The sequence below is a fragment of the Peromyscus maniculatus genome, chromosome 5 (genome assembly GCF_049852395.1).
Source record: "Peromyscus maniculatus bairdii isolate BWxNUB_F1_BW_parent chromosome 5, HU_Pman_BW_mat_3.1, whole genome shotgun sequence".
Lineage (NCBI taxonomy): Eukaryota > Metazoa > Chordata > Mammalia > Rodentia > Cricetidae > Peromyscus > Peromyscus maniculatus.
The window spans coordinates 58,197,961-58,267,342 of record NC_134856.1 but is presented as its reverse complement, the minus strand read 5'-3'; the positions used below and the strand labels follow the sequence as shown (position 1 = coordinate 58,267,342).

At 43.1% G+C, this 69,382-nt stretch overlaps 1 protein-coding gene and 1 long non-coding RNA gene across 2 annotated transcripts; one reads left to right on the top strand and one right to left on the bottom strand.

Annotated features, from left to right (window-relative positions):
* Positions 1 to 5,637: 5,637 nt before the first annotated feature.
* Positions 5,638 to 13,018, bottom strand: LOC143273348 (uncharacterized). The gene is made up of 6 exons (XR_013051372.1): positions 12,866 to 13,018; positions 12,301 to 12,377; positions 11,829 to 11,993; positions 8,231 to 8,331; positions 8,010 to 8,073; positions 5,638 to 5,769 (listed from the first exon to the last, which is right to left on the bottom strand). It is a non-coding gene; the product is annotated as an uncharacterized LOC143273348 (long non-coding RNA).
* Positions 13,019 to 33,939: 20,921 nt separating this feature from the next.
* LOC102920090 (uncharacterized) lies at positions 33,940 to 64,390 on the top strand. The gene is made up of 5 exons (XM_076572311.1): positions 33,940 to 34,081; positions 44,707 to 45,947; positions 58,579 to 58,705; positions 58,904 to 58,964; positions 60,111 to 64,390. Exons 3-5 carry the CDS (start codon positions 58,672 to 58,674, stop codon positions 61,732 to 61,734), a joined length of 1,719 nt encoding a protein of 572 aa, XP_076428426.1. The 5' UTR covers positions 33,940 to 34,081; positions 44,707 to 45,947; positions 58,579 to 58,671; the 3' UTR covers positions 61,735 to 64,390.
* The last annotated feature ends 4,992 nt before the right edge of the window (positions 64,391 to 69,382 follow it).

The window sequence follows — 69,382 nt, the reverse complement described above, 5'->3', positions numbered from 1 at the left end:
CCTGAGTGCTGATACTAAAGGTGTGCATCACCATGGTCCAGCCCAGAATTTTAGTTCTTAAGTTCTGATCTCAACAGGACCCTCTTGCCCAACCCTGAACATCCCTCCTGGCTGCAAAGACCCCTTTGGGACATCTTTATAAAACTGAACTGCACATGTACAGCCATGCCTCATGGCTAATTAGGGTTCTCGGACCTGCTAGTACCTAGGCTGGTGGTTGTTATCAGTGAAGAGACAGTATCAGTGTTTCCTCACATCCTAGGACTTAACCATTACCAGACCTTAGTCTCCTTTTCTATTGAGATGCTGAGGGAAAAAATGAGAAGAAACAGTCAACACTTTTTGCAAGAGAAGATGGAAAAATCATAAAAATGACCCCACGCTGCCATCAGGCTATCCAGTAGGGTCGTGTGCAGTCACAACTGCCAGTGTCCTGGGGAAGGATTCCAACACAGGGCCTGATTTGTGAGCACCGCTTCCTTACCTCCAACATCCTATTTTCACTCACCATCCCTTTGTTGATAATTAGAATTAATAAATTAAGAACTCTCACTAGAACCATAAAATTCAAAGTGTAAAAATCAGTGGTTAATGTTGATTGGCTGGAAGCATTTCTGAAAAGAAAATATCTGTATCATTTTTTTGCTACAGGAGCATACATATGCCTGTACCCACACTAACAAATTCACACACACACACACACACACACACACACACACACACACACACACACAGAGAGAGAGAGAGAGAGAGAGAGAGAGAGAGAGAGAATGAGTGAGCAAAAAGAGTGAATCTTACCAACATGTTCAGAAGTGAAAAAAGCCAGGCAGAGAAAAGTATGAGCTATCTGACTGGGGTATGTGAAGTTCAGAAATGAGAGAAACCAAGCAATGCTGGATGTTAGCATGGTTGAGGAACATTGTCACATCCAGGCTGGAGGTGGTCAGGAGGTTCTAATCTGAATGATGACTTCACCACTAGTCTTCATAGTCGCTCATGTGTTTGTTTTATTTACTTCTGTAAGCCACATTATATTTCAAAATTGTAATGGTTAGAAATATTCAAACATGTAACTTATACTAAATAGGACTTTGTGGATAGCTGTTTGCTTTAGACCGGTGCAAAATGACTCACACATTGTACATTCCATGGATTAAACAACACTCTTATCATAAAAGTTTAATGTGATTTGAGTAATCAAAATCCTACTGGTTCAAAACTTTCAGGAACACCTATCGGAAAGTTCTACTGTACATTATTTACATGTCTAATATTTATTTTAATATGGGCATTGTCTTCCACAAGTGTTATTTTAGGTGTTTGATATTTTTAACCAACTGAACTGGTTCTGCAAGATTATTATAAAAAAAAAAGTAAATGGCAATTCATACACATAACTTCCGGCAGAAAAATGAAAGCACTGGGGGGGGGGGGTCTGGAGGGAAGGACATCAGGTACATGGCCAGAGGAAACATGCTGAGCTCCTGTAGCTGCAAAGCATGCTTAGCAAGCAAGGTATCCAGCTTCCCAAGCAACACCTTTCCTTCCTCGGCTTTGGTTTGTTTTGCTCTTTAAAATCCCTGCTCTGGGTCCTTCCAGCTGTTGCAGCTCAGCTATGCATCCTACACAAGAGAAAAAGGCTAGTTCCATCTCCTGTGTCCATCCACAGTGTCCCTGGATTGGGGGGGTGGGGGAGGACACCCAACTGTCTGACCCCCTGCACAAAAGAGCCCCTTCTCCCAGACCTTCATAGCAATTGATAGGCTTCCAACTCCTAAACACTCCATAGAAACTCCCAGGCAAACGTTTCCAACTGCCAAGTCCTCAAGGATGATAAGAACTCTTTAGAAACTCCTCCTAGTTATTGCAAAACCTTGACCTCCCTTCACTTTGCAGCCACCATGGAGATAAGAGCAGACCAGTCAGCGATTCCCAGCAACCAGGATTGTGGGCCAGAAGTTCTGAGACTCAGACTGTTCCACCACTCTCGGACTGCAGCCTGGCTGTCCCCAGCAAAACACACCTATAGATGATGGAAATGGAGGGCCACCAAAGGACCTCTCTATGACACCACAGCAGTTGTCAACCCTCACTGCTGGGTCCTTGGTAACAGAGTGGATGTATGGATATCCAAATGCTATATGGCTCTGTCCTCGTCTGCCTTTGAGAAGGAAGTGGGGTCCACTGTGCCAAGGGCCTCCACTCTCTGTTGTGCTCATCCTAAGAGAATGCCCTCCAAGGCAAATCTACTTCACATAGACTTTGTACTAGGAATCTGATTTTAGCTGAATGGGGACAACACTGTTGGTTGCATCTCAGGAAGACTGTTTTCCAGGGTTTCCCAGAGAGTGGCAGGTCAGGATTGTGTAGGATGCCCTGCAACCTCACAATCAAACATCAGACATTAACTAGAGGTCCAGCAATGCAATTCTCCTAGTAACAGTACTTTTTAAAGTCTTTATGTAGTTGCGACCTGAGTGTGTAGCACACAGACTCATGAGTACAGTGTGAAATATACTGCACAGGACAGCAGACCTGGGCGAGATTACTTGTCTCACCCAGCCCATAGCAGTGAATGCCTCTGTGAGCCAATGCTGTGCTTAATATTGTAGAAAATGGAAGTATGCCTGCACATCTAAAGTAAGGAGAAACTTTGCCTCACTGTAGGAGAGCTTCGTAAACAACACTCACCCGTCATAGAGTTTCTTTTGAAAAAAATTTTTAGATAAAAATATTTATTTTATTTTTTTAATTATGTATATATGTGTGGATATACTCATGTGAATGATGGTGCTCCTGAAGGGTAGGATCTAGAGTCACAGATGTGATACCTGACATGGATGCTGGGAATAAAGCTCAGGTCCTTAAACTGGGTGTGGTGGCGCACGCCTTTAATCCTAGCACTCAGGAGGCAAAGGCAGGTGGATCTCTGTGAGTCTGAGGACAGCTTGGTCTACAGAGTGAGTTCCAGGTAGCCAAGGCTATACAGGAAACCCTGTCTCAAACAAACAAACAAACAAACAAACAAACAAACAAATATAAAAACCTCAGGTCCTCTGCAAGAATATCCCCTCTTAACATCTGAATCATCTATTCAGCCCAATTTTTAAACTTTTAAAAATGTTATTTATTATTGTGTGCATGTAATGTGTACGTGGGTGGGGGCATATAGGTGCCAGGGCACAAGTATAGAGGTCAGAGGACAACTTTGTGGGGTCATTTCTCTTTTACTTTTACACAGGTCCCAGGGCTCAAACTCCAGTTGTCAGGCTTGTGTGGAGGGTTCCTTTTGTATCAAGCTTTTTTTTTCTGTCAGCCATCAGCTCACAAATAACAACTTGGAGATTTATTAATTATGAAAGCTTAGACTTAGCTTAGGCTTGTTCCTAACTAGCTCTTTTTTTCCCTTTTTTATTATTAAGAAATTTTCTATTCATTTTACATACCAACCACAGATCCCCCTCTCCTCCTTCCACATGTCCCCCAGCCTTCCCCCAAAACCCACTCCCCATTCCCACCTCCTCTAAGGCAAGACCACCCATGGGGAGTCAGCAGAGCCTGGTACATTCAGTTGAGGCAGGTCCAAGCCCCTCCGTTTGCACCAAGTCTGTGTAAGGTGTCCCACCATAGGCACTGGGCTCCAAAAAGCCCAATCATTCACCAGGGATGGATATTGATCCCATTGCCAGGGGCTGTCCCTTAAACAGTTCAAGCTAAACAATTGTCTCATCTATGAGGGCCTAGTCCAGTCCCATGGGGGCTCCACAGCTATTGGTCCACAGTTCGTGAGTTCCACTAGTTTGGTTTGGTTGTCTGTACATTTCCCCATCATGATCTTGATGTTCTTTGCTCACAGAATCTCTCTTCTTTCAAATCAACTGGACTCCTGGAGCTAGAAATGGTACTTGGCTGTGGATCTCTGCATCTGCTTCCATCAGTTACTGGATGAAGGCTAACTAGCTCTTATAACTTAAACTAACTCATTTATATTAATTTACATTCTGCCATGTGGCTTGTGGCTGTTACCTCTCTTCCTGCATATCCTGCTTGTTCTGTATCTTCTGGCTTCTCCACCTTTCTTCTTCCCAGAGTCCTCTCTGTTCCTGGAAAGTTTACCTAACCTCTTCCTGCCTAGCTATTAGCCAATCAGAAGGCACCTTGGTAAAGACACATCTTCACAGTGTAAACAAATATTCTTAAATACCCTTTATCCACTAAACAATGTCCCCAGCCCTGCATACAGTTTCTAGGATATAGTCTTGACCAGCAGGACTGAGTTATAGTAATTTGCCTATAGTATTGTGACTGTGGTTAATGATAATGATTAACTGTGGTTGATGTGTTGGGTATTTGAAAACCACTGTCTTAGGGTTTCTGTTTGCTATGAAGAGACATCATGGCCATGCTTACTCTTATAAAGGAAAACATTTCATTGAGGTTTAGTCCATTATCGTCATGGCAGGAAGCATAGCAGCACACAGGCAGATGTGGTGTTGGAGAGGTAGCTGGGAGTTTTATATTCAGATCCACTGGCAGCAGGAAGAGGGAGTGAGACACTGGGCCTGGCTTGAGCTTCTGAAACCTCAAAGCCCACCCCCTGTGACACACTTCCTCCAACAAGGTCACCCCTCCAATAATGCCGTTCCCTATGAGTCTATGGGGGCCATTTTCATTCAAACCATCACAACATTTGATTCTAAATGTTCACAAATACACACACACACACACACACACACACACACACACACACACACACAATGTCAAACATGGTGATTCACACCTGTAATCCCAGAACTCAGGAGGCTGAGACAGTAGATTCTTGTGAGTTTGAGGGCAGCCTGAATTATCTAATAAGTTCAAGGCCAGCCTGGGTTTTATTGTGGTAACCATTTCACATGTGTATATATCGAGACATTAATCACTACAACATTTTGTCAATTACACCTTAATAAATCTAGTGGTGGGTGAGGAAAAGGGAATTCTTTTAAATTTACCGTGGGTTTTCCTTTCTTCTCAGGCAGCGGGAGGAATGTCCCTGGCTCCTCCATTCAGCAGCATCTTCTTGGCACTTCATCCCCTGGGATGTGGCAGCAAGTGCACAGTCTCTTCACCATGGAGCTGGCACTTAGAGATGACATTTGACACAAATAAATGGATAGTGCTGGGAAAGGCACCACACACATCAGCCACCCAAAGGCAGTGGTATGGAGTTAGGCAACTCTGTATGCCTGGGAAGGAGCAGCCAGCTAGGGGAAGAGTAAGAACCGGAACCTGCCAGCAGGGACTGTCCACCTGGTCCTGTGAAATTAGAGGGAGAGAAGCCCCCCGGGGAATGGGAAACGAAAGGGTAAGTAGATACAGGTCATGGCTATGATGGGGTCAATTCAACACAGGCCTGGAAGCCTCTGGGACAGACCTGAGGAGTAGCATGAAGTAACTGGGGTTGCTGATAGGGAGACTGTGGGGGACAAAGGTAAGAAGAAGCCAGGCTTGGGACCTGCCTTGAAGGTAGAGCAAGCAGGATCCTCTTGGTTTCTTGGGTCTTGGACTCGCATACACATAGGAGTGGTAAGGACAATCCCAAAGACAGTGGCCTGATAGACTGAAGCAGTTGGCATCTGAGACAAGGAAGACGTTGTCAGCAAACAATAGTTTGCCAGGGCAACTCAACACTTGCCTTGTACATTCCAAGTCCGGTAGTCCGTGAGATGCTTGGTTGAGTATGCTGACCAGACAGTCATACACAGGAGTCTGGAGTCCAGAGAGGACCTGGTGACAGGTGTAAATTAAGAGTTCCATCAGCTTATCAACACACATGGAGAAGGGGAATGCACACCCAGAGAAGAGAGACCGAGAACTAACTGTATTATTCCACGTTAAATAAGAGGGTCGGCATTTTAAAAGCTAAGATTCATTGAGCATGGCCAGATGTCAGACACTGAATAGGCAGACACGAAGAAAATACCAGTCAAGGCCTCCGCTGTACAGGGCTACCAGCACCAACACCCAGCACCCATCTGCAGACAGTTGAAGCAACCCCTGTCTCCTTTGCTCGTCATGTGGCCAGCAATAAACGTGCTACAGCACTGGCGTGTCCCTGCTCTAAGAGAACCGCACCGCCTATCTTGCCACTGATTGCTTCACAGTCTGGGCTTGGCAAGGAACGGAACAATGCCCATGGGAACACAAGGTGTGGGCGGCTGGGGGTGAGTCCTCAGCATCCAGCCCAAGCGAAGCACCTGGGTTCTTCCTGTGTCCACGTGCCTGCTGGACTTGGACATTGCCCCGACTGAGCCAGTCAGCAAACCTGCTGGAGCTGGCTCTGCCTGACACAGCCCTCGCTCTCTGAGCTCGCTAGACTGGACGCTCAGCCAATAGGATGCAGGGAAGTGTCAGCCAGTCCTCAGCTGTGACTGATAATGAAACTCCATCCAGATATCTTGTTCCTGCCTTAAGAAGGAAAATGCCTTCCTGGAATTACAGATGAAGCTCTTAGGCTTGCTTCTTGCACTTAGCCTAAAAAAAAAAAACAAAAAACAAAAAACCCAGCAATGGTGGTGAACGCCTTTAATCCCAACACTTGGGAGACAGAGGCAGGTGGATCTCCGAGTTTGAGGCTAGCCTGGTCTACGGAGCAAGTTCCAAGACAGCCAGAGATACACAGAGAAACCTTAGAAACCTTGTCTCTAAAAAATAAACAAACAAAAAACAAAAAGGGAGAAAGAGGTGACAGCAGTCCTATGCCCACTGTGGGGTGCTCAGGGTGCCATTTCTACTCACCCCCTTGGATCCTCATGCAACCTGACTTAGTCTGAGAAAGGGCCCCGGGGAAATGGTTGTGTGGGATCCTATCTCAGTACTCAGCCTTCATGATTATATAGCTTAAGAACAGACATGATGGGAAGATAACCCAAACAAAAGGACTCATGTGTCTGACCTGAGCTTGACGTTAGCACTTGACATGGCCCTGCTGGTCAAGTGTGCTGGTGAGTGGCCCAGAACCACGCTGGCCTTTCTCTTGTGTCCAGTCCCTCTCAGACCCTGAATAAAGTTTTCAGATGATTGTCTGGATTCATGGGTGCTGCTTGGTCCAAGCACAAGAGCGGGATTAAACTGAGAAGAGTCCAGGCTGTCGTCCCAATAAAGTCCCTGCTTCTGATAAGACTCTTTTAAAAGGAGCTGGAGAGATGGCTCAGTGATTAAGAACACTGGCTGCTCTTCCAGAGGACTCGGGTTCAATTCTTAGCACCCATATGATGGCTAACAACCATGTGTAACTCCAGTTCCAGAAGTCAATGCTATCTTCTGGCTTTACCTACACCAGACACACACGTGGTTCACAAACATGGATGCAAACAAAACTCTCATACATATAGAGGAAATAAATTAATTAAATTTTTAAAAAGAGTCTTTCAGGAAAGTTGATGGTCAACTTTTCCCTGTGCTGATGCCAGCAAGAATGGCTCTGATACAGTGCCCCCTTGTGGGGACTTTCATAAAAGTGAGGTTTGCAGTAAGTTGTTGATGAGGTTTCTCTCGAGCTCACTAGCCTCTCCAAGTGGAGTTGAGATACATCTAGGAATCTGCACTACAGTGACACCAACAGTCCACACAGCCTCAGAGGACAGGATTAGTCATTTTAGTTCTGGGGATAGTTACAGATGAGAGATCCCTGCCACGACTTTCTGACTCTGTCCTCACAGGCTGGCAGGAGGGTCATTACAGCAGCCACAGGGCAAACCACAGCACCTTTTCAAACAAGGTGAATCAAACATATATTTCTGATGGTGTAGAGATCTGAAATCTTTGTTCTGAAATTCTCTGTGGGAAACCATGCTCTGTGTTAGGGGCCTACAGAGCTGGCTCTTGGCTCCTGTCCCTCCAGCTCTGAATGCAGTCTGATGGCCTGTCCTGGCCCAACTCTGGAGACGGGCAGCCTGTGCCTTCTCACGCTTGGTGGGAATTGTGAAAATGAGGTCATTTGGTCAAAGAAGAGCTGGGATGTTCACCTGAGCAGAAGACGAAACTGTTGTTTTCTTCTTAACATCTTCTCCTGATAGATTTCAGGCTGTGCTTGAAGGAAGAAAAAGACAAAACAATAAAAGCACAAAAGATTCTCAATAATTAAATTGGGGAAAGTAAAATTTTAAAGTGAATAATTTGAGCTGATCTCTACCAGTCTAGACTATAAATACACATGTAAAATATGAGTCACCTGATATTTACTTACTGCTTATCAACCATATGATGCCACTACATGAAGTTCTGGTAGTTGACAGAGCCCACCGATCTTACAAAGAAGGTATACCTTGTGAAATCCAAACTCAGGAGCTGGTGAGGAAGGAAAGTCTTAGGTGAGGGAGCCACCCAAGGGCAGTCCCTCCAAAAATCTGCGTGGCTGCTAGCACGTGGCTATCCAGAGTCTTGTCTGATGTAGTAGGAACTTAACATATGTAGAATGGCTTAATGGACTTATATATTATAATGAGAAATGAGAAGTCAGATAGATAAGGAAAAAAGTATTATCCAGTACACATTGGATGAGGTGTGGGAAAAAACTCCAGGAGGGAGAAAACGCACTTCTCCAAGCTAAAAATGATAAATCTCAAAGAAGTTCCTTCTGCCCTGAATCACACCAAATAATGGGAGAGACCACTCTTCCAAAGCGGTGACTAGATAATATGCAAAGGGACGTTGCTAGGAGCTCAGGAACTATTGGAGGCTTTAACACACCACACAGAACATGACAGAGCCAGTGAGCTGAAAACAAATGGAGAACTAAACAGCAGCATCTAGAGACCCCACCAGGCTGAAAATACTTCTCAAGAAAATAAAAGCAAAAGTTAATATGACAAAAATGACAGGGATTATTCAGGAAATCACAAATCAAGTTACCAAAAAAATCTCAACAGAACTATTAAAACCAAGAGTCTTTGCTCACAGTGTAATAAACCTGGAAATCATTAACAACTAAAACAAATAACCAGAGGCTGGAGAGATGGATGGAGGTTAAGGGTAAGCCACAGTCATCCTAGGGTCCTCCCTGCTAGGTAGACCCAAGTGCTAGGATTAAAGGTGTAAGCTACCTAAGAATGAAAAATTTTTTTCGAGACAGGGTTTCTCTGTATAGCCCTGGCTGTTCTGGAACTCACTCTGTAGACCAGGCCAGCTTCAAGCTCACAGAGATTGACCTGCCTCTGCCTCCCGAGTGCTGGGATTAAAGATGTGCACTACCATCACCCAGCCCAAGAGTATTTCTTTTAAGATTAGAAACTGTCACCTGAAAGTTCTGAAAGCATAAGCAAGGTAGTTAAACCAGAAGAAGAAGAAGAGGAGGAGGAGGAGACAGAGTGCAGCTAAGAAACGCAGAGACACTAAACCATTAGACAAGATCACAGATCTGTAAAATTCTAGACAACAAATGATCCAACTGACTCAAGCAATAAAATAATTCAGCAAATTAACAGATTATGTGCCACAATAAACACACAAACAGCTTCCACACACACAAACAACAGCCAGCTAGCCAGTAAAAGCAGAGCGAAAATCCATTTACAACAGCAACAGAGAAGATAAACCATCCCAGGGCAAATGAAATACAGAAACATGCAAAACCACTATGCGGAAAACATTTTTAAGACTCCCCAAAAGAGTTAAAGTGGGGTATGGAGGATGATGTCATCTGTCCTTACGTAAGAGGGCTGGCAGCACGAAGATGCAGCTCTGCCCAAGTTACTTTATTAATGAGGTTTTTTGTTTGTTTGGTTTGGTTTGGGTTTGGGTTTTGTTGGGAGGGGGTTGTTTTGATTTTTTTTTTTTTTTTTTTTTTTGGTTTTGGTAAGACAATCCAAATGGAAATGCCAACAAAGGTTATTGTTTTTGGAGCTAGACAAGTTTATGCTAAACCATGCAGAAAAATAAACATGCGAGAACAGATGGGGCACCGAAGAAGCTACATGGGAAACCGGCTGTGCCAAATATTAAAACATAGTCCACAGTCCCTTGACTTAGGACACTCCATCTCTGGCACACTCCCAAACAGACCACGGGAAAGAGCACAGCTAGAGAGCGAGCCCTGTGGACACTCACTGGCGCCCTGTCCATGGAGGAAAAACAGTGGACACTCACTGGCGCCCTGTCCGTGGAGGAAAAACAGTGGACACTCACTGGCGCCCTGTCCGTGGAGGAAAAACAGTGGACACTCACTGGCACCCTGTCCGTGGAAAATAAACAGTGGACACTCACTGGTGCCCTGTCTGTGGGGGAAAAACAGTGGACACTCACTGGTGCCCTGTCCGTGGGGGAAAAACAGTGGACACTCACTGGCGCCCTGTCCGTGGAGGAAAAACAGTGGACACTCACTGGCGCCCTGTCCGTGGGGGAAAAACAGTGGACACTCACTGGCGCCCTGTCCGTGGGGGAAAAACAGTGGACACTCACTGGCGCCCTGTCCGTGGGGGAAAAACAGTGGACACTCACTGGCGCCCTGTCCGTGGAGGAAAAACAGTGGACACTCACTGGCGCCCTGTCTGTGGAGAAAAAACAGTGCTGAGACAACCCACTAGTCATTTGGGAAGAGATATAATTCCGTCTTGATGTTATACTGTATTCAAGAATAACTTCCCAATGAATCGGGGGACTCAAACCCAAGAAAAGAAATGGCTGAATCTCTCTTTAATCTATGTATAGGAGAAACTACTAAGTGACCTTGGAACACACTATTTGGAATATGTGTCCTAGATTAATGTAAGAATGACTTTCTAGGGACAGGAGAGATGGCTCCGTGGTTAAGAGCACTGGCTGTTCTTCCAGAGGTCCTGAGTTCAATTCCCAGCAACCACATGGTGGCTCACAACCATCTGTAATGGACTCTGATTCTCTCTTCTGGCCTGCATGAAGACAGAGCACTCATATACGTAAAATAAATAAAAAAGGACTTTCTAAACCCGGAGCGGTGGCACATGTGCCAGCCCAGGGCTGAGAAAGCTAAAGCACAAGGGCCGCTGTGAGTCCAAGGGGCTATACAGTCAGATCCCGTCTCAGACTTTAAAAAAAGTAACTTATTTCATGTATATGGGTGTTGGTCTGAAGGTGTGTCTGCGCACGTGCTTCCCTGGTAGACAGAAGAGGGCACTGATTCCCTGGAACTAGAGTCCACCATGTTGGTACTGAAAATCAAACCCGGGCCCTCTGGCAGATCACCTGTGTCGGAGCTCACAACTACTGCTAACTCTAGCTTCAGAGAAGTTGATGCCCTCTTCTGGTCTCAGGTACACACGTCCCCCACACATACACATACTTTTTGTAAATATATGAAGTTTTTTAACTTTAAATGAGATGTAGTGAAAGAAAGGAAGGAAGGAAGGAAGGAAGGAAGGAAGGAAGGAAGGAAGGAAGAAAGAAAGAAAGAAAGAAAGAAAGAAAGAAAGAAAGAAAGAAAGAAAGAAAGAAAGGAGGAAGGAAGAAGGAAGAAGGAAGGAAGGGAAGGGAGAAAGGAAGGAAAGGGGAGGGAAGTGGAGGGGGCAAAGAGAAGGGAAGGAGGAAGGGAGGAAGAAGGAAGGAAGGTAGGAAGAGAACAAGAGTGGAGAGATAGTTTTGTAACTAACGCACTTGCTTCTGTTCATGAGGACCCCAATTCAGTTCCTAACCTCTCATGCTTTACAGCTGACCTAAAGCCCAGCTCTAGGGGCTCAGATGCCTCCTTCTGACCACGGAAGACATCAAGCACACTCATGGCACACATATGTATGTCAAAACACTCACGCATACAAAAAATTAAAATCTAATAGAATTTTAAATAAAATACATAGTATAGAGTTAAAACTTACATGTGGAACTAAAATACCCAAAGCACCATTTTCAAATGTCACAGTGCAAGGCTGGGAAGGTGGCTCAGCAGTTAGCGGCAGCAAGTGGGGCCTAGTCTCAAGAGAACAGGGTAGAGAGCGCAGAACAGGATTCCCGACGTCCTCCTTTGGCCTCTGTGTGCACACCTAAGTGTACAAACTCACATTTATTCGATATGCACTGCCCCCTCCACACACACACAATATAGGAAAGTTTAAAAGTTGAAAGAGTAGCCAGGCTGAGTAGAACGGACCTGGAACTCCTGAGGCAGAAAAATGGGGAATTGGAGGCCAACCTATGAAAGTTAGTGAGACTCCATGATGACTTCCCAGACAGAAAAAATAGGCTAATGGCACGAGAGACAATTCACACAACGTACAAAAGGACATGCAACATACAGACACGCAAACTGGGAGCTGCACTGAGAGACACAGAAGAGTGGGCAAGACTTACCCTGTGAACAACAAACCAATGCCAATCAAAAGAAAACCAGGCTGGGAAGTGGTGGTGCATGCCTTTGATTCCAGCACCTGGGAGACAGAAGCAGGCAAATCTCTGAGTTTGAAGCCAGCCTGGTCTACAGGTGAGTTCCAGTAGAGCCAGGGCTACACAGAGAAATCCTGTCTCAGATAGATAGATAGATAGATAGATAGATAGATAGATAGATAGATAGATAGATAGATAGATAGATAGACAGAGACAGACAGAGAGAAAGAGAGAGAGGAGAGAGAGGGGAGAGAGGAGAGAGAGGAGAGAGAGGAGAGAGAGAGAGAGAGAGAGAGAGAGAGAGAGAGAGAGAGAGAGAGAGAGAAGGAGAGAACCAGATAGCTAAACCATAGAAAGACGTCAGAATTAGGAGTAGAAAAGGATGAAAAGAATAAATCACTATCTCACCAAGAAGATAACCCAGTGCACCCCACGGCACCCCAAAACACAAAAAGAAGCCAGGCATAAGGGAGACTGAGGCAGGAGGATCACCATGAAACGGCATATGCTACAAAGTAAGTTCCAGGCCAACCTGGTTACAGGGTGAGACTGTCTCAGAGAGGGCAGTGGACCAGGCTGGCTTCAAACTCAGGAGGCTACATTCTTTTTGTCTGCCAGACTCAGTGCCTGCTTGCTTCCAGGATCTGAACTGAAAGTATCCTGGGCCCCATGTGCTTCAGTCATCAGCCCCTCTGGAATAGATCCATTGCTTATGTCATAATCACACCTAAACTAGTTACAGTTTAGCAACTCCAGAATGTGACCACGTCAAGCTTGCACTCACTGGGTGCTCACTCTAATCATGCCAAGTACCATAAACTCTGGATAAAGTGAGTAGAGACTTCCGCTGCAGTCCTTCGTCCCTCATGTTGACCTTGCTGTGTTAGGGCAGCTGCCTCAGAAGGAAGCACAGCAGACACTGGATTGACAGCTCTGCTGCTTGGGATGAACTTCACCAGTTACTGTTGTTGGTGACATGAGATTAATTAAAACAAACAAACAAAAAAAAAACAACAACTGTAATTTGAAAAATGTACACCCTGAGCTCTAGCATGGATGTTAATAGCAGCTCCATTCATGATGGTCAAAACTTGAAGTAAACAAAATGGCCTTCAGTAGGTAAATGAAAAATAGACGGTGGTCTTTCCAGATGGTGGAATAGTACTCAGTGCTAAAATAAAAGGAGCTATTGAGCCATGAGGTCCTCAAGTGGATGCTACTAAATGAAAGAAGTCAGCCTGAAAAGGACAGACACCACAATTCCCACTGTGTGATGTTCTAGAAGAGCAGGTTCCAGGAGCAGGGTGAGGAGGGTGGAGAGTTGAGCAGGAACAGGTGAATCACAGTGGACTCTTGGGGCAGGCAACCTACTCCATGCCAAGACACATCATGGTGGTAATAACAAACCATATCGCTATAAATCTATAAAAACCTACAGGATGTTCAGCACCAAGGATCCTCCCCTTCTCTCCCCTCCTCTCTGCGAACTGTGAGCTCTGAGACCTGACAAGGAGGCAATGAAGGTTGGTGGCTATCCAAAAATGACTGACTGTGGGCAGGTGTAGACAGGGTGGGAGCAGGAAAGTGGGGGATTGGGACATATCCCTGACCTTCTGTTAAGGAACCTAAAAAGGCTCTCATAAAGTCTGTTTTTTAAATGTACAGCTTACGTGGGAAGCAGAGGCAGGCAGAAGTTTGAGGCCAGCCTGGTCTATATAGTGAATTCCAAGACAGCCAGGGCTACACAAAGAAACCTGTCTCAAACAAAACAAAACAAAACAAAACAAAACAAAACAAAACAAAACAAAACAAAACAAAACAAAAGGAAAAATTAGATCCTCATGGTTAAGTGTCTTTTCACAATTTAACTTTTCATGTAACTAACTTAAGTCTTCTATAATTTTGAGAACATTATTAAATTATCAGATAAATCATAAAATATTTTTATTTAAATACTACATAATATGCTCTTTTAAAAAATAATCCTTAAAAGCTGAACATGAGGGGGCTGAGGAGATGGCTCAGAGGTTAAGAGCACTGACTGCTCTCCCAGAGGTCCTGAGTTCAATTCCCAGCAACCACATGGTGGCTCACAAGCATCTGTAATGATATCTGGTGCCCTCTTCTGGCCTGCAGTCATACATGCTGTATACATAATAAATAAATAAATCTAAAAAAAAAAAGCTGGACATGATAGCACATGCCTGTGATCCTTGCACTTGGGCAGTTGAAGCAGGAGGACTAGGAATTGTAGACCAGCCTATGCTACAGAGCAACAGCTTGTCTCAAAAAAACAACAACATTAAAAAATATTTTTCTTTCTGAATGCTCCAAGCATTCCTATAATAAATACATAGTGAGGTCATGTCTTTTGTTTTGTTTTGTTTTTCAAGTCAGGGTTTCTCTGTGTAGCTCTGACTGTCCTGGAAGTCGCTCTGTAGACTAGGCTGACTTTGAACTCACAGAGATCTGCCTGCCTCTGGCTTTCAAGTGCTGGGACTAAAGGTGTGTGCCACCACTTCTGGTAAGACTGTCTTTTAAAAAAATTAATTAACTTAATATCCTGGAAACCCACTGAAAACTCCAGCAAAGAGTACAGAAACAAGAAGTGTAACTTTTAGATACTTAACAACTATTTTAAGTGTGTTGTTTGGGAAAAGGACACTTTCCACTCAAAGTGCTGTCTTTGCTGCTGCCAGCCCCCTTCTTACACCCTTAGGTGGCTTTTCTTATGAAAGTCAAGAGAGTGGCTGAAGTCTTCGGATACGTGTCTCTGTGAAGCCGACAATACCGCTGGTGTGTAAGACCAGGGAAGAGAATCAACCTGTGCAAATGGCCGGGGCAGCAGATGCAGTGAGCTATTTGGACAGTTGCCAAGGGAAATGTCAACCTCAGTACCACCAAGTGTTTTGTAAATAGCATTGGATATCAGCGCACACAGCCAAGCTCAGTGAGGCTAGTTCGTGAAATAGCCCGGGCTACTGCTGGTCAGCAGGAAGACTTGGAGGGAAGATGGGATTCAGGGTTCTGCAGTTCTACATGTCTTCCCCTGCTTCCACCACAGCAGGCAGCCAGGGCAAAGGAAGAAGGAAAGTAAAAAACAGAACCCAAAGCTAAGGGAGCTACCTCCAAGTGGGGCTTGGCAGCCCAAAAGGCCTAGCAAGCTGCTCTGCCTCTAGAAACTGAATTTCTTGGCCCACAAACAGCCAGCTCACAATGATCTGTCCCTTTTAGGAAAGAGCGATAGAAGGAGTCAAGAGAATCTGTTACACTAGAGAGAAAAACTGTCTGTGCTTTTAGACAGCACCCTAGCAATGGCGCCTTCCACAGAAGCCGCAGGAGGCCTGGGGGTGGAGAGCAGAATGTGAGAGAGGCTGTGTTACAGTCTCAGTGTCCAGACACACTGTCTGAACCCTTGGGATCTGCTGATGGACAGTGAGCAAAATCCCTGCTCTTGTGTATCATCTGGCATGTGAGGTAGAGGAAGACAACACTTAATTATCAGGATGGAAGGGTCCTAAGGAAGGGGAGGGAGGCAGGGAGGCAGGGAGGGGAGAAGGATGTGATGGAAACGCGTTTTCATAGAAATCAAAGGAAGAGAAGGACGGGGCAGGATGGAGGAGCTCCCAGGGGAGCTGGCAGTTCCATTGCCCTCGTGTGTGTGTGTGTGTGTGTGTGTGTGTGTGTGTGTGTGTGTGTGTGTGTGTGTTTATAGTAAACAGTGCTTCGTTCAAATAGAAAACAACTGAGTGCCCTGTCAGTTAGCTCCTTTGAATTTCTTATTAAAATGTCCTTTGTTTGTGACTGTGGTTATGAACACTTTAGGAACTTGCGGTTTCTAGGGATGTAGCTGCAATGGTACTTACTGAAGGTAGAGGGCGCAATGCTCACAGGCCAATGGCTGCCCATTTTCCACAAAGCACCTGCTTCGCAGGCCCGGCCTCTGGGCACCCGCACAGTTTAACACTGGCTATTTTTATGCCCACCAGGCTACCGCATGCCAGAGCCTGTTGCAATGCCCGCTGTCTTTATTCCTTCCTGAACAACTGAAAAGAAATTGAGATACAAACAGCTAAATCAAGATGCCCACAAGATGAGGTTCATGGGAGGCGGGGGTAGGACTAACACTCCTGTGGAGGTGGATCACTCTCTGGCTTATTAGTATTCTCACCAACATGAAGGCTCTCCAAATTCACTGTTTAGAGATTTCTGAAGCACCACTGCACAGGCATGCGTGATTATATTATTGACTATTGGCCAGTAACCCTCTAATTACAAGTTGGCTCCTCTGGCTATCAGGTCCCATCTGAATCTACGTCAGAGTCTCCATGAATCACTGGCTCACAGGTCCCAGTACAGTTGAAAGAGGCTTATTATAACCCATAAAGACTATTGACTCAGGAACTTCCAAAGGTATAGGAAGTTCTGAGACAGGAAATGGGGGGGGGGGCGGTGGCGGCAAATATTTACTTTTTATTACCTAACAATAACATAGTAACAGTTTAATTGCCACTATTTTGAGTGGTCTAATAAAGTGAAGGTGAGTAAAGTAAAACTCATTGTAACTTTATTTCTTTATTAAAAATAGTATAAGCAGAGTGTGGAGGCGCATGCCTTTAATTCCAGCACTAAGGAGGCAGAGATAGATGAATATCTGTGTGTTTGAGGCCAGCCTGGTCTACAAAGCAAGTTCCAGGACAGCTAGAACTCTGTTACACAGAGAAACTGTCTCAAAAAACCAAATAAATGATTAACATCTATGGCTCAGTCAGTAGAGTACTAGCCTAAAGCATGCACAAGGTCCTAGGCCTGATCCCTGGCACTAAGAAATAACTGAAGTTTAAAATTTTAAAACAAGGAAAGTTGCTGGGTGGTGGTGGCACACACCTTTAATCCCAGCACTCGGGAGGCAGAGGCAGGCAGATCTCTGTGAGTTCAAGTCCAGCCTGGGCTATAGAGCGAGTTCCAGGAGAGGCTCCAAAGCTACACAGAGAAACCCTGTCTCAAAAAACAAAAACAAACAAACAAAAAAGTAAAACAGTGCTATGGGATGTTCTTTATGTCCTGTAGGAGCCTGTTCTCGGGTTCCTCGTGGCTTTACCCAGCAGGTCCGCATAGAGGATGATTAGGACCACAGCCTGAGTGCAGGTGTCTGAGATGGTCTGCACTTGGCTGTGCTGGGGGATGGTCTGTATGGCAAATATGTTGCTCTGATTGGTCAATAAATAAAACCTGATTGGCTGTGGCTAGGCAGGAAGTATAGTCGGGACTAACAGAGAGGAGAAATAAAAGAACAGGAAGGCAGAAGGAGTCACTGCCAGCCGCCACCCTGACAAGCAGCATGAAAAGATGCTGGTAAGCCACGAGCCACGGTATAGATTTATGGAAATGGATTAATTTAAGATATAAGAACAGTTAGCAAAAAGCCTGCCACGGCCATACAGTTTGTAAGCAATATAAGTCTCTGTGTTTACTTGGTTGGGTCTGAGTGGCTGTGGGACTAGCAGGTGACAAAGATTTGTCCTGACTGTGGGCAAGGCAGGAAAACTCTAGCTACAAAAGAGTAATACCAAATATGGGAAGTGAAACATGAGCCAAGTCTAGTGTAGTACACACCTTTAAGTCTAGCACTTGGGATGCAGAGACAAGAGGATCTCTGTGAGTACAAGGCCAGCCTCCTCTACATAGTAAGTTCTAAGCCAATCAGATGTTAGCATTTAGGCATCTATACTGGCCTGCCCTTAGGGTCCTGACAGAATATATCCTCAGCTGCAGTCACTAAGAGCACCCATCTCCCATCTCTTTCTCCCGCTCTCGTCCCCAGGGATCAGTCTCTGGCCCCTTCTCTGGCCCCTCACTCCCCTCCCCTCAATAAATCTCCCACATGGGCCCTGTTGTATAGTTTGACTCCTTTGCCACTTTTAAAATACAGTGTCAGGGATGTACAATATACAATACATGGAGACTCTAGAGGTTTTTGGTTTTGTTTTGTTGTTTGGTTGGTTTGGTGTTTGATTGTTTTAAGATAGAGTTTCTCTGTGTAGCCCTGGCTGTCCTGAAACTAGCTCTGTAACCAGGCTGGCCTTGAACTCAGACATTCACCTGTCTCTGCCTCCTGAGTGCTGGGATTAAAGGCATGTGCCACCACCACCCAGTGAGACCCTGTTTTTTGTTTGTTTGTTTCTAAAAAAGGCAAAACAAAACAAAAACCATGAGACATGGGCCAGTAAGATGGCTCAGCAGGTAAAGACACCTTCCACCCAGCCTGGGTTTAATATCCAGGACACAAAGTGGGTAGAATGAGAGAACCATGCCACACAATAAGTGTTTAAACAAAACTGGGCTCATTGTCACACACTAATCCTAGTACTCAAGAAGCAGAAACAGAGGCAGGTAAATCTCCATGAGTTCAAGGCCCACCTGGTCTACATAGCAATTTCCAGGCTAGCCATGGCTACATAGAAAGACTCTATCTGAAAATAAAGAATTAGCAAAAACCATGTATGTTACACACACTTATAAATCTTGCCCTTGGGAGGTAAAGGCAGGAGGGTTGGAAGTTCAAGGCTGTCCTTGGCTCCATAGTAAGTTCAAGGTTAGCAAGGACTACATGAGATCCTGCCTCAAAAAAGGTATGGGGAAGAGAAGGCAGGTTTTCATAATCAGGTCAAATCAGAGATCTGGGATCAAAACAAGGAGAAGAACTCATCTAGAGAAGAATGTCACAGGTGAGCAAAACATTCTGGTATCCTGCCTCCCTCAGAGTCTATCCTGGATCTGTGCATGTTTAAGACTTGGGGCTCTGAGCCAGCATGGGGGTTTCACCTGTGTCTTAGAGTTTCTATTCCTATGATAAAATGCCCTGACAAAAAGCAACTTGGGGGAAAAAAGGTTTATTTTAGCTTTTGCTTCCAGGTCACAGTCCATCATGAAGGGAAGTCAGGGCCAAAAATCAAGATGGGAACTGAATCAGAAGCCATGGGGACACTGCTTACTAGCTTGCTCTTCATGTCTTGCTTGATATGCTTCTTCCTTTATTTTTTTATTTTATTTTTTTACTATTTATGTGTATCAGTATTCTGCCTACATCTATGTCTATACATCCTATGTATGCAATGCCTTTGGAATCCAGAAGAGGACATCAAATCTCCTGGAACTGGAGTTGCAAACAGTTATAAGCCTGCATATGGGTGCTGGGAATTGAACCTAGGTCCTCTTACCCAGTTAGCACTCTTAACAGCTTAGTCATCTTTCTGCCCTCAGCCTGCTTTGTTATACTACCCAGACCACCTGCCCAGGCCTTGGCACTACCCACAGTGAGCGCGGCCCTCCCACATCAATCAATCAAGACAAAGCCCCACAGACTTACCTAGAGGCTGATCTTTTTGGTTTTTTGTTTTTTGTTTGTTTGTTTTTTATTTTTTGTTTTCCGAGACAGGGTTTCTCTGTGTAGCTTTGCGCCTTTCCTGGATCTCGCTCTGTAGACCAGGCTGGCCTCGAACTCACAAAGATCCACCTGGCTCTGCCTCCCATGTGCTGGGATTAAAGGCATGCGCCACCACTGCCCAGCTTGTTTTGTTTTTTAAGACCGGGTTTCCTCTGTGTAACAACCCTAGCTGTCCTGGAATTGGAATTCACTTTGTAGGCCAGACTGGCCTTGAACTCACAGAGATCCCCCTGCCTCTGCCTCCTGAGTGCTAGGACCCAGTGAGGATGATTTTATAGGGCCATTTTCTCATTAAGATTCTTTCTTCGATGTGGTGCTGCTGTGGGTCTGTGGTCTCTCAGAGATTCACTGTGACCATGAATAAGTTTTAATAAGAAGATGCTTTATTAAATACTGGCGCTGATCCTTATGGCACCAGAACTGCAATCTAGAGCACCCCCAAGATGCAGCATCTAGTCATATCAGTCCAAGGCTTATAAAATCAAAAACCACAAGATTGCCAGGCAGTGGTGGCGCATGCCCGTTAATCCCAGCACTCTGTAGGCAGAGCCAGGCGGATCTCTGTGAATTTGAGGCCAGCCTGGTCTACAGAGCAAGATCCAGGACGAGCACCAAAACTACACAGAGAAACCCTCTCTTGAAAAACTAAACTAAACTAAACAAAGAAACAAACAAAAAACTACACAAGATTACGTGTAGTTTATGTGTAGGCAGGGTCTAAATTTAATAAATATATCCTAGCCTGGTGGTAGTGGTGCATGCCTTTAATCCTAGCAGAAGAAGAGGCAGATGCAGGCGAGCCTTTGTGAGTTAGAGGCCAGCCTGGTCTGCAGAGTGAGTTCTAGGACAGTCAGGGCTACACAGAGAAACCCAGTCTTGAAAAACAAAACAGCAGCAACAACAAAATCAACATAGATGTCTTGTAGCTGTCCTAGTCATTGAGCAGAGGAATTGAGCACACTAACAAAAGCAGAAATAGCAGGTTAGTCTTATGACCTATTATCTTGCTAGAACAGCACATTTTATAAGATCAGTCAATTTAAGAACAGTCTTCAGTGTCTGGGGGGCGGGGAAAGGAAGTGGGCTGCCAGGGCTTACATGTGAGAGGGATTTTTTGCTTTTTGGTCTCTCAAGCATAGTAAGTCTAAACTTTAAATGTAATGTTAACCATTACAGTGGTTTGAATGAAAATGCCACCCCCCAGGCTCATAGGGAGTGGCACTACTAGGAGGTGTGGCCTTGTTGGAGTAGGTGTGGCCTTTTTGAAGGAAGTGTATCTTTGGGGGTGGGCTTTGAGGTTTCAAATGCTCATGCCAGGCCCAGTGTCTCACTCTCTCTTCCTGCTGCCTGTAGATCGAAATGTAGAGAACTCTGGGCTCCTTCTCCAGCACCATGTCTGCCTGCATGCCACCATGTTCCACCATGATGATAATGGACTAACTCTCTGAACTGTAAACCAGCCCCAATTAATTATTTTCCTTACAAGAGTTGCTTTGGTCATAGTGTCTCTTCACGACAATAGAAACCCTAAGACTCCGTGTGTGTGTGTGTGTGTGTGTGTGTGTGTGTGTGTGTGTGTGTCTAGGTTTGTGTCAATCTGACAAAAACCAATAAGCCCAGCCTGTAATCCTGGGATTTAGAAGATAGAGACAGGAGAATTGAAAGTGTCTGCCTTGCTGCATTTTTATCAAGTTTAAAGCTGGCTTAGGAAGCTTATCATGACCGTGTCACAAAATAAGAAGTCAGAAGGTGGCTGGTGATGCAGCTCAGTGGTAGAGTACTTGCCTGGCACCCAGAGACTGGAGGTTCAATCCTCAGGACAGTATTTAAAAAAGAGAGCTAGAGAAAGAAAAGGAAATGCAAACTGAAGAACAAACTAGAGGCGATAAGACGTCAAGAGCACAGTAAAGGAAGGGAGCGAGGACAGTGAGGTGGGAAGTGTGCCCGTTAATTTCGTTCACTTTCATGGGCCAGAGGGAATCCAAACAGCTGGTGAGATGTGACTCCCAGGTCTGTCTGTCCAGAGAGGCTCCTGAATTGGTGGACTGAGTGGGGAAGCCTGCCCGAGTCAGCACGTGCCATATCCAGTCTCCAGGACCCAGATGAACACAAAGGGGAGAAGAAAGGTGAAAGTTCGCTGCCGGAGATGACTCCTTTTCTGCCTGCAAGGCAAGAAGTCAAGGCCTCAGGCCCTCTGACTAGACGGTGCCAGTGCCCTGTACCCCGCCTAGCCTTCCAGTTTTCTGGTCTTTGTGACAGACTAGGAGTTAGACAGACTCCCTGAAAGGCAGATAGGGAGAGGTGTACTGAAATGTGATTTGTATGTTAATAAATAAAGTTGCCTGGGGGGTCAGGGCTATTAGCAAACCATAGCAGAAACTGGGCGGTGGTGGTGCACGCCTTTAATCCCAGCTCTTGGGAGGCAGAGTTAGGTGGATCTCTGTATGTTCAAGGATATAGCCAGCATTGGAGACACACGCCTTTAATCTCAATACCAACCATAGAAGACCTGGAGGTCTGTACAGACAGGCAGTGGAGGTCATATGGTTGGGTTTATAACCAATGAGAAGGCAGAACAGAAACACTATAAAAAGACAGACACACAGGAAGTAGGTCTCTTTCAGAGAAGTAGGACAATAGCGACAGTGAAGGGTAAGGTTTTTAGCTCTTAGCAATTGCTCTGACCTCTTGGCTTTCATCTCTGTATTGGCTCTGTGTTTCTTATTTAATAAGACGGTTACTTCTACAGAGAGGGCCACAACTAGATAATAAAGATAGTGAACTTTCAGCCGGTGGTGTTGGCGGCGGTGGCATTTAATCCTAGCACTCAGGAAGGGAGAGGCAGGTGGTTCTCTGTGAGTTCGAGGTCAGCCTGGTCTATAGAATGAGTTCCAGGAAAGGTGCAAAACTACATAGAGAAACCCTGTTTCAAACTCTCCCCCCACCCACGGAAAAAAAAAAAAAAGAAAAAGAAAAAGAAAAGAAAAAAAAAGCCTGGCAGCTTAAAACAGGCCTGGAAGGCTTTTCCCCTCCATGCAATAGGCTAGGCCTCCCTGCCTGTGGGCCTGACAAGTTCAAGGCCAGACTAAGACACCTTTACCCCTCACTGATCTGTGGACTTCACAGTCTCCATGTCATTGTTCAGATCAACCAACCCTACAATGGGGGAGGAAGATCCTCCCTCTTCCCTCCCTCTTAAAGACCCTTAACACTCGTAGCCATCAAGGCTTCCTGAATGCCCTCTCTTCAAGCCTTGCACTGTGTGTTTCCTAACCCCTAATGAAAGCCTTTCCTGATTGCTGATGCTGTCAGCTGCTGGCCACTGTGTCTGAGAGACTTTTTTCTTGCTTTTTAATTCTTAACTGGCAGGGGAAAAATTATCAACCCTTGGTCTACAGAATGAGTTTCAGGACATTCAGGGAGATACAGAGAAACACTTGCTTGAAAAAACAAAACCAAATGAACAAAACCCCTACATGGACAGAGAGTGAGATAGTACCTGCTCACCTTCTCTCAGGCCTCAGGATTTAGACAGACTCATCCAACATGGTTTACAGTTCTCTGGCTTGCAGATGGTGAAAGCATCTTCCCTCAGGCTCCAGGATCACATGAGCCAATTCTCAATTGAGATTTCCCTCTCACTCTCTCTTGTCACACACACATATCCACATATGCCTCTTTTTCTGAGGAAAAACACAAGCACACAGTCATATCTCCCGTTCCCCTGAGCTCTGGATACAGCGGCCCCTACCTCTCATCCCCTCATCCTCCACAGAGAAATGCAGAAACTCAGGACAGGAGGGCCTCCCTGAAGCTAAGCCATGGCTTTCTCTCTGATGTGACCAGACTCAGACTAGGGCAGATGGAGGAGCCCCAAAGGCTCCTGCAGAGCAGCCAAGGCCTTTCCTAAGCTGGATAGAAGTCTGTTAAGAGTGTTTTAAAAATCCCAGCTCAAACCCTAGGAAGGGCGCATGGATCACCCAGCGATGAAGAAATGGATGAGATCTACATGAGCAAACTGGGGGTGATGTGGGGTAATGGAGGGCAAGGGACAGGGAATGAGAGCTTAGAGGAGCGGGAGGTTCGAGCTAGAACAGGAACAGAGTGGGAGAGCAAGCAAAGAGGCACCATGATAAATGAAGACACCATGGAAATAGGGAGAAGCAGAGTGCTAGGGAGGTTCCCAGGAATCCACAAGACTACTACAGACTACTGGCAATAGTCGAGAGGGTGCCTAAACTGGTCTACTCTGGTGATCAGATGGCTGAATACCCTAACTGTCATCATAGAACCCTCATCCAGTGACTGATGGAAGCAGATGCAGAGATCCATGGCCATGTCCCAGGCGGAGCTCCAGGAGTTCAGTCGATGAGAAAGAGAATTCCATGAGCAAGGGATATTGAGACCATGACTGGAAAAAGTACAGAGACAACTAGCCAAAGTAGTGGAAATGCATTAACTGTGGACCAATAGCTGAGGAGCCCCCATGGTACTGGACTAGGCCCTCTGAATAAGCGAGACAGTTGTTTAGCTTGAACTGTTTAGGGGTCCCCCAGGCAGTGGAATCGGGACCTGTCCCTGGTGCATGAGCTGGCTTTTTGGAGCCTAGTGCCTATGGTGAAACCCTTTGCACAGCCTTGGTGCAGGGAGGTGGGGCTTGTACCTGTCTCAACTGAATGTACCAGGCTTTGCTGACTCCCCATGGGAGACCTTGCCTTGGAGGAGGTGGGAATGGGGGATGGATTGGGGGGTGAAGGTTGGGGGGCAGCAGGAGGGAGGACAGGGGAATCTATGGTTGGTATGTAAATGAATAGAAAAATAAATTTTAAAAAGTGAAGAAAAAAAAAAGAAAAGAAAAGAAAGCCATCGACGGAGTCACGATCCGGACATGCCCGCCCGCTAGGACCCTCTTCTCAATGTTATTGCTGAGGAATTAAGATCTAACACGTGGACATTTGGTGGACGCTCTAACTGTAGCAGCTTCCTAAGCTGCTTCTGTAAACTGTCTGGTCAACTGTGGCTTTCTTTTGTAAAGTCACATTTCTGCATTGCCTGTCAAATTGTGACAGATAGTATTGTGTATCCTTGGCATATCCCTGGCTCTTTGAAAGCCTCCAAGGGGCGGGGGAAAGCAGGTAAAGCCTGAAGGTTTGGCACTGGGATTACAGCTTGACTAATTATTTTAAGAAAGAAAGAAACAAAGAAACAAAGAAAGAAAAAAGAAAAAAGAAAAGAAAAGAAAATATTATTATTTTTAATAATAAAAATCATAGCTCAAGAAAGTTTCAGGGTCCCCCCAGAAGAACACAGGGGCTTTGGCAATTTGGAAACCATTATTGTGTTTGATGATGCAACACAATGAAGGAAAAATTACTTTAAAAAAAGTCAAGTGTCCCAGAGATACCAGACAACAGGAAGAAATGTCATTGGATAAGAGTTCGCTCATAGTGGGCTGTGTTAGTTACTTTCCTCACTACTGAGACTGAATACCTGACAAGAAGGGTTATTAGGAGGAGGACTTATTTGGGCTCATGGCTTGATAAAGCAGGCTGCTGTAATAGGAAAGGCATGGTGGTGGGTGACTGCTTGCTTACACTGGGTATATCAGGAGAAAAAGAAAGGGGGTGGGCACAGACTCTCAGTTCATTCCCCACCTTTTAATTTATATTTAAAAAGTTTTAATTACATTTATTTACTTACACATGTGTGTACATTCATGTAGGTCCCATGGTGCATTTTTTTAGTTCAAATGACTTGTAGTTATTTCTCTTCTATTTCAGGCCCCAAGGACTGAACTCAGGTTGTCAGGCCAAGCAAGCTTTTATGCATTGAACTTGCTGCCTTCACCTCACCTTTATTTAGTCTGAGACTCCAGCCTGTGGGATGATGCCACTCACATTCAGGGTGAGTGGAAACTGCCTCACAGGTATACAACAAATGTCATTACTGGCTGTCTTAGTCACTTTTCTATTCCAGTGATAAGACACCACAACCAAGGCAACTTAGAGAAGAAAGAGTTTATTGAGGGCTTGCTTACGGTTTCAGAGGGTTAGAGTCCTTGACCATCACGTTGCAGGAAATGATAGCAGGCTGGGAGGCATGGTACTGGAACAGTAGCTTACATCCTGATCCACAAGTAGGATGAAGAGAGAGCTAACTGGGAAAAGTGTGGACTTTTGAAACCTCAAAATTTGCCTCCAGTGATACCACCTCCTCCAACAAGGTCACACCTCCTAACCCTTCCCAAACAGTTCCACCAACTGGGGACCAAGCATTCAAATATATAAGCCTACAGGGAACATTCTCACTCAAACTACCACATTGACCTAGCCATTTCTTTCATTTGCCTTTTGACTTTTGAGACAGGATCTCCTGTTACCCAGACTGGCCTCAAACATTCTATGGTGTCAAGGGTGACTTTGAATTCCTGACCTTCCTTCCTCACACCTTTAAGTCCTGAAATTATAGCCATGTCAAAATACACATTCTCAGGACTTCTTCTATTCCCTATAGACACAGGCATCTCAAATAGCAGATTAGTGTGTGTACTTGTGAGCATCCTTCCATCAGTGAGCTTCATGTTTACCAGTGTGGACTGGGGGCTGCAGGGGAGAGTGAGGCTCTTGAGAACACTCACACTGACTTCCCAGTGTTTCCACACCTGGAATCACCTGACAACTTTACCAACCCAGATAGCTGGCACTATCCACAGAATTAATGGTGCCCGAGGTCCAGGGCAGATGTCCCAAATCTACAATTCTAGAAATTTCCTAGGGAACAATGACCCACATGTTTTGGTCTACCACCATGATTGACCCCATAAGCAGAGGTCAGGGCCAGTGAAAATTGGACCTGGAGGTAGGGATTCACCTAGTCCTGCCACTTGCTAAGCACATCTTCATCTCTCCAAACCTTGATTTTCTAACCTGTACAATGGGGACAGTGACAGCAACATATAGTGTAAAGAAGATCAGTGTAGTTAGTCTTTTTCTGTCCCACCAGCCAGCTCCCGAATAACCACATGGAGACTTCTTACTAATTATGAAAGCTTGGTCAATAGCTTAGGCTTATTACTAACCAGCTTTTGCAACTTAGATTAACCCATTTTTATCAATCTACTTTTTGTCTCATGGCTTTATTACCTTTACACTGTACTGCTCATGCTACTTTCTCTTTGTCTGGCTAGTGAGCCCCGCCCCCCCAATTCTTCCCAGTATCCTGTGTGTCTGAAAATCCTGCCTAGCTATTGGTCATTTGGCTTTTTATTAAACAAATCAGAATGACCCATCTTCATAGTGCACAAAAAGATTATTCCACAGCAGATCAGGGCTGGAAATGTATCTCAGCTGGCACAGTGCTGATCTAACAAGCCCTAGGTTTGGGTTTGATCCCCAGCACAACATTAGGCAGCCATGGTGGTGCACTCTGTAATCATGGCACATTGGGAGGTGGAGACAGGAGAATCAGAAGTTCAAGGTCATCTTCAGCCACATAATGAGTCTGAAGTCAGCCTGGAGTAAGTGAGAGCCTGTTTAAATATACAGAGTATTCAGACTTACGGCAAAGACTTTATGCTCTTAGTCTGAACAGTCAGGAGGCTGGAGCTGTTGACCATTCTGAGCTCAGTTCAGAGAGATTGGCTTTCTCATTTGTCCAGTGAGGCTGCAAATCATAAGAGTTTGGAGCAAGGGGTTCGGAAGTTTCCTAGAGGTTAAACAAGCTCCTACAGAGCAGCAGTGATCATTCACCAGACCCCATGACACGCTCAAGCTCTTGCTTACGTTGCTGGATGGATAAATGACACATGGGGTAATGCTGCCCCCTCCTGGACTGTCTGACTCATAACTGACAATTTTTTGTCCCTCAGACTGATATCCTTCGATAGGTTTGTTTTCTCCTAGCTAGCCGCTCAATACCTGTGGAGCTATTTGGAAACATTTTTTACGAAGAAATTGACTCTGTGTGGGGAAGCCTTTGATTACTGCTTTGACGACTTGGCCAATTATGAGTCTATATAGTTTCTGTTTCATTGTGCTTGGCAGAGGTTGGGTGTGCAATTCCCTCCCTCATCAGTGTGTGGATGTACAGGCACTCTCCGTTGTCCCACCCCCCACCCCTGCGGAGTCGCCAGGAACAGCTCACTTTCATGTCTGATGGTGGCACTCGGAGGCTTCTGTCTCATCTTAACGAAACCGGCTAAAGGGTAAGCTATTTCTTTTCATTAATAAGACTCCAGTTCCTTGGAGGTTCTCTATTTTAGTTATTCCTGCCCTAATATTTCTTACCCCTCCTTCCTGCTAGCTTTCAGTTCAATTTATGCTTTTTTCCAGTTCCTTAGGTTGTAAAGTTAACTTGTGAATTTCAAATCTTTCCTGTTTTCTTTTTTTTCTTTTTTTTTTTTTAATAGAAACACTTTGGGACACAAATTTCTGCCTTTACTGTGTCCCATAAATGTTGGGTTGTAGTAGTACATTTGGCACATCTCTAAGCATTTTATTGTGTACTTGTGATTCTTTGATATTTAAATTCTTTTTTTTTTTTTGGTTTTTCGAGACAGGGTTTCTCTGTGTAGCTTTGCGCCTTTCCTGGAACTCACTTAGTAGCCCAGGCTGGCCTCGAACTCACAAACATCCGCCTGCCTCTGCCTCCCGAGTGCTGAGATTAAAGGTGTGCGCCACCACCACCCGGCCGATATTTAAATTCTTTGCAGGAGATAGGAAGGTATGTGATTAGTTGGGTTTTCCGAGGCAGGGTCTTCCTAGGTATCCCAAGTTGGCCTTGAACTCATGGTCTTCCATCATCTGCCTCATGATTGATGGTATGAATCTATTTGTTACTTAAGCGTGTCTTGCCAGGGATAGTGGCACATACCTGCAGTCCCAGTACTCACGAGGCTGAGTTGGGACGATTTCAAGTTTAAGATCAATCTTGGCTATATACGAAAACACTGTCTCCCAAAATAAATAAATAAGCAGGCAAGCGAACAAACAAATAAATAAATATAACCAATAAAACAACGACAACAAACCCAGAAACAGCCACCAAGAGTGTCTTGGTTCATTCACCCAGCTGAAACAAAACATGAGACTAAGCAAATTATACGCAACACAAATTTATTTATCATGGTTCAAGGGGCTGAAATTTTGGTGTCTGGTGAAGGTCTCTAAGTTTCTTTGTAGTTTCTAAGATGGCCTTGCTGCCTTCTCCAGCTGGAAGGAGTACTGTGTCCTTGAGTGGTGGGAGGAGATGATTATGCCTTCTAGGGCCTTAATCACCGCCTAAAGTCCCCACCTATTAATACTACCACATTGCAGTAGAGACGGTATAATGGTCTACATGGCTAGTTCTAGACCATCCACTAGATAAATAAACAAATACACAAAATTCTTACTTACAAATGGGGATGTAGCTCAGTTGAAAAGCATGTGCCTGGAGCAGACTAATAAAAATTCTGGGGAAAGAAAGAAAAGCATGTCCCTAGCATCACAAGACCCTGGATTTAGTCCCTAGAATCAAAAGCAAATAAATATAAATAAAAGATTTAAGTTGTGACTTAACATACACTCTCTCCCAGAAAATGACCCATATACATTTAAAAACGTATTTGTTCAGCAAGGGTTCTTGAAGACCAAACAGATGGCTCAGTGGTTAAGCACATTTTTTTGTTCTTCAGGAGGACTTGACTTTGATTCCCAGCACCCCTATATAACTCCAGTTCCAGGGGATCTGATGCTGTCTTCTGACCCCCATGAGCACCAGGCATGTAAGTGGTGAATATACATACATGCACAGAAAACACTAACACACACACAAAGATTAAATCTAAAAGCAAACAAACAAACAAACAAAAAACCCAGCAACCCAAAGCCAGGCATGGTGGTGTACACCTTTAATTCTAGCACGCAGGAGGCAGAGGCAGGCAGATGGCTGAATTTGAGACCAACCTGGTCTATAGAGCAAATTCCAGGACAGCTAGGACTACCCCCCCCCAAAAAAAAAACCCACCACACTTTTTTTGTTGTTGTTTTGAAAAGTGTTTTTGAAACTTATGGTAGAACAGTTTTGGTTACTTGGTAGGCATATATATAATATATGTATTATATATATATATACATACACACACATATATATACATATCTACTAAATTTAGCTGGTTTCTTCTGTGGTTCACCATCTCTGTCACTTCTCAATCATTACTGAAAGCAGGGTATCAGGGTCCAGAAAAGACCTGACAGCAAACACAGGAAACCTAAAAATCTGAGGGCAAAGGAAAGAATCCGCTCACACATGTCTGCTTATTGTTGTCTTAGTTCTAATTCTCTCATCCTAATGGTCTCTAATTTCTTAGCTCTAATTCTCTGTTCCTATTCTAGTTCCTAACTCTTCCTAGCTTCTTCATCTCACCTGAATACATTTCTTCTTAGGAGGCTTGAAGCAATAATTAAAAAATTACAAGTTACCTCTCATTGGTCAAAATCACATTCCTAGCATAAGCGATAAGGAGAGAGACATTTACCATGGCAACACAAGGTTCCAAGGTTCCAGGAATAAGCCTGGCCAGACGGGTGAAAATGAGCCAAATGTGTGCAGTTTGTGTTAGACTGAGGAGGGATTGTTATTTTTGTTAGTCTGAGTAAAAGGAACAAAGCAGGCTTTAAGTGTCTACAGTCTGTGGGACAATAGATCTAGCTATGAAGCATATCCTAGTGTGGTGGTATTGTGTTCCCAAAAATATTGTGCACTTTAATAAACTTATCTGGGGTCAGAGACAGAACAGCCACAATATTAAACATAGAGGTTAGGCAGTGGTAGCACATGCCTTTAATCCTAGCATTCCAGAGGCAGAAACTTGTCTGGATCTCTGTGAGTTAAAGGCCACAAGGATACAGCCAAGCATGGTGACTTCATGCCTTTAATCCCAGAAAGTGAGCCTTTAATCCCAGGGAGTGAGGCAGAAAGCAGAAAGATATATAAGGCGTGAAGACCAGAAACTAGAAGCATTTGGCTGGTTAAGCTTTTAGGTTTTGAGCAGCACAGTTCAGTGAGAGCCATTCAGATATGAGGACACAGAAGCTTCCAGTCTGAGGAAACAAGATCAACTGAGAAGTTGGCCAGGTGAGGTTAGCTGTGGCTCGTTCTGCTTCTCTGATCTTCCAGCGTTCACCCCAATACCTGGCTTCAGGTTTGTTTTTATTAATAAGATTCTTTAAGGGGCTGGAGAGATGGCTCAGAGGTTAAGAGCACTGACTGCTCTTCCAGAGGTCCTGAGTTCAATTCCCAGCAACCATATGGTGGCTCACAACCATCTGTAATGAGATCTGGTGCCTTCTTCTGTGTACATAATAAATAAATAAATCTTTAAAAAAAATAAGATTCTTTAAGATTCCTGCTACATCCTAGTATATTTTCTATATATAAAAATTGTACAGCTAATGAGAAGTCATCTTTCCTGACCATCCATGGATATGTGTGTGCCCAATAAATGATTAATACACTGCTAAGGCTATGGAAACAAACCCCAAAGTTGTAATAGGCGGGAAGGAGCTTATGGAGTCACACAAGAAATCTACAGCAAGAAACAGCCAATTCATTCAAAAGGCAGTAATTCCAATATGCTTTGCTTACTCCATCAGAAAAGGAAAGTTTCTTTCTTTCTTCCTTCCTTCCTTCCTTCCTTTCTTTCTTTCTCTCTTTCCTGCTTTTTTTTTTTTTTTCAAGAAATCTGATGCCTTCTGGATTCTTTTTTTTTTTTTTTTTTTTTTTGAGACAGGGTTTCTCTGTGTAGCTTTGCGCCTTTCCTGGAACTCACTTGGTAGCCTAGGCTGGCCTCGAACTCACAGAGATCCGCCTGGCTCTGCCTCCCGAGTGCTGGGATTAAAGGCGTGCGCCACCACCGCCCGGCGCCTTCTGGATTCTATAGGCACTAATGTACATGCTGCTCATACATGCAGGCAAAGCACCCACACACATAAAATAAAATAATTTTTTTAAGAGCACTGACTGCTCTTAAAGGGGACCTAGTCAGCACCCACATACCAGTGCACAACTGTCTCTAAATCCAGTCCTAGGGGGTCCGATGCCCTGTTCTGGTTGCCTTGGACACTGCATGTATGTGGTGCATAGATATACATACAAGAGATAAAAATAAAGACAGGAACAAGAAAAGGAAGACACGGAAGTCTCCAGCAACAAATGCAGACTGACTGCTAATCCTTTCAGATCAAGTACTTCGTTTATGTTTGATGTCCTTCTTTGTCTCAAGTGATCATCTTTGCTATAAAGTATATGTTTTTATAATGCCAGGATATCTATTCGGCTCTCTTTTGGGCACTGTTTTTGTGGGTATCTTTTTTATTTTTTTCACCTTAAATTATTAATGTCTCTGAATCTAGAGTGATTTTTTAAAATTTGAGTTTGTATTGTCTTGTGGTTAGAGCAGGTATACAAGTGCAATAGTGTGCATGAGGAAGTCGGAGGACAGTTTTTGGGGAGTCAGTTCTCTTCTTCTATGTGGGTCCTTGGTATCCAGTGCAGGCTATCAGGTATGAGGGCAAGTCCCTCTCTGCTCATGTAGCCATCTCTACAACCCCTGAAGCAGTTCTCTTGTGGGCAGTGGACAGTCTGCTTGTGAGACGCCACCCATTCTGCCAGTCATCTGTTTATAACTGAGGTGATAACTGAGAAGGAAGATCTTGCTTCTGCATTTTGCATTTCTTATTTTAATTTATTTTGTGTGTATGAATATTTGCCTGAATGTACGTCTCTGTACCACTTATGTGCCTGATGCCTGTGGAAGTCAGAAAAGGTTACTGGATCACCTGGAACTAGATTGTTAGCGAGATGGATGTGAGCTGCCACATAGTTGCTGGGGATCGCAGCCAGTTCCCTTACCGGCACGGAGACATAAATCACTGGATCCCATTTGTTTTCTTACTATATAACTGACAGCTTCCCCCTCACATCTGGTATTGTGGTTTTTCTATTGTGTTTAACTGTGTATATATTGTATCTTTTTCCTTTGTGGTTACATGGGAATGCTTCCTGTTTGTTTGAGATACTTACTCCATAGCCCAGGATGGTCAAAAACTCCTATCAACTCTGCCACTACAGCATTCCATCCCTCTCAGGTATACCTGCTGAGATTAGAGGTATGAGAAAGTTACCATGCCTAGTGGGGATTGCATTTAAACATTAAATTGTCTAACACTTGAAATTAAATTACTGTGAATTTAGCTTCAAAATCAAGAAAATGATATTCTGTGATTTTTGATCTCTATCATGTCTCCATAATTCTAATGAAAACATATTTTTACGTGTAGAGCAGCAAAACATAACTATTGATTTGTATGCATTAGCCTTTTAAATCATGTAAAAAAATACACCATACACCAGATTTAAAAACCAAAATAACAAAACTACTATTACACTACTATATTACCATAATCATCTATGAGATGTTTAATTCTCAGAGGGCACAAACCTGTAACTACACAAAAAAATAGAGGCAAAGTAGAGGACTATGAATACAAATACAGCATAGGCATCACAACAAATTCATAAAATGACATCTGGGCAGACAGTTCAAGTCTACTATGCTTCAGGTTTGGTCTGAGATGTTCCCTTGACCACACCAGCGTTTGCCAGATATCAACAACTGGTTGCTTCCTGAGCTCAACCTGAAGGCAGAAGGCCTAGGCACAGGGATGGAGTCAAGTGAGGTGGTGGCCTAGCACCCAGGTCCAAGATGGGCCCGACCTGGAACCTCGTGGTCCTAGGGCAAGAGGAAGTCACCGGTCAGGCGCTGTCCCACTAAGGCGCCCATGGCGGCGGAATTCTCTGTCGCGGAAGCAGGTCCCCCAGAGCCGAGGGGTCCGTGCTGTGGTTTGGGAGGCCATCAGACCCACGGCACACAGTCCGGTCCAGCCTCGAGAAGGTCGCGCTCAGACCCTTGGCTCTTCCTTGATGGAGGCAGCGTTGGGTGGGCGCGTGGCCGGGTGGCACTAAGATAGCCCAAGAGAGTTCTGGCCCTGGGCCTGTCACCGCCCCCACCGCTTCACACCCTGGAGGTGTCTGCAATGAATGGACAATGAATGGATGGACGGCTGGCAATGGGGGTGGGGGTGGGGGTAGAACCTGGAGCCCAGGAGCTGGCGTTCCAAGTTCCAGAGAGGGAACCAAGGTCCATCCTGGCCGCCCGCCCACAAGCTCTCGCTAACCCGATCCTAGCCGTCTGGTCTTCCTGGACTCTCTGGGAGGAGTGGGTGTCCTAGGGAGAGGAGAAGGAGCCGACAGTTCCCCAAGGTGAGAGATGACAGTCGGTGCGAGCACCCCATCCGTCCAGGCACCACCTCGGGGGAGCACCGTCAGGAGGGTGAGCACCCTGTCCGGACGGGTGGATGAGCCACCCGAAGGATCCGGCCGCCTTGCCTGCGCCTCCCTGGGCACCTCCCCTCCCCGGGAAGCCAGGAAAGAAAGTGGCAGAGCGCAGCCCCGACAGGGCCACGAACCCCTCCTCCCACCCTCACCCCCACTCCTCACCCCCCACCTCCACCTCCCCACCAGGACCCCCAAAGGCACAGAAATGGCCTGCAGGTCAGAGGAGGGCTCCAACCTGCTTGGCACAAAGACCAGGGGCTGGCTACCTGGCAACGGGTGGGGCGAGTCGCGGAGCCAAGGCAGAGCCTGCCCTGGAAGGAAGAAGGTCCTGAGGCTTCAGCGCCCGCAGCCGTGGAAAGCCGAGCGGTGGAGCGGGAGGTGCGGGCGCGTGCACACCGGACCCGCCCGAGGCCCAGGGAGAGGGAGGAGCAGGCTTGCGGGCGAGCCAAGGTGCCAGGGGCCCGCCGGGTGTGCCCGGTGGGAGAGTGCGTCCGGCCGATGAAGCAGGACCGGGAGAGGAGAAGGTCCCGGGGAAACGCTGGCCACTGCCGGCCCTGGGCCCCCGCTGCGGGCCACGGACCACGGGCCACGGAGGCGGGCAGAGGGCTGAGGAGGGCCTCGCTGGCGGGCCGGCGCGTTCAGGGTGGGGCGCGAGCCGGGCTCAGGGGCGGCGGGTGGGTGGGTGAGCTGCTGAGGGCAGCGGTGGCCAGGCTCTTGAGGCTCCGCGGGCCGGGCACCGTCGTCTACGGCCATACCACCCTGAACGCGCCCGATCTCGTCTGATCTCGGAAGCTAAGTGGGGTCGGGCCTGGTTAGTACTTGGTTGGGATTCCGCCTGGGAAAATGCTTTTGGCCCTTGGGGCCAGACAAGCCCAGGCTAGCTGCCCCACCCCATCCCACCCCTTCTTGCAAGGTGGAACAGTGAGAATGATTTTCAGGAAAAGAATCGAAGTACACCAAGCTCTTAGTCTGTCTACTTATTCCTCTGGGATAAAATTCTGTCTACACAGCTTCAGTTCTGATCTCATGCCTAGCTCCTTTCTTGCCTGATTTCTCACTATATTTATATACTGTCCCCTCTAAGTTCTATCTTAATTCTCTCATCTTAATTCCACCTCATCTAGGTCCTTCTTATATTGTTCTTACCCATCCATCTCCTTCTTCCTTTCTGGCTCTTTCTCATCTTCCATCTCGTTCTCAAGTTCTCTAGTCAAAATCCTCTCAGTCTCCTTATACCTCTCAGTTCTGTCCAAGTCTCTGAGGTGTTCAGTTATAACCCCAAGCAATAGCAATCCTTTGGCAGAGCAAGATCAGCAGAGCAAGGTCAACAGGCTTGAATTCCTACAGGGTCATAAAGGCAGGTAAGAGTTTTCCTCAGGCAGTGACTGTTAGAATTTCTTTCTTTCTCTCTCTCTTTCTTTTTTAAGATTGATTTATTTATTGTGTATACAGTGTTCTGCCTGCATACCAGAAGAGGGCATCAGATCTCATTATGGGTGCTTGTGAGCCACCATGTGGTTGCTGGGAATTGAATTCAGGACCTCTTGAAGAGCAGCCAGTGCTCTTAACTGCTGAGCCATCTCTCCAGGCAGGATTTCTTTTACAACCCAAAAAGGGAGTGGTTAAAGGATGAGGTCAGCTGAGAGCTAATATCACTAGTATATCAAAAAGGGAATTTATGTGCTCAATCTACATTCCTAGAAGTGGTTAGGTAAGAAGTTAGGAGTCTATAATATTAGTAAGCCTGTATAAGAAAGGAGGGTCTTGGGCTGGAGAGATGGCTCAGAGGTTAAAAGCACTGACTGCTCTTCCAGAGGTCCTGAGTTCAATTCTCAGCAACCACATGGTGGCTCACGACCATCTGTAATGAGATCTGGTGCCCTCTTCTGGACTGCTGTCATACATGCTGTATACATAATAAATAAATAAATCTTTTTTAAAAAGTTTGTGTTTTTATCTTAAAAAAAAAAAAAAGAAAGGAGGGTCTTACCTTAAATTGCACAAGAAATAAAGCTATCCGCCTGACCTAGGAGATAGGCGTTGTTTTCATAGTTCAGGAGATTGTTCGGCCTTGGATGCTTGATAAGTATTTTAGATAAATACACTGTTAAGAGTACTTGGAAGCATGCATAGCATTGCAAGAAAATCGCTGCAGGAATCAGCTAATATATACACAAAAGCTAAAATATCACCAAGACTTCTTAAGTCACGGCTGGACCTTTGGAGAAGTCCTTGACTTTTCCAAGTAGTAGCTTTTGTGATAGTAGCTGAATTCCATTACATATTCCTGTGGCTTGCAGCAAGAAAAGGGGCAGATTAGTTATAATTACACCTAATGAAACCATTACCCACTGTGACAGCAATATGGTTAGAAATCAAACCCAAGTGCTCTTTCTTTTAAGCCTAATTCAATTTGGATTTCAAATTAACATTAGCTATTGTATGTGTGGTTGTTTGAATGAAAATGGACCCCAGAGGCTCATAGGAGGGGTGGCTTGGAGGAAGTGTGTCACTGGGGGTGGGCTTTGAGGTTTAAGAAGCTCAAACTAGGCCCAGTGTCTGTCTCTTCCTGTTGCCTGCTGCCCCAGATGTAGAAATCTCAGCTACCTCTCCAGCACCATGTCTGCCTGAGTGCTGCCATGCTTCCTGCCATGACAATAATGGACCAAACCTCTGATCCTCTCAGCTAGCTCCAGGAAAAAATTAAATGTTTTCCTTCATAAAATTGCCATGACTATGATGCCTCATCACAGCAATAAATCCCTAACCATATGTAATCAAATTCAGTAACTTTTGGTCAAGGGAGGACTTAGCAGGTGTGAAGGGGCCCCAAAATAGCTTGACCACACAGCAGCCATGACAGGCTTAGGGGCCTAGACACAGCTTCTGTGCCAGGTGTGGCAGGCAACACCCAGATCCAGGAAAAGCCTTAAGCTGATACCACCCAGGCATCTACCCAGGGGTGAGGAAGTACCTGACATCCCAAACATTCCAACCATTAGATAAGGTGGCCAGATGTCCTTGAGTCTAGCAACGCCTATTTCTGTTTTACAGATACCCGTAGACAATTGCCAGCCAATCAGGGTCCTGGACCCTGGAAATCCCCTCACCCCAACCTCTGCTATGATAAAACCTCTGCCCCACCTGAGTTCAGGGCTCTCTGTTCTCACCACTGTGTCGGACAGACAGAGGGACCAAGCTCTGGAGCTTGAAATAAAGGCTCTTTGCTTTTACATGTGGGATTCAGTCTCTGTGGTAGTCTTTTGGGGGTCCCCATGATCTGGGCATAACACAGGTGTCGCAACCACCTCGTCCGGCAAGGAAGACACAACACTGAGCTCTTCTTTCCACAGTTTATTCAGGAACCTTGAACAATCTTCTGACCCCGGGGAGAACCCTCCCTCAGCCTAAATAGCCTTTGGGTAGCCAATCCTAGCTCACCATGTGGGCATCACGGATAGGTCCAGGTATGGGGAAGCAAGCCAGATCCAAGAGCCAAGCCAAATATGGAGTTGTTTACAACAGAGAGCACTCAACTGTCGGGATTGTGGAGGGAGGAAGCCAGCGCCATCTTAGGGTGCGGCATACAGCTCTCTACACACAGGGAGATCTCAAGTACTAAGAAAAGAAATCTGAAACACCATCTGAACCAATGATATCTTAGGTAAGACAGAGTGAATGATCTATCTGTTGGCAGGCATGTTGTCCTCAATTCCTGATGACTGAAGAAGGAAACATTGGAATGTATGCAGATTGTTTAAGGCCTCTAATGAGGAGCTGGAATGATGACTCAGAGGGTCAGAGCTCATACTGCTCTTGTAGAAGAGGACCCAAGTTCTGTTTCCAGCACTCATGGCAGGAGACTCATACCTGCCTGGAATTCCAGGTTCAGAGAATGCAACACCTCAGGCCTCCATAGGCACATGTACTCATTTACACATACATCATTTTTAAAAATCAATCTTAAAAATGCCAGTGAATATTTAAGATATTTTTTGTTTTATTTTCATCTTTAAAACCAAATTTGACATTTATCTCAAATTTCCAATAAAGAGTTAAAAGATGTTTTTAATTTTAGGTAAAGAAAAAAACCCTGCATAGAAACATTTGATAAAAATAAACTACTGTACTTCTGCCTTGCAATTCTAATTGTCTTAAGTGTTTTAAGTCAGATTTCAACATTTCAGATAGAGTGGGGTAAAATCTTTTAATGCAAGAATTGCTTTTCCATGTTAAAAATCATCTAATTCATTTTGTCTTGCAAACTGAACATATATTTATTCTAATTCCACTGTTATGTTTGTTGGTTTGTGTCTTGCCCTTCTCCATGCTAATATTGTTGTGCAGAGATCATGACCCCCAGAGAGACCACCAAAGATGAGCATGACGGAATGCAAAAGCAAGGTTTAATTCTGGATATACAAGCCTAGGCAAGGACTTTGTCCAATACATCCAACACAGTGGAGGCTGGAGGAAGTGCCCGCCTGTCTGCAAGCTCAGTTTTTAAAGGGAAAAATCACAAGGTTAGGGGTGCTAGTATGGGTACAATTCTGATTGGCTTGCTTCTAGGGACTTTCTAGAAATCATGGCTTAATCTTACTTTTAAGGGAGTGGTTGCCCTCCACCATTTCTCTCATTGGCTGCCCTCAGGTGGGGGCATTTCTGTGGTCAGTTACCCTGGAAACCAGAAAGAGGACATTCCATAGGCAGGCATTACCTCGTGACTACCTTGTGACTCTGTACTTTTACACTTCCTGGTTTCTGGAATATCACTGTTCAAGTTTCAGCCAATTGTTTACTATCTGGGACCCCTCACCAACTTAGAGCTACATGCATGGGTCAATGTGAACATGTGAGGCCAGCCAGCCTCCATGGCAGCTCATAGACAAAGTCTGGGACTTGTCCAGGCCTGCCCCAAAAATGGTAACTATAACCCCCAACCAGTAAATTCAAAGGTTACATACCCTCACCCAATCATATGACGCAAAGGCTGGTACTACTCTGTCTGTGGTTTTTTTCCTTTAAAACCCCATCATTCTGAGAGCTCAGGGCCGTCCTCCTCTATCTGCTGTGTTGAAGTGTTGGACACGGAACAAACCTGGGCTTGCTTGTTATCAATAAAACCCTGTGTGTTTGCATCGGGATCAGCTCTATGGTGGTCTCAAGACATGGACACAACACTATATGAATATTAAAATTCTTCTCCCTATTTATATGAAGAATGTCACTGGAATTTCAACTGAAATTACATTTACTCTCTATATTGCTTCTGGTAAAAAAAAAGCCATTTCTCACAATATTGAATTCTTCAAATACACGACCTTGAGAGATAGTTGGAACTTCTAGTGTCCTCAATTTTTTTTCTTTGATTTGTTACCATTTTCATTACAAAGGCCTCTTTGATATCCTTGATTAGGTTTATTCCTAAATATATTTTTTGAAGCTACTTTGAATAAGAATATTCCCATGATATCTTTCTCAAAATGCTTGTTATTGGTATATGAAAATGCTACTCCTTTTCTCAGATTATTATTTATTGCATTTGTATTATTTCTGTAGTTTTATTTTTTTGTTTATCTTTTTCTGGATTTTAGTATTTCAGTAATATTGGATTTGCAGAAGCAGTTTGAAAAAGCTTCTTCTGTTTCTGGTGTATGTTTTTTTAAATAATTTAAGAATGATACTATAAATCCATAATGAAACTATTTGAAGAAACACTCCCCATCCACTCTGCTATTGCCCCTAATCTACTGATCTAGTGTGTCCTGAGAATTACAAAATAAACCATGGACACAATAAAAATCACAACCCCCAAACTTAGACATCTCCAATTTAGAAACATCTAAACATCAGTCTGAATTCCAAGAATTTCTCACAATGAAAATCTTGCAGCAAAATCCTCCAACCTGCTGAACAGATAATAATAGCATCCTGCTCACCTGTATCTGAGCCCCAGAGTCAAAGGCAGTTGGACATTTGCAGGGGTGGGGCTGTGCATAAAGAGTTTTAGCTGTGGCTCTTGGAGCTTTTTGGCAAGAACAGTGCTCTCACCCGAGAAGTCACTGCCAGTTGTACTAAACTGCACAGTTACCCTGCTTCCCTTAATGACTTCAGAGGCATTTATTGAATCAGGCTTCAAGACCAAGAACATCTCCCCTCCCTGACAGTCCTCTGTGCACAACTACTTGCCTGTGACAGAATCCAAAGTAGTTGCACCCAGAAACCCCCACACTCCTGCTGTGGATCACATCTCTGAGAACACTGTAAACATCTGCACTTCAACCACTGACTCATTGCTAAGACTGCCCAAGAACTCTTTCTATGGCACTGTCTCTCAAAGCAAAGGCATCTTAAATATCCCGATTCTTTTAGAAAATCCATGTTTTTTTCATGGAAACAAACTCTGTAGAGTGACCAGGACAAAAGTACCAGACTGTGCCCTTAAGTTGGCCTGTGTGTTAGAATGATGTTCAAGGTAGAAGAGAACCAATTACCTTTGCTCAACTGGTTTTTCCTGGGCAAAAGAGGGATGGGAAGAGAATAAGACCAGGGGTTCTCAGCTGTGGCCTCATGAGTAAGTTCAACAGGGTCACTGAAGTGCCGAAATTATCTCATCGTTCTTGTGAGCACATGATTTCTGAGCTGGGCATGACAGCTTTTCTTAAAGCTTCTATTGCTGGTGAAGGTGCAGTCTCTCAGAAGTCTCTGGTTTGAGGGTTAGCATCCTGGGAGAGATGCTCTAGACACAGGGCAGATCAAGGTGGCATCTTTCCAGATGTGCAGAGCATATCTCTTGGTCTTTGCTTATAGACTGTCCAGTGGGTGTCATGGAGTCTGCTTGTTTTGAATGAGTGATGTCACTGGGTTCTGGTCATCAGGTGCAGCCTTGGGTGTAGTGGGGTTGGTTCTTGACTAAGCTGTTTTTACATGTCTAAAAGTCATTTTACTATGTCAATTACAGGAAGAGTTTTGATTCAGTTGCCATTCTGTGTAATTGGAGCACAAGGAGCTACCTTGTCATTATTCCCACCTTGGGTTCAATGTAAACTAAATACTTCACGTACTTTATCATGGAGCCCTGGGTGGGCCCCACCAAAAATTTCATGGTCTAATAAATTATGGTGTAGAAACAAAGTTATACTTTTAGCCTTTCTCAAGAGTATGGCTTCACTATATCCTCATGTAGCTTAAAAAATAGGAGAACATATCATACTTCCTTGTGAACATTAATACTTAGTACCAGATTAGTTAGCCTTCAGAGAGGAAATCTACAAGAAACACTCGTCAGATTTTACTTTTGATACAATGAACAATGGCTCCTACTATGCACAGACTTGTGTAGTTGGTCCTTCTGTGTTGTGAATAGAAAACATAGGAATCCAGTATATTCATTCATTCAGTATATCATGTAACATAACAATTACTACTATTTAACTCAATTTGTTGATAGCACAACAAATAATACTATAATTGTGTTTTGATGACTTCCTTTTCTTTTTTGGTTCCCAGTAAAATAAGAAAAAGTGTGATCTTCCAAAAACTTCAATCAATACTTGGAAATTTTTTTAACAATTTTAGAAAAACATTATTTTTTTATTTATTACTTAAAGTTTTTCATTTAGTTAATATCCCAACTGCAGTTTCACCTCCCTATGCTCTTCCTGTTCCCTCCCACCACCTCTACTAAGTCCCCATTCACTCCTCCCTCTCCATTCAAAGAGGAGCAGGCCTCCCATGGGTGTCAACAAAGCATGTCACATCAAGTCATCATAGGACCAAGATCCTCCCCCTGCATCAAAACTGGGAGAAGCAATCCAGCATGGGGAATAGGTTCCCAAAAGCCAGCTCAAGCACCAGGGAGAGGTCCTGATCCCAGAGATAGGAGCCCCACAAACTCATCAAGCTACACAGCTGTCACCCACATGCAGAGGGCCTAGGTCGGTCCCTAGCTGTGGATCAACAGTCTGTGAGCTCCTAGGAGCAGTGGTCAGCTGTCTTTGTGGGTTTCTCCTTAATGATTCATTGGTTTGGGCTGTAGAATTGGCTCAGAGGTTAAGAGCACTGGCTGCTCTTCCAGAGGTCCTAAGTTCAAATCCCAGAAACTACATGGTGGCTCACAACCATCTATAATGACATTCTGTGCCCTCTTCTGGCTTGTAGGTATCATGGAAGCAGAACACTGTATACATAATAGATTTTAAAAATTCATTGGTTTACTGGTAGCTGGAATATTTACTTCAATAAGCATTATTTAAGCTTCAAAAGTTGGAATCTTAGCATTAAAACAAAATGTGCAATCAGCTCAATTTACACACTTGTTAAAATGTTTCTAAAATAGAAAGAGTTTAAGAAAAGATTGTTATTGATTACATAGAATGATTGGATGAAGAAAAATAACCTATAGGCATGTAAACAGTGTAAAATTTCCACGCTTCCAGTTCTCTTCAAATACAAGTAAATATGAAGTAAATATTGTTTGGAAGCTCCCTCTTGTATAGAAAACTGTCATGCTTTGAATAATGAGCCAATGCTATAGAATGAAATATTTATCAGAATTTGTTTTATGAGATTCAATGTATGTACTGTTCATTAAAGTATATATAAGGAATTCCAGGTCAGCTGGAGCTTTCTAATGAGATCCTGTCTAAAACAACAAAGCAAAATTATATTAAATATGTGTGTGTTTGTGTGTGTGTGTGTGTGTGTGTGTGTGTGTGTGTATGTTACTGTGTATTACTAGACAGGTCTTACTCTCATACTCACTCTGTAGGCTAAGCAGGTGTGAATTCATGGATATCACCTGGCTCTGCTGATGTGCTCGGATATATTCATTTCTGAGAATGATTTCACAGGGAACAAGAGCTGGCAGCTGAAATGACTTTAAGAGATGTTGTCCCAAAAGTCCTGAACTCTTTATTATTCATTTTTTTTAACATTCTGTGGACGGTGGATGTGTGTTTAAGTTCTCTATGTAGCACATGCTTTAAAACTCCAGTTATCTTCCTGCCTCTGTGTCTGGAGTTCTGTAATAAAAGAGTTCACCACCACACACAGTTCGAAAAATAAGTTTTATGATGCAAGTCATCTTTTCTTTTGGTTTTTGTTGTTGTGGCTTTTAAAAAAAAACAAATCTAATTTCAGTCATTACTTTATGTGTATGGCTTTTTTCCCTGTGTGCATATATTTGTACCCCATTCATTCCTGATGACTAGGGAGGCCAGGAGATGCTGTCAGAACCCCTGGAACTGGAGTTACAGACAGTAGTGAGCTTCCATATGTACTGGGAATGGAAGCTGAGTGCTCTGGAAGATACTTCAGTGCTCTTAACTACTCAAGCATTTTCCAATCCAAATTTTCTGTTCTTGATTATGATTCCTATACAAGGCAGCCTAGTCCAGGTCAGACAACTGATGCTGATTACAAAGTAGGACTCTACTTCAGGTGAGTGAATTATTCTCAGGCAGGGAAGAGCTCCCTAAGTACAACATGGTCAGACTTAAACCATATACATACAAATGACAAAAATGGACTGGGCAGTATGTATTCATATATTTCAGTGTACTTATTCATATATACTTAACAAGGAGGAAATTGGAAGGAAGTATGTGGAAATAAATGGAGGGAGGGGAAAGAGGGGAAATTGATGTAATATGTTCTAATACAAAAAAATTTAATAAAAAAAAAAAAAAGGAGGGCCTAGAGAGGTGGCTCAGCAGTTAAGAGCACTGGGTGTTGTTACAGAAGATCCAGGTTCCATTCCCAGAACCCACATGGTAGTTAACCATTTGCTATAGCTCCAGGCTCGGGCATCTCCTGTCTTCTGGTGTCTTAGGTACTGTGCACAGACACATTCAGGAAAAACAGCATATAACTAGAAATTAATTTTAAATTAGAAAAAGGAAAGAATGGAATTTTCTATAGTGATGTCACAGCTCTGAGACAGACAGCAGCCAGGGCTAGGTAAAACGAACTCCTCTGGGCTTGCATAGAAGCAGCTGTGGCCTTCCCCTGAGCCAGCCTGCTCAGAGGCAAAAGCAGCTTTGTTCTGAGGTTAACAGAGCTCATCATAACCACTGATCTAAGAGCAGAGTATACAGTGCTGCTAGGTGACTTTTCCTTGATGTTTTCTGTATTTGTGTTCTCTGTCTTTTGTATCTGTGAGAACTGCGGATTGGTACAGCTATCTTTTAGATCAAACATCAAGGTTGACATGTAGCATAGGTTCCAAAGCAATCTACTTTCATAGTGTCATTTCCTTGATTTTCAGCTAAGACCTTGTGGTACAAGATGAACATACCAGAAGTCATTTCCTTCCATTATTTTGATAATTTATATATGTTCTGGCATGACTTTGAGCTAAGAATGTCCCAAATGTCCCTGCTTTTCCATTGTGATTGTGTTCAGAAGTGGATTTGCTAACTGAGCATGCTTAGGAATAGGCAGAACTCTCCATGAACGTGTGCAGACTCCCTCAGTAAGTCCCCATGCTTCCTTTGTTTAGGAGAACACTGCTTTGGAAATGACTCCCATGCTCTCCTTCCCTCCTGCAGGTAAGAAATCTTTCTCAGTTCTGTCTTGGCTGTTGTGATGGCTATTTTTGGTACCTAAATGGACTATCTATGGAATGAACGAAAACCCAATTTGTTGGGTACACCTGTCAGGGAATTTTCTTAAAGATTTTGAACTTAAAGACCCATCTTAAATCTGGCTCATTTGAGGTGATGAGATCCACCTTTGGCATCTTGGTGGCAGCACACAGCTTTCACACCAGGATTCAAGAGGCAGAGGAAGTCAACTTCTCTAAGTTTGAAGCCACCCTGTTATACAGAATGAGTTTCAGGGCTACATAGATAAACCCTGTCTCAAAAACACCAAAAAGCCTTCAAACAAAGAATAAGATTCACCTTTAATCTGGATCACACCTTCTGGTTGCAGACTACATATGAAAGGGTATTGAAGAAGGATACTCTCTCTTTGCCTGCTTGCCCTATCCCTGGCTACCAAGTTTATTCCTTTATAGGTATTAGAGCCTACATCTTGTTAATTTTGGTGTATACTGAAGACCAGCTGGGACATCCAGCCTCATGGACTGAACAACCACTGGAGTCTTCAACGTTCCATTAGTAGACAGACATTGTTGGACTGGCTGGACCACGGCTTGGGAGACATTCTAATAAATCCACTTTTTACACACATGGATAGGTTGATTTTTACTAGTCTTGCTCATGAAGACAACCTTAAATAATGCAGTTGTGGTTTTTTTTTTTTTTTCACTTGCCCACTGAAGAAGATGTGCTGGCAAACAATAGTTCTCATTGAGACATTCTTCCTAGCTCCATTATTCTCTAACTATTCAACTTACTTTGAAGACTACTCTTTTTATAATTATTCATTTGTCAAGACTTTGCCCTGATTTCCGGAAGAAAACTTCGACAGCAATGGAGCCATCATTCAGCCTTCTGGTGGGAGACAAATCTATCATTCTGTGTTTTTATCTGGTGCCTGCATTTCTCCCCTTGTTCTCTGAAGTGCCTGTGACTAACAGGTAAAAGGACCTTCAGTTCACCTCACCTCAGCGTGAAGCCACTGAACAAACATCTCCTTTTGTGTCCTTAAATCTCTCTTTAAAACTGTGAGTATTCTGGGCACCCTTCACCTGTGGGACAGGAAATCACTCCACTCCACATTGAGGAAATGGCTGTGCAAATTAGTGACATTGTGTTCTGGAGGAAGAAGGGGAAGTGCCTATGGAGTGCTTGAAGATGGCAGGGTCAGCTGTAGGAGCCCGGGGGTAAGTGCTATTGAAATGCATATCTCTGCAGATCAGGAAAAGGTCTGGGTCTAGGGAGGGAGGCAGACACAGCAACCATTGTGCTGTGTCTTTAAGCACACTGTAACCCTAAGGGAGGTGCTCTTGTCACTCAGGCCTCACTAGCCAATCAGGGCCTCGGGGCTGAACTGCCAGTCAGAGTGGTCCAGTTCCATTCAGGGAGCCAGGTTATGGGATTGGCTTAGCAGAGGAGCTGGCGCCAGTGTTTACATGTGCTGTGCAGTGAGTGCTGCTGCTGGGAGCCTTGAGGGGGCCATGGAAGAGCTGCGAAGCCATGTCAAGGTAAGCAAGGGGTTGCTGTCTCCAGATGAGGAAGAGTGGATAGGAACATGGGAGATCCAGTGTGTTGGGTCCTCCTAAGGACTGGGTGTGAATCTGCAGCCATATTCCCTGCTCTGTGAGTTCCCACGTGGTCCTTGCACTCCCTGAACCGTGGCACAGGCCTTGGAATAACTTTGCTCTGTGGGCTGCCTCTTTGCAGAACATTGGGAACAGGGAGCTGTGTGTAGAAACATGTTAGTAGTCAACAACACCATGCTTTTGGCGCATCCATGGCAGGCAGGATTCCAAACTTAGAGAGGCCTATTTTTCCAGTATCTTCTAGACATTCAGCTCTTTGCATTTAACCTTTACCTGTAAGATTATGTACTGTTAATTTTGTGGAGGTTGAAAAGGGCATCTCTTGTGTTGGGTAGCACTCCTCTACTTCCCTGTGATGAAGAGTAGAGTTGAACTGGTGATGGAAAGGATTGACCAAGGCTTAGTAGGTAGTAAGTCTGAAAAAGTAGAATTTAGCTAAGGGAGGAGTGCCTCTAAAACACCCCAAACATAAGTCTGTGCTAACCAGGCCTGGTAGAGATAAGGATGCCATAATACATATTTTTTTCACCAGGATTGTCCAGACATTTGGCTTCAAACCATCACAAAGGAGACACCCCTGCCTGACTACCAGGCACTAGGCCCATTCCTGTATCAAAGAACAGGCCTCTAACAAGCTGCTCAAGGAGGCATTACAGGGTCACAACCTCCCTTAAGGCCTGGTGTGTCTTCAAGTTCCACTTCTCTTGAGAAAAGCTTAGTTCTGAGAGATGAGCAGTATGACACCAAGTGACAATTATTTGAAAAGCAAAACACTGTTGTGTTAAGGACTGGCCTGGTCAAGCAAGGCTTTCATTTAGGCCCTCAGGCAGGGAGGAAGAATATTCTTGGGAGAGGGAATACCAGCCTGGGGCCCAGTCAATGAGAGCTTGGCCTAAGGCCTTGATATATTGAGAATGAAACAGAGTTCCTTCTCTAAAACCAGGACTATAGAGCTGGTAGTGGTCTGGGGCCAGGGCCTTTGTGGAGGGGTTGCTTCAGATCCTGAGAACCCAACTCTTCCCACCACATGGAGCTGTGGTTGTCAGTTCCAGGGCCACTGTAGGCTGAGTCAGCAATGTCCTTAAGACACTGTCCCCTTGTGCGTATTATTTGATTAGACTCCTCCTGAATTTGTCCCCTTGTGTGACAGTTTCTGCTGACTTCATAGAAGTTCCCCACTTCCTTCCATTTCCCCCTGGAAGTGTATACATGATGCTGCTGTTCAAACTTGCAGTCTCCTGTCCCTATTTAAGTTGTTCCAAGTGTAGCCTGGGGCATGAACCTAAAAGAACCCTAAGGATGACAGCATAAGTGGAATGCAGACTCGGTCCAGGTTGGCTCCTCTGTGAGCATTAGACAGAGATAGAAGCATGCTATCATTAAAGAGAGTTTTCTATATTAATCTCCTAAGTGTGTGGAGTGATTTCTCCCTGGGAAGACAAAGTATTTCCAGAGCAGCTATATTTCCAGCCTTTAGCAAAATGTTTCTGAGACAAGCGGTCTTCTATTGACTCAGGTGGCCTTGAATTCAGACTGTTGCACTCCAGGGCAATGACCTTGCTGTCCTATATTACACTTCCAAAAATTCTTAAATTAAATGACTACCACCTCAGAATTTAAAGTTCTCCATTTGAGTCATGTAGTAGACTGTTTATTGCAGTTACAGGAAAAGGATTTTCATGTGCTTCATGGCTTCTGCCTTCAGACCAGATTAGGAGGAATAGTTTATTGTGTACACTGCAGGGGGAAACAGGGTAGGCAGTCAGCTGCTGGAGTCACCATTATGAAAAAGGACCTGATTGTGGCTGGAGGAGTTAATTCATAATTTCCCAGCACGTATTCATTCATGTCATGTAAATGAAGACAGACCAAATTGGTGGGTGTAAAATTTGAGATAGTTCCCTGAGGTAGTGAATATTGAATTTGCATCCGTGCAGATACGATCAGCCCTGATTCACACAAATATGTCAGCTTAGAGGTTTGAGAACTAGGCCATTGTCTGTAACTCTGTGTGTCAGGTTACAGATCTCAGCAGCCAAAGTGTACTTACAGGCAAGATCAATCACTTATTAATGGCCTTCTCTTTGTTAAGTAAGGACCTATTCTTTTTCTAAGTCAATAAAGATAAATTTTTGTTTTGTTTTGTTTTGTTTTTCGAGACAGGGTTTGTCTGTGTAACTTTGCGCCTTTCCTGGAGCTCACTTGGTAGCCCAGGTTGGCCTCCAACTCACAGAGATCCACTTGGCTCTGCCTCCCCAGTGCTGGGATTAAAGGCATGCTTCACCAATGCCCGGCAGATAAATTTTTTAATCTTGAAAATATATCATTTTTAATCATTTAAAAATGTTACTTATTGGTATTTTTTAACATTTTTAAAATTATGTGTATTATTCCTCTTTTCTCTATTTGTTTATATCTCTAATGTTTCTTGTTCATTAAGAATGACATCCCTTTTTTCTCAAGTGCTATTGATTTATTTATTTCTGCTTAGAGCAATATGTCCTGTAGCCCAGGTTTGCCTGGAGCTATGAAGTTGAGAATTACTCTGAATACCTAATCCTGCCTCTGCTGCCCAGTGCTGGGAAGGCAGTCCTGCAACTTCTTCCAGGCTGGGCCTTGACTGGTCAGTGAGAAGGATAAGAGGCCAGGGAATGAGTGTCCCCCAATCTCTCTTACTGGGGAGTTACAAATGAAGAAGGACTGTAGCAGGATTCTTAAAAGTTCTTATTAATAAAATCAAACCTGAGGCCAGTTATTGGGGTCAATGCTGGTAGATCAGAGAGACAGAACAAGCCACAGCTATCTCACCTTGCCAGTTCCTGAGCTGGTCCTGTTTCCTCAGACTGGAAGCTTCTATGTCCTCATCCCAATGGCTCTCAGCTGAACTGCTGCTGGAAAGCCTGAAGCTTAACCAGCCAAATGCAGAACCAGCCAAAAGCTTCTAGTTTCTGGTCCTCACGCCTTATATATCTTTCTGCTTTCTACCACCACTCCCTGGGATTAAAGCCTGGCTTTCTGGGATTAAAGGTGTGTGTCACCATGCTTGGCTGTTTCCAATGTGGCCTTGAACTCACAGAGATCCAGAGGGATTTCTGTCTCTGGAATGCTAGGATTAAAGGTATGAGTGCCACCATTTTCTAGCCTTTGTATTTAGTGGCTGTCTGTTCTCTGACCCCAGATAAATTTATTAGAGTACACAATATTTTGGGGAACACAATACCACCACAAAGGACCTGTGCAAGAGTTGAGTTCCCTGACCAACTTTGAGGCTGATGTAGTCACAGCGCAGAGAAGGAATGCAGGAAGGAGGGTGAGATCTTTCCTGCTTTGGCAGTATTGATTTTAGCAATATGGAGTCAGGTAATCACTTTTAGACATCAATAAATGTCCTGACTGGCCATTTCTTGAGGTCCACAGATGATAGCAATCAAGAATCTGGGTAAAGCCCTGACCTTAACATGTAACCCAATTTCTACAGTTGCACTACTTCAACCAGAACAGAGGATCTTTGTAAAATGTTGTGGCCCTGCCTAACAGGACTATTATTTTTCAGGTTTAAGATCTACAGCTGAGATTGAAAAAGTGTGAGTCATCCCTGGTGGGCTCTCATACAAATCCCTAATCTCTGGAGCATATGGCTCTAAAGCCTGTTTCAACTTTTCAAAACATTGTTTGAGATAAAAGCTACATCATAAGCAGAGTCTCTTTGTTGCCTCCACGCCCTACCATGACCCCTCCTTGTTGTTTTGCTTTAACAGCAGTCACTATTTGAATGTGACCTATGTTTGGCTCTAGGACTGTCCAACTAAGAAGCAAAGAGTTGGCTGCACTGGACATTGAGTGTGTAATGGAATGTGCACATAAAGGACCCTATGCCTTGTGGGATGAATGAGAAGTACTCTGGGAGAGTTGGAAGAATGCCTACTAAAATACAAACTTTCCTTACTTGGGGCCTGTTTCCTGGGGTGTAACGACAGCCTGGGAAGGCCTGTGCTGCCTGAGTCATTTGGTCTCTGCTCACCCAGTAGTGGAGCTGCTAATAGGGTGGCCATAGCTAATGAGGGACTCTGGCAAGTCTTAGCAATAACAGTACTAGCTTGCAGGTTCTTTTTCAGGATTCTTCTCTGCTTCTGCTGTAGGGAGTTGTAAGGAAGATGACAAGCAATACCATCATGAGTGTGGGGTGTTCAGAGCTGGTCTGCTGTGCTGTCATTTCTGCTGGGACTTGAATGGACCATGAGTCAGTCTGTGGTTCTGTTGGTCCATGTGATGACCTGGACAGTGGTCCTTTTCCTCTGAGCCTCCCTGTATGGGATTTCCTGGGAATGATGTGGCTGTGTAGCCTTGGCTGGGAGGATACAGTGCTTTGAGATATCACTGTCCAGTGAGCACACACAAGCATAGCTTCTGTTGTTGGGTAGAAAAACAAATTGGAAAAAGTGAAGGTTTGGTTCCTAGAAGTTCTGAATATTGCATTCCACATTCACGTTTATCTTCTAAATGTTACAAATAGTTTAGGAAGTGGTTGAAAGCGGTGATGTGGATCATCCTTGAGCAATACATGATTAGAATACTTCTAAATTCCTGCTACCACCCGTCACCATGGTATGATTCAGTGAAGTTCACTTCCAGGGGACAAAGGGAGTTTCTGATCTGTAGAGATTTCTCAGGTGTCCATGGTGCTGGGCAGGTGGATAGATCAGATTCCACATCTTGTGCCATGATCCATGTGTCAGGAAGCAGATTTTAAATAATTTTTCTGTGTTTTGGGATTGGGCATCAGTAGGGCTGGGTTTACCTGAAACCACAAGGAGCCATAAGGGGCTGCAGAGATCACATCCATCTACAGAAAGCATTAGAGCATGGGGCTTCTATCTTTGGAAGAAATACCAGTAGCTTGAGGGTCAGAAACATAAGAGTTTAAGGATCACTTTGAGTTAATTTTTTGGAAGTTGTGAAATCCATGTTTATTTAATTACTATATACATAGAATCATAGGTAGCTGGGTAACATTGGTCAAGACCACACTTTTCCTGGCACAGTTTGTCTCCCATCCAGTGGTCTCCCCATTCTGTCTACCTCCATTTCTCCTTGCAACTCTCTCCTGCCCCCTCCCCACCCACCTCTAGTCTATCCAGAAAATCTATTCTGTTTCCTCTTTCCAGGAAGATCCATGTGTCTCCTCATGGAGCCCTCCCTGTTAATTAGCCTTTCTCAGTCTGTGGATTGTAGAATGAATATCCTTTACTTTACAGCCAATATCCACTTAGAAGGGAGTTAATAGTATGTTTGTCTTTTTGGGTCTCAGTTAACTCACTGAGAATAAATTTTTTTTCTAGTTCCATCCATTTGTCTCGCAAGTTTTATGATTTCCTTGTTTTAATAACTGAGTAACACACCATTGTATCAATATTGCACATTTTCTTTTCTTTCTTTCTTTTTTTTTTTTTTTTTTGATTTTTCGAGACAGGGTTTCTCTGTGTAGCTTTGCGCCTTTCCTGGAACTCACTTGGTAGCCCAGGCTGGCCTCGAACTCACAGAGATCCGCCTGGCTCTGCCTCCCTGAGTGCTGGGATTAAAGGCGTGCGCCACCACCGCCCGGCTTTTTAAAAAATTTTTTTTTTTGCACATTTTCTTGATCAACTCTGTGGTTGAGGGACATCTATGCTGTTTCCAGTTTCTGGCTATTAGGAATAAAGCTGCAGTGAACATAGCTGAGCTTGTTTCCCTGTGGTAGGGTGGAGCATCCTTTGGCTAGATGCCCAAGAGTGGTATAGCAGCATCTTGGGGCTGATCTACACTCAATATTCTGAGCAACTGCCATTTTGATTTTCACAGTGGCTATACAAGTTTGTAAAAGTTATTTCCCATACATGAACCAGATACATGTTGTCAGCTCATGCCATTTTGAGGTCTTAGAGTTTTTCAGTGACTTGCATTTTTTTCTGCCTTTTCTTACTATCCTGAATGGAATTTTATTTTTGTTCTTTTGTTATGTAGCCCAGGCTGTCCACCAATTCATGGCAGTTTTCCTCCCAACTTTTGAGTGCTGCAAATCTATGTCTTGTAGTCCTCTGAAAAATTGAAAGTTAGTGTCCGATCCGAAGAACTATGTTCACTGCTTCTTGTAGAATTAGATAGGAAAGTGGAGCATCCAGTATTTTTATTTTCTCTGTCTTGTCTTCAGTGCCTACAGTTCACTCTTCCATCTCTTGCATTCTGTTGGTGATGCTTGCCTCTGTAGTTCCTGTTTGCAGTCCTAAACTTTTAATTGCCAGAATTCCCTCAATTTGCATTTTCTTTTTGCTTCTATTTCTATTTTCAGGTCTTTAACACTTTGATCCATTTCCTTCAATTGTTTGTTTCCTTTTTCTTGGCTTTATTTGAAGGAGTTTATTCATTTCCTCCAATAACCATTGTGTGTGTTTTCCTGGCTTTCTTTAAGGGATTTATTCCTTTCCTTTTTAAGGACCTCCATTATCTTCATATAGTTGGCATTAAAGTCATTCTTTGTGTTGCAAGTGTGTGGGAATATTCAGGGCCTGCTGTGATTGAGCCCAGGAAAGCTGGGCTCTAGTGGACACATTAAGCCTTGGCTGTTATTGATTATGTTCCTGTGCTGGCTTCTAGGCATCTGGGTTTGGGATGATTCTAGGTCTGGGTTTGTCCTTATTGGGTATGTGTATGTTCCTTGGTTTCTGTTTCATCTCTGGATCTTGAGATAGTGTGATGACTGTGTGTCACCTGATTTATTGGCCTGCTCTGCTGGTGTGTTCACAGGGAATGCCTGCTGGTGTTGGTGGCTGGGATGAAGCAAGGAGTGTGGGGAGAGAGATTTAGAGAGGATGGTCTGTGGGATCCACAGGATATGTGGACAGGGAGTGGGAAGGGAGGCTTCAGCTGGTGATCTGTTCCAGCACTAGAGACAAGTCTCTGGGGATTGGGTCTGGGAGAAGAGAGCACACCTCTGTCTTTTATGTTTTTCCTACCACATCTTCCACAATGACCCCTGAGACTTAGGAGGGGATTGAGCTATATCTGTGGCTTTAAGACTGAGCATTCCCCAGTTGTTTATTCTCTGCACCTTGGCCAGATTCGTGTCACCATGTCAATCATAGTCTAGTTGAGGGATGGGAGGTCCTTTCAGCTGTCAATATAATGGTAAGTTGTTTTAAGTCAGCTTAATGCTATGTCCACTTAGTAGCATAATAGTAATACATTCTTCCCTAAGGCTTGTGCCTTATCTATTTTTAGGTTCTTAGTCTGATAATCATGCCGGGTATGTGTTTCTTGGTGTGGAGAGGGACTCAGATACAGTCAGGAAGTCATTGCTTACTCCTATGATATTTGTGTTACTGTCGCAGCAGTGGGCAGCTCTTGCCAGGTCAGTTATTACTGCAGCTTGAAGTGTTTGTAGTTTGGCACGGGTGATGATTACTCGTCTCTTCCAGTAACTTGCATAACACCTTCCAGCACTGTGAAAGCAAGTCAGTAAGGATAAAGCTTCTGCTTCTTTACCCCTTTGATTTTGCCATGCTCTATGGCTCAAACATATGGTGTCTTTGGCAATCAAGTCTTACCATCAAGTTCTGTAGGATAACCAAGAGCAATTTGGTGTAATGTTGGAGGAGTCTTTGGGATCTAATTGCCAAGAACTCCCAAAGAAGTAACTCATACATGGCAGAGTTTTTATTTGTTACCCTCTGGTGTTTTGTAGGGATAATGCTCTTTTTCAGAGTAACTCCATTTTAATTCTGTCTCTCTCTCCTCTCTCCTTATTTTACCCTTTCCATGTGTTTGTTTGTGTTTCTCTGCATGTGAGTATATGTTAGTGATATTAATGTATCGTAATTTCCATGTTTTTTAAAATGTTATTTATTTGTATTTTATGTATGACTTCTCTGCGTGTATACCTGTATGCCAGAGGAAGACATCAGATCCTGTTATAGATGGTTGTGAACCACCATGTATTTGCTGGAAATTGAACCCACGATGTCTGGAAGAACACCCAGTGTTCTTGACCTGTGAGCCATCTCTCCAGCTTTCCATATGTTTTTCAAAAGGTCTTTTGTTTTATTTATTTCTTTCCCTTCTCCCTCTGATGACCTACTTCAAGTCCTCTTGTATAATATTAGAAGGATGATCCTTAATACTATACATCCCAGGGGCTCAGGAGAGTAAACTGCAAACGGCGAGGACTATTTTGGGGAAATAAAATCTCAGCACACCAAGCTCTATAGCCCACTTGCTTTAATTCCTCTGTTATAACATCCTATTTACATAGCTTCAGTTCTGTTTCCATACCTAGCTCCTTTCTTGACTGATTTCTCTATATATTTATCTACCCCTCCCTCTAATTTCTATCTTAATTCTCTTGTCTTAATTCTGCCTCATCTAGGTTCTTTTCCACACATTCTCTCTGGTCAAAATCCTCTTTTCCCCCCTCAGTTCTTCTCCTGTAAGTTCTCTACATTCCCCCCAAGTCTCCCAGGAATCCAATTATAAACCCAGCAATAGCAATCCTCTGGCAGAGAAGGCCACCAGGCTTGAATTCTATGGGGTCATAAAGGTAGGTAAGAATTTTCCTCAGGTAGAGACTGTCAGGCCTTTTACAACCCAAAATGGGAGTGGTGAAAGAGGAGGTCAACTGAGTGCTAATGACTGGTTAGTGTATGAAAAAGGGGATTCATGTGCTCAGTCGACATTCTGAGAAGTGGTTAGGTAAGAAGTTTGGGGTTGCCAGGCGGTGGGGGCGCACTCCTTTAATCCCAGCACTCAGGAGGCAGAGGCGGGTGGATGGATCTCTGTGAGTTCCAGGCCAGCCTGGGCTACAGAGTGAGTTCCACGACAGGCACCAAAGCTACACAGAGAAACTCTGTCTCAAAAAACCAAGAGAGAGAGAGAAGAGATTAGGGCTCTGTAGCATTAGTAAGGCTGTAAGAAAGGAGGGTCCAAACTAAATTGTGTAAAGCTATTGCTTAAGGTCCACCTGACCTAGGTGGTATCTCCTTGTGGAATTTACCTGAAATCAGGAGACTAGCATGTGGTGGTCTGGATTGTTATTTCTTTTAGTCCTTGAAAGTGGCTAAGGGAGATATCTGATTCCAGTGCTGAAAGGGGAGAAATGGATGGGCTGGGGCGGGAGCGGGGAAGGAAACCTTTCCTGAGGCTGTTCTCCAAATTCTTTGAATGTATATGTCCAAATAGTGATCAGTCCACACTGTTAGCACTTCTTAGGGAAAAAATCAATAGCGAAAGCTATGATGGCACACATGATTTTCATAACAGAAGACCGCCAAATAACACCAAATGCTCCTTGGAATTGGGCTTCCTCTGAAGGAATTCCTTGATCCCTTTAGGTAGTGGCTCTGCCCTAACCAGCTGAGTTCTTAGGATATATTCCTGCGACCTGCAGCACAGTCCCCCATCCCACTTTACCCCCCCCCATGCCATTGCACCCTTTTAATCTCTGCATTCTATCTATTCTCTATTCATATTCCTTCCCATGGAATTTTACTAATTTCATGAACATTATTGGTATTACAATTGAAAAACAGAGCTGAAGATTTAACACCAACCTCCACAGGGACAGAGGTTGTCATTTGCATTTGTCCAATAGCTAAGTATATAAAACACTTTTAATCATTTGTCAGCCATTTGTATTTTATTTTCCCTATGTATTTCTGTGGCCTAAGATTAATATTTAAAATATAAACACCTAAGAACTTCTTTCTCCTTCCTCTTTCTAGTCACTTCATTCCCCATACTTACTATGTCTTAAATTGGTTATCTCTTTTTGTTTTGTTATTATTATTACATATAGATTTATATTTCTAGGCACATAAATATTTAAATATAAGCTGCTAAGTCTATTTGGTATTTCATGTATGTATATGATGTCAGGGCAGACCACTTTGTTTTGGACAACCAACTAGAAGGCTCAAGCCTGGAAAAGAATAGTACTCTATCTCTATAGTTATTAGATTCCTGTAGAACTTTGTCTAGGGATAGGGCTCCTTAGACCTCCTCCCCCCTCACCCTTATGTTAACATGTCTACTGTGTATGTTTCTTCCTTCACCTGAAATCTTGCAGGGCTAGGTTCTGTCTACCCTGCCAACTCTGGCTTTGGCTTCCCAACAGCTGTAGAATACCTTCTCTGCAGGAGTAGGTCTTCACTTCCAGGACCTTGTGGTTTCCATGGATTGCCTCTCTACTGTCTCCACTGACCTTGATATTAGAGCAGCTCTCCAGTTTAGCTGCCATACACTCCCCATTCTGTCTCATTCGTAAGGGTTTAGGTCACCACAGGATTCCCAGTCCTCAGGAGTCAGGTAAAAGGAATGTCTGGAAGGGCATTTCAGGCTTACTGTGTAGCTGGGTTGTTGGGCCCTGCTATCCTCTCCTTTTCTTGCTCCTTCCATCTTTCATCCCAAATTTCCCCTCCCATTTTTTCTCTCTGCCTGCCAGCCCCACCAATCCTTTCCTGCCAATCTATTGACAATTCAGGTCTTTATTAGACCAATTAGGTAGTTTAGACAGGCAAAGCATCACAGCTTCATAGATTTAAACAGCTGCAGCATAAAAGAATGTAACACATGTTTGCATTATTAAAAGAAATGTTCCACAGCATATACAAATTAACCCATATTAAAATAGTATTCCACTCCGGGCAGTGGTGGTGCACGCCTTTAATCCCAGCACTCGGGAGGCAGAGCCAGGTGGATCTCTGTGATTTCGAGGCCAGCCTGGGCTACCATGTGAATCCCAGGAAAGGCGCAAATCTACACAGAGAAACCCTGTCTCTGAAAAGAAAAAAAAAAGTATTCCACAACATTTCTTCTTTTTTGGTAAATAAAAATGAATAGTTTTAACTTTAACACAGTAAAAGTATACACAACAAAAACAGTTATCAGTCGGTCGGTGGTGGCGCATGCCTTTAATCCCATCCCTTGGGAAGCAGAGGCAGAGCTTCATTCATATCTTGAATTTTAGAATTTGGCAGAGGGTATCATTCTCTTTCTCAGGATGGCATGTATTCATGACATTAATACTGTCTGAGCCTTTTGAGTCATTGGATTGCAGATACATCACCTTCCTGCCTGGTGTGTTTGTCTTAAAAATTTAAATGATATTGCGTATTTTCTTGTTTGTATGGATATGTACCACATGGGTACCTGTCCTCATAGTGATCAAGAGACAGTCTCAAAAGTCCTGAACTTGGGATAATGGATAGTTGTGATCCTGCAAGTGAGTGCTGGCAATTGAGTTCACTTATATGCAAGATCAGCAAGAGCTCTTTACTACTTAGCCATCTCTACTGCCCTGTCTTGATCAATTATGATTAACATTATATTGCTAATGTTTTCATCTGTCCATATGTTTATTTTTTTTTATTTTTTTATTTTTTATTTTTTTTTTATTTATTTATTTTTTTTGGTTTTTTCGAGACAGGGTTTCTCTGTGTAGCTTTGCGCCTTTCCTGGAGCTCACTTGGTAGCCCAGGCTGGCCTCGAACTCACAAAGATCCGCCTGCCTCTGCCTCCCAAGTGCTGGGATTAAAGGCGTGCGCCACCACGCCCGGCTCTGTCCATATGTTTAAATATGCAGTGCCTTTTAGTCAAATCTATTGATGTTTTTGTAAGTTTCAATAGGGGCACTTTAAGCTTCCAGAAGATAAATACAGAACTCTTTGTAGAAACATTAGCAAAAACTCTGAGTTCTTTATATATATATATTTTTTTGTGTTTCACTGATTTTTGAATGGGAGTCTTTACATATACTTCTGACTGTCCTGGAACTGGCTACATAGACTAGGCTGGCACTCAGCTCTGAGGCAGATATACCTGCCTCGGATTTGAGTGGACTGGTTAAAGGTATGAGCCAATATACCCAACTTGTTCATCTTATTTTTATTTTTTGTAGTTAGTAATTGTTCATACAATTTCTCTCATGTATACTGTGTACTGTGGATCTGTTTACTTATCTCTCTATGTTTTTTAATAGGCATTTCTCTTGCAAGATGATATCCCATTCACAGGGTACAGAAATGACAGAGGTGAACCTCCTATTCAGTTTCCTTCCAAAGGGACTTGGTGATTACATTATAATGTCTATATCATGGAATAAGTTTGGGGAGTACAAGAATTATATGATTATACTGTCATAGAACTATATATTTATAATGTTACCAGTATCATACTTTCTGTTGTACACATGTATGGGATGTTTTAGAATGCAGTGACCTATGATGATGTACATATCGACTTTACTTCGGGAGAGTGGTCTTTGCTGGATTCTTCTCAGAAGAAGCTCTACAAAGATGTTATGCTGGAGACTTACAGGAACCTCACTACCATAGGTAAGAGTGAATTTTTCTTCATATTCTAAAATAAGGAGACAGGTGTTCCTTGTTTTTTGATGCTCTTCTATAGTTTCATTAGAAAGAGGAGTGAGGAGAATAAATCAGGCATGGCTCTAAGGTTCACTGAGGATAGTTACTTAAATTTTCCATAATTTTCAATAATATACCATACATTTTTTTGGTACTATATTTTAGGGTACAGTTGGGAAGACCATAATATTGAAGAACATTGTCAAAGTTCTAGAAGACATGGAAGGTAATTATGATGTGCAAGCTGATACAAATGTGCCTCCAAAGAAATTGTAATGTGTCCTGTAAGCTTTAAACAAAAGCAACAGTGTAAATAAGCACAGTTTCATGTGCAATGATGATTACTAAATTCTCACAGAACCATATACCTCAATTTCAGGTAGGCAAATTGCATTTGCAAGGCATTTTTTAAAGAAAGAAGACAAGGAAACAATGCTTTAACAGATATTACCATTTGAACCATAGCTCCATGAGAGCTATGGTGTAGAACTGCCAATCTATTTAGTTTCATACTACTCATATTACAAATGGTATGCTCAAGAGGTAATAAGTATGTCTCCAAAACTTTCTAATGGCCAAATAGTCCATAGTAACGCTAGTGTTAGTCATGTGCTTGTTGTGACTGTGCTAAGTTTAATGAGTAGGACACTTAAAATGAAGAGTCGAGGGACATTTGTTGTGGAGAAACCTTGATCCCTATACCACATTTCTATGTGGAATAAAAAATCAAACTGTGAATTCAATGCGGAAACCTTTTGTTATTCTTCCTTTACTAGGTCCATCATATGTTACTTTGGATATGAGCCATATGAGCACAGGTATATGGACAGATGTAATATGCCTCTCAGAAAAATTAGAAGATATGTAGCATTCCCCATGTTGAGTATAACTGTTGAATTTGATTCAAGTATACAAGTAATTGGTTTTCCAGCTTCATTGTTAATACATCCACAAACTCACACTGCAGAAAAGCCCTGTGAATACTAGGACTGTGTAAATATTTCTGTTTGTTCTAGTTCAACTAGTAAATGTAGTATGACTCAAAGTATAGGAAAATTTATAAACGCAATAAGGGTGATAAAACTCTGAGTTTTTCCAGTTCTCTTCAAATATATGAAAAATCTAATCTAGAAAAGAGACTCAGTAAATGTGAAGCATGTAATAAATGATCTTACCATTACAGATATTTTCAAAGATGCAAAACAACCCTTCATGGAGGGGAACAACATGAGTGTAAGCACAGTGATAAATCCTTAAGATCATATTCCTTTTTACCATTGGACCTAATTGTAAAATTAATTCATACAGATATGAAGATTCAACCCTGTATTGAGCATTGTAAAGCCCTTACACGTGCCAATTATCTTTGTAGGCATGAAAGAGGTCATACTGGAGACAAACTTGTGTATACTAAATGTGATAAAGCTTTGGCACATGACAGTCATCTTCAAAGAACACATACTGGAGAGAAACCCTATGAATGTAATCAATGTGGTAAAGCCTTTGCACTGCACCATCATCTTCGAAGCCATAAAAGAACACATACTCTAGAGAAACCCTATGAATGTAATCTTTGTGGTAAAGCCTTTGAACGTCAGGATGCTCTTCAAATGCATAAAAGAACACATACTGGAGGGAAACCCTATGAATGCAATGAATGTGGTAAAGCCTTCACTCGTAAAAATACTCTTGATATCCATAAAAGAACACATACTGGAGAGAAACCCTATGAATGTAATCAATGTGGTAAAGCCTTTGCACTGCACCGTCATCTTCGAAGCCATAAAAGAACACATACTGGAGAGAAACCCTATGAATGTAATCTTTGTGGCAAAGCCTTTGCATGGCACAGTTCTCTTAAAGTCCATAAAAGAACACATACTGGAGAGAAACCCTATGAATGTAATCTTTGTGGCAAAGCCTTTGCATGGCACAGTTCTCTTAAACTCCATGAAAGAACACATACTGGAGAGAAACCCTATGAATGTAATCTTTGTGGTAAAGCCTTTGCAAGAGACAGGACTCTAAAACACCATAAAACAACACATACTGGAGAGAAACCCTATGAATGTAATCAATGTGGAAAAGCCTTTTTACATCAGGATGCTCTTCAGTCGCATAAAAGAACACATACTGGAGAGAAACCCTATGAATGCAATGAATGTGGTAAAGCCTTCACTCATAAAAGTACTCTTGAAATCCATAAAAGCACACATACTGGAGAGAAACCCTATATATGCAATCAATGTGGTAAAGCCTTTGAACATAACAAGGATTTCAAAAGGCATAAAAGAACACATACTGGAGAGAAACCCTATGAATGCAATGAATGTGGTAAAGCCTTCCCTTATAAAATTAGTCTTGAAGTCCATAAAAGAACACATACTGGAGAGAAACCCTATGAATGTGATCAATGTGGTAAAGCCTTTGTATGTCACAATAATCTCAAGATGCATAAAAGAACCCATACTGGAGAGAAACCCTATGAATGTAATCAATGTCGTAAAGCCTTTGCACAACACTACCATCTTCAAAGGCATAAAAGAACACATACTGGAGAGAAACCCTATGAATGCAATCAATGTGGTAAAGCCTTCACTGAAAGAAATGTTCTTCAAGTGCATAAAAGAACACATACTGGAGAGAAACCCTATGAATGCAATCAATGTGGTAAAGCCTTCAATCAAAGAAATATTCTTCAAATGCATAAAAGAACACATACTGGAGAGAAACCCTATGAATGCAATCAATGTGGAAAAGCCTTCACTTGTAAAAATACTCTTGAAATCCATAAAAGAACACATACTGGAGAGAAACCCTATGAATGCAATCAGTGTGGTAAAGCCTTTGCAGACCACCGTAATCTTCAAAGACATAAAAGTTTGCATACTGGAGAGAAACCCTATGAATGTAATCTTTGTGGTAAAGCCTATTCTCATCCCAGTTATCTCCAAATTCATAAAAGAGCCCATCCTGGAGAGAAAACCTATAAATGAAATCAATGTGGTAAAGACTTTTCACGTCACAGTTCTCTCCAAAGACATTAAAGAACACATACTGGAGAGAAACCCTATGAATGTAATCAATGTGGTAAAGCCTTTGTACGTCACAACGGTCTCCAAATACATAACAGTACACATACTAGAGAGAGACCCTATGAATGTAATCAATGTCGTAAAGCCTTTGTACGACAGTACCATCTTCAAAGGCTTTAAAGGACATATACTGGAGAGAAACCCTATGAATGCAATCAATGTGGTAAAGCCTTTGCACATCACAAGGATTTCCTAATACATAAAAGAACACATACTAGAGAGAAACCCTATGAATGCAATGAATGTGATAAAGCCTTCACTCATAAAAATACTCTTGAAATCCATAAAAGAACATATACTGGAGAGAAACCCTATGAATGTAATCAATGTGGTAAAGCCTTTGTTTGACACAACCATCTTCAAGGGCATAAAAGAACACATACTGGATTGGAACCCTGTAAATGTAATCAATGAGGTAAAGCCTTTACTTGTAACAATGCTCTTGAAATGCATAAAAGAACACATACTGGAGAGAAACCCTATGAATGTAATCAGTGTGGTAAAGCCTTTGCCTGTATGAGTAGTCGTTGAAATCATGAGAAAAATACTGCAGACAAGCCCTAAAAATATAGTCAGTGTAGTAAAGTTATGCACTTTGTAGAGGAGTAGATCTTTTTGAGTGTAATCTATCTGTTAGAGCCTTTGCATATTGTAGAGACTTTGAGTACTTGTTGGAAGTACTTATAAAGTATTTGATAAGATCTTTATCCAAGACACTTGCATTCAACTACTCAAGAGTATTTATGCTGTAGAAAATAATTTGACAGTGACAGCAATCTTTTCAAACTTTATGACGTCCATTTTTATATTGTTTACCCCCGCAGAGCATGGAAAAATATGATTTATGAAACCCTATTTGTAGGGTAAAATGGCCGCCTAAAGAAAGACACTCTGATTCTGAAACCTGAATCAGTGAAAGACACACACTTTGGCCCTGAATCCAGAGCCAAAGAAACACACTCTACTCCTGCCCAAGTGAGCATGAAACCAACCAATCCCTAAGCACAAAATCAACTGTCACTGAGGACAAAATCCAGCCTATATCTGAGTTTCTTCAATTTCAGGGATTGAAATCTGACCACTTCTCATGCTGAGAAATCTCCCTGAAAAAACTCGGACCTAAGAAGCCCCATGTAAGTGTTGTGCCTGTTCAGTTTTGAGCTGCCTTTTTCCACCCCGGGAGAGGGAACAACCCTCCTGGATTCCCCCTCCCAAATGAATCTCTTGAATAAGTTTTGGATGAAGAACTTCTTTTGCCAGAGCTGAGTAGAATCTCTGCTCAGGAATTCCCTAGTTGGAGCAGAGCAGAGAATCAATGGACACCTCTACTGGGAACCTTCCTAGTGGAGTGGAGCAGAGAAGCACATGGCAGCTCTGCTTGGAATGTCTCTGGGAGTAGAGCAGAGAAGCAACAGATACCTCTGCTGGGAAACTCCATTAAGGGAGGAGAGCAGAGTTGACATCTATTCCCCAGAGCCAGAACGCACTGCTACATTCCTTCTGGGTTTCCCCATCAGTGAAGCAGAGAAGTAACAATCTGGTCCAGAATTCAGAAGAAACTCTTTGTGGAGTGCAACAGAGAAGTGATGGACAAATCTCCTGTGAAACTCCCTTAGGGAAGTGGAGCAGAGCAGCAATGGATATCTCCACTGGATATATCTTAGCAGAGTGGTGAGGAACCCTGCTGTAATGGCTCCCTCTCAGAGAGGAGCAGGATTACCACATACTGAGGGGAAACCTTTCCCCATTGGGACATAGCTTTGGGTGTAGCCTGACTTCCGGGACAGTCAGTATTTCTTACTCCTCACTGCTTTGGTTATCCAGGGTACCTTTCTTTTCAGATCTGTAGGTATCCAGAGTACCCCTCCTCCATAGCTACGGGTATCGCCTGACTTCCCAATAATCAGAATACCTTTCTCCTCACACTTGTAGATATCCAGGATACCTTCCTTTCACAGCTGTAGGTGTAGCCTGACTTCTGACAGTCAGGGTATCTTTCTATCCAGAGCTGGAACTCTCATACTATAAATTTAGATGTTAATGTAACTCTTTTATATTTTATATTTCTCTTTAATTACATTAAATAATTAAGGTGTAAAACTTGATGGATTTGTATCAGTTACTTTTCTGTTGTTATAATATAATGTCTATGTCAATTTATAAGAGTTAAATTTGGCTCTTGGTTCCAGAGGAATACAAGATGACCATGAAATTGGCGTGGCAACAAATGCCAGACATGGCAGCTAATGCAGGAGGCTAAGAACTCACTTCCTTAACCTGCAGCACCAAGTAGAGAGTTGGAACTGGAAATGGTGTGTGGATGTAAATTCTCAAAGCCTACCCCTACTGACAGCAGGGCAGCATTTTCTAAATCTTCCCAAATGATACCACCAACTTAGAAGGGTTGATTTCTCTGGCTTCAAGTCTACATGTTTGTTTTCTGTTACATGAACCAATTCATGCTGACGAAAAGCTCTGAAAGTAATCCGTTAGATACCTCAACACCTGTGTTATAGGAATAAATGCTTAGAATAGAAAAACTTTCATCAGTTAATAATTGTTTGTTTAAAGAGTTGTTTTAATTTTAATTATGTGGTGTCAGTATATATCTGTGTGCATATGTGAATGTGCATGCTGGTACCCAATAATGTTAGAGCCTTGGATCTTATTTTAGCAAGAATCACAGGAAGTTGTCAAAAACCAGACTTTGGACCTGGGAATGAACTTTTCCTTACTGTCTGTCCATGTCTCTAGCCCTGTAAATCAATGAACTGGTTTTGTTGATTTGGGTATCATTTCTCTGCCTTTTAGTTAGTTGAGTAAGGATTTATCTCTTGTTGATTTTCTCCAAGAACCAACTCTTTGTTTTATTTCTTGTTTGTATTGTTCTCTTCGTTTCTATTTTATTCATTTCAGCCCTCAGTTTAGTTATTTCCTACCATCTACTCCTCTTAGGGTGTGTCTGCTTCTTTCTGTTCTAGAGCTTTCAGATGTGCTGTTAAGTCATTAGTATGGGATCTCTCCACATTTTTTATAAAGGCACTTAGTGCTATGAACTTTCCTTTTAGGACAGCTTTTATTATATGCCATAAGTTTGGATATGTTTTGCATCATTTTCATTGAATTCTAGGAAGTCTTTAACTTCTTTATTTCTTCCTTGACCCAGTGGTAACTCAGTAGAACATTGTTCAGTGTTTGGATAAAATGTTCTGTAACTATCTGTCAGGAACATTTGAGTGTAATGTCTGTTAGTTCCTTATTTGTCTGTTTAGTTGGATGATCGGTCTGGATGATCTGTCCACTGTTGAGAGTGGGGTGTTGAAGTCTCCCACTATTATTCTGTGGGGCTCTGAGTGATTTAAGCTTAAGTAATGTTTCTTTTACAAATGTGGGTGCCCTTCCATTTGAGGCATAGATGTTCAGAATTGAGACATCATCTTGGTGCATTTTTCCTTTGATGAATATGAAATGCCCTTCTCCATCTCTTTTGATTAATTTTGTTTGAAAGTCTATTTTGTTAGATATTGGGATAGCTGTGCTATCTTGGTTCTTAGATCCATTTGATTGGAAAATCTTTTTCAACCCTTTACTCTGAGGTAATGTCTAATTTAGATGTTGAGGTGTGTTTCTTTCTTTTTTTTTTTTTTTCTTTTTTCTTTTTGGTTTTCTGAGACAGGGTTTCTCTGTGTAGTTTTAGTGCCTGTCCTGGATCTCGCTCTGTAGACCAGGCTGGTTTTGAACAGAGATCCACCTCCCTCTGCCTCCCAAGTGCTGGGATTAAAGGCATGCACCACCACCACCTGGCTGAGGTGTGTTTCTTGTATTCAGCAGAATGTTGGATCCTGTTTTTGTATCCAATTCATTAGCCTGTATCATTTTACTGGTGAATTGAGTCCATATATATCGAAGAATATTAATGTCCAATGATTGGTAATTCCCATTATTTTGTTGTTGGTGGTTGTAGTGTGTGTGTGTGTGTGTGTGTGTGTGTGTGTTTCCCTTCTTTGGGTTTTGGTGGTGTGAGATTATTTATTGCTTGTGTTTTTATGGGTTGTAGTTAACTTCTTGGAGTTGGAGATTTCTTTCTAGTACCATCTATAGGACTTGGTTTGTGGACAGCCATTGTTTCAATTTGATTTTGTTATGAAATATCTTGTTTTTCTTTCCATCTATGGTGGCTGATGGTTTTGCTGGCTGTCATCCATGGTCTCTTGTAGTGTGCAAGTCCTCAGTCTAGGCCCTTCTGGATATTAGGGTGTCTGTTGATGGTTGGGTATGATTCTAATAGGTCTGCCGTTACATGTTATGAGGCATTTTTCTCTTTCTGCTTTTAATATTCTTTCTTTGTTCTGAATGTTTAGTGTTTGATTATTATGTGGTAAGGGGATTTTCTTTTCTGGTCCAACCTATTTGATACTCTGTAAGCTTCTTGTACCTTTATAAGCATGTGCTTATTTAAGTTGGGAAAATTTTCCTTTATGATTTAATTTAAATATATTCTCTGAGTTTTTGAGCTGGTTTTGTTCTCCTTCTTTTATTTCTGTTGTTCTTTTGTTTGGTCCTTTCATAGTGTCCCAGATTTCATGGATAATTTGTGGTAGGAATTTTTTAGATTTAATATTTTCTTTGACTGAAGAATCTACTTTCTCTACTGAGTCTTCAGTGCCTGAGATTCTCTCTTCCATCTCCTGTATTCTGTTGGTGATGCTTGTATCTATAGTTACTGTTCACTTACTCAGATTTTCCATTTCCAGGATTCCCTCCATTTGTTTTCATTATGGCTTCTATTTTCATTTCAAATCTTGGAATGTTTGCTTTTTCTTGGTTTTGTTTTAGGGATTTATTGTTTTCTTCCAAGTTTTTGTTTCTTTAAGGGATTTGTTCATATACTCCCTAAGGACATCTATCATCTTCATAAGGTTATTTTCTTATGCTTCAGCTCTGTTGAATTGCTCATGTCTGGCTGCTGTAGAGTAGGTAGGCTCTGGTGATGCCATACTGCACTTTCTAATACTGATTGTGTTCTTTACACTGGCATTTAGGCATCTGGATTTGGGGTGATATTAGGTATAGTTGTCAATTCATGTAATTGTCATTGTTAGATGTGTGTTTTGTTCCTTTGTTTCTCTTTCCCCTCTGGTCTTCTGGCCTAAGTGGCCAAGAGTTCTACTGATAAGCCCAACTTTCATTTCATCAGGGTGTCACCCTAGGTTTCTTGGGGATAGGGATCCCTAGATCTGGCCTGATCGTTGCTAAGACCAAAGTCCTATTCCGAAGTTGTAGACCAGGATATGGAGCCCAGGAGAGGGAGTACATACTGGAGTCCCTAGATCTTGTCTGGCATTTGGGGTCCCTAGGACCAGCCTCTCTTCCTGTATAGCTGCCATTGCTGGGGAACCTAGATCTGACCTGTGCTCCAGGAAGGCTGAATTCTTCTGAAGTTTTTGACCTGGGAGTCCTAGATCCTGCCTGGCCTCTGGTAGAGTAGAAGTCTTCCAAAGTTGTAGAGCAGGATATCGCACCATGGGTTGGGGTGGGGCATTGTGTGCAGTCTAAGATTTTTGAGCAGGCTTAAATGGGTTTAGTGTGCAGTGGACAGTGTCTTACCTAGTGTTCATAGGAGCAGCCTCACTTCCTGTAAGGCTGCTGGGGCTGTGTGCCCTAGTTTGGAACCAAAGAGAGGCTATGTTGTCTGATGTGCTGAGTGGGCTTTAAGGAGTGTTAGCTGGCTGTGGGCAGTGTCCTACCTGTTACTTGGTAAAGCAGAAGTCTTTTTCCAAAATTGTAGCCCAGGATATGGAGTCAGGGCTGGGAAGTGTGCTATGTGCAGTCTGAGATATTTGAACAGGCTTAAAGGGGTTCAGTGGGTAGTGGGCAGTGTCTTGCTTGCATATGCAACATCTTAATACTAATGCATCAATTTCCCAGGGGTTGTTTATTTACTCTTCTTTATTTGGGTTATTTTTGCTTGCTGTTGTCATGGTTAATCTGTAAAAATCTTTTAACTTATTGGATAAAAAGTACAATGAGGGCTGGGCAGGTCACTTAGCAAGTATTCTTCTTGGGGATGACTGTATTCAGATACCAACATCCAAATTGGGAGGCTCATCACCACCTGCTACTCCATATCCAGGGGGTCTGACACGCTCTTTGCTGGTGTGTCACCTATAACTCATGGAAGACATTCTCTCACACCCCCAAATAGACACCTAAAGCTGGGGATAATTGTTTTCAAAATTTCTTGTGGGTTATGAAGCAATTAGAACAAAACTAGTTGCTTTGCATGCTGTATAATACAAATCATGCAATGAATGATTCTTTAAAATATGTCATCTTGCTTCTGTTTTTAAAAGTTTTCATTTCCTTACTTACTCTAATGCAGACTTTCTTTCAATCATTAATCATAAAAAACAAAATGGTGTCTAAGTGATCCTATCAGGCATAATTTTCTTTCTCATGAGGGAATGACATGTATTCAGCAGTCAGAACTAGTTTCTACAGTGTTGACACATCAGAATGCATTAAGCCACACCCTCCCATCTTGGTGATACAGCACTGCACTCCCAACCCATTTTCTCCTTTGGCAATGGAGAGAACTGGAGAACAGAGGACCCATGCTGGCCAGTGATTTCTCTGATTTGATTATAATCTTGTAGTTCTTGTTTAAAAGACAGTGTTATATGTATAGGTCTGCCTGGTGTCTCCCTTTATCAGTAGTGCCATCATTGTTTGGTTATTTTATTAATTATTACCGAATTAATTTTATTATTTAAAACCTAATTATATTTTAGTTTCTCTGAAAATGATAGACATTCACCTATTTTTGTATTCTGAAAATTTACTGTATTGTTATGAGTTCCTAAAGTTTTTGTTGGTTTGGGGACTATCTGTGGAGAAACTGTTTTATTTTTCTCCACTTGATCATAGAATCTTTCCTTTGCTTATTTCTTGGCATATCTGTGTCGTCCAGTTTTTGCTATCATCCTTCTTTAGGATTTTGGTATTTCAGTGGTTTATATGGTTAATCCATTAGTTTTGAATTTTTAAAATGCTCTCATATATTGTCTGTATGTCCTAGTTTGCCTCAGCTATCAACATGCCATAGGCTAGAGTCATTTGAGGGAGCCTCAATTGATGGCTTGACCAGATCATACTGGTTGGTTGCAATAACTGTGAGAGATTGTACTGATTGATGACTGGTGTGGATTTCCCATTTCTTATGTGGAAAACAATTTCTCTTTTAACTAGTTTCTCCCTTTAAGATATCTGATATCTTAATTGACTTACAAAGTCTACATAGAATAGTAGAAGTCTGAGGGAGATTCAAAGCAGCTACCTAGCATGGTGGTAATCCAGGGTGAGAGAGAGAGAGGGAGAGAGAGAGAGAGAGAGAGAGAGAGAGAGAGAGAGAGAGAGAGAGAGAGAGAGAGAGAGAGATTGAGAGAGCCTGAGAGAGCCTACTAGCCACCAGGAGAAAAAAAACAGCTAAAGAAAGTCCGGCCATGTTCTCCAGCTTGAGCCAGGCTCCTGAGCCAGGGGCTCTGGATCC

What these genes read in the sequence shown, in the direction of transcription:
- LOC102920090 (XM_076572311.1), top strand. Translation starts at nt 58,672, where the DNA reads ATGCTGGAGACTTACAGGAACCTCACTACCATAG. An exon ending in CAGGAACCTCACTACCATAG is followed by an intron (nt 58,706 to 58,903) that starts GTAAGAGTGAAT and finishes ACTATATTTTAG; the next exon opens with GGTACAGTTGGGAAGACCAT. An exon ending in AGTTCTAGAAGACATGGAAG is followed by an intron (nt 58,965 to 60,110) that starts GTAATTATGATG and finishes TTATCTTTGTAG; the next exon opens with GCATGAAAGAGGTCATACTG.